General features: G+C 27.9%; 2 protein-coding genes and 1 long non-coding RNA gene across 3 annotated transcripts; all 3 read right to left on the bottom strand.

Moving 5' to 3' along the window:
• Positions 1-6475: 6475 nt before the first annotated feature.
• LOC136079015 (uncharacterized) lies at positions 6476-10397 on the bottom strand. The gene is made up of 3 exons (XR_010637863.1): positions 10276-10397; positions 10068-10175; positions 6476-6891 (listed from the first exon to the last, which is right to left on the bottom strand). It is a non-coding gene; the product is annotated as an uncharacterized LOC136079015 (long non-coding RNA).
• Positions 10398-13431: 3034 nt separating this feature from the next.
• LOC100203525 (solute carrier family 2, facilitated glucose transporter member 8) lies at positions 13432-30687 on the bottom strand. Its single transcript, XM_065795679.1, has 5 exons — positions 30552-30687; positions 29604-29812; positions 20857-21063; positions 14512-14815; positions 13432-14412 (listed from the first exon to the last, which is right to left on the bottom strand). The coding sequence occupies exons 2-5, from the start codon at positions 29802-29804 to the stop codon at positions 13703-13705; spliced, it is 1422 nt and encodes a 473-aa protein (XP_065651751.1). The 5' UTR covers positions 29805-29812; positions 30552-30687; the 3' UTR covers positions 13432-13702.
• Positions 30688-34976: 4289 nt separating this feature from the next.
• LOC136079243 (52 kDa repressor of the inhibitor of the protein kinase-like) lies at positions 34977-35438 on the bottom strand. The gene has a single exon (XM_065794969.1). It carries the CDS (start codon positions 35436-35438, stop codon positions 34977-34979), a length of 462 nt encoding a protein of 153 aa, XP_065651041.1.
• Between the last annotated feature and the right edge of the window lie 36651 nt (positions 35439-72089).

Genomic DNA, 72089 nt, shown 5'->3' on the forward strand with positions numbered 1-72089 from the left:
AAAACAAAATTGGGCAGCTGATAGACCAGTGAATCTTTTTTTCCTATCAAGTATAAAGGCCTATAAAGATTGCAACATTTTGATTTGACAGTGACATTACTTACTGAAGTAAACTATGATAAAGAAGAAGCCCTAAAATGTGAAAAAAAAAATTTTTTTTGGCGCAGACAAAAGCACTGAAGGTGCATTTGTGAAACTTTACCAAGTTGTTGCATGAGAAATTTGATAAAAATGTAAGAATATACAAAACATACATCTAACATTAACTAACACATTTTGAGTAATTTCATTTTGATGAAATTACTCAAAATGTGTTAGTTAATGTTAGATGTATTTTTTTTTTAGTTGAAGACAACCCACTGTTTAGCTATTCTTAAATAATAGGGTGTACAAAATAAACAACTCTTGAACGTAGAGATGTTTTGAAATTCAATGTAGACTCTAGTGAATGGCGACAATTCCTATTATGTTAGTACCATAAATAGTGGTACCCATATCAATCTTTTTTAATATTACTTAGAAATATATTCTGTATTCGAAATTTATTTTAACTTCGTTCCAAATAATAATTAAAAGTACAGTACTTAGTTTTGTACTTTTACAATTTAAAAGGACAATTTTTATCGTTAGATTTTGTTTATTAGGTACGACTGTGCCTCATTTATTAAACCTAGTCATCCTGAAAGTCTGTAATTTTGATGGTCAGATTTTTTTTTGTAAAAAATAATTATCATTAATTAATTCTTTATAGTCAACAAAGGATTTGTTTAGTTATGTGTCAAGGTTAGTGTTGAATATTACCTGTATAATTAAGTATACACACATTTTTTAAAAACTTCAATAGTGTCTTTGTTATACCCCTATCAGAGGTGGAAAAAGACAAAGATCTAAAACAGTTATGTCTCTATTTCATACCGCATGCGGTGTCAATAAGGACAGACAAAAAATAAACAAAAAATAAGGTTACTTATTAATTTTATTTATCAAAAAAAGCATAGCTTTAAAGGAGCAGGATATTTCAACCCTTAAATAATTCAAATATAAATAAAGACAAAACAATATTCTCAGTCAGTGATACTAGAAAACCCTTACAAATTTCCCTAAGTGTTTAAATTTAAATTAACATTTATAAATTTGCGTCATTTCTATTTTTCTTACTAAAATGATTTTTTTTTATTGACAGCTGTCAAATATATACATTGTAGCTAGTAACTATGGAGAAATATTCGATTGCAATATTTCGCATTACAGTTAACATAACAATTATTGCCAACTGATCATGTATTAAGTCGTACATTTGTGAATTGGGCTCTTGCAGCAAAAGAAGAAAATAATGATTTTTTTAACAAAGTAGTTTTTAGTGATGAAGCTCATTTTAAAATTGATGGGTATGTAAACAAACAGAATTTTCGAAAGTAAGAAAATCCACGAGGCCACCAAGATTATGTGATCTAACACCATTAGATTTCTTTTGGTGGTCACTTATCTTACATTTTTTTCTTTTATTAACTGCCATGTGTCTACAAACTGTGTCACTACTTTAGGTCTAGTTGTTTTCCAGCCTTTATTATTAATTATTCTGGAAACATATAACAATGTCTTTTAATTTTTTTAATTTTTTTATTTTAGGTCCTAACGGTCTTGTCACAGAGCACCGCGGATGTGCATTTAACCAGGAAGTTCACGCCTCCTTCCTTACCGTGACGCGAAAATTTGTCCAGAGCTCGTTTCGAACCTGGATCTCCTGCTTAAAAAGCAAGCGCTCTAACCATTACGCCACGGCCGCACAAATATTTATAAACATTTTGCTTAATGTTGTTACTTATGTTCTGTTAAATATGAATGTTATTTCACTTAAGTTATGTTATATACATGTTATATTATCTTATAGTATGTGCTATAGCACATACCATGTCTTTTAACTTATATATACACTTATCTATATAAACTTATACAAAGATATGAATTTCAATAAATCAGTTAAAATAAAATCTTTAATTAGAAAAAGTCACCATTCCTAAGACTTCTTTACTTTTATCTATTCAGTTATAACAGTAGCAATATTAATCGTAGTAGTAATATTAATCAAAATTAATTGTCATTGAAAAGAAAGATATGCTGCTCCACGAACGGAAAGCATATTTGCTAGAATTCAGTGTCAAGAAGTCTTAAAGTCTGTTAAATTGATTTTACTTAAGACATTAAAGTAAAATCAAATTAACTTAAGAACTAAATCAAGTATGAATTTTACCATTTATAATAACAATTAATAAGTCATAAGTTTGAATGATTTTAATCTTTTTTCTAAATTCAAACATATAATTATAACTTTTTTTTAGTTACATTTGTCATCACTTGATTAGCTTGCTTACTGTTGAAACATGGTTTTAATTTAATAAACTTATATGATGTAAAGTTTATTCTATAATTCATTAGTCAACAGTTAAGGAGAAGCTGGAATTTTACATAATAAGGTAAAAATAATTTTGTTTACTGCTAACATAATAAAATCAGTTTTTATGGTTATTTTGTGCTACGAGGTTGTTATTGTTATTAACAGTTACTGAAACTTTTCTTATGCTCATAAATTTTTATTGTGTGTCTTTTTCACTTTTTTTAATATGCTACCTTGGAAACACTGAATTTAGGTAATGGCAGGCTTTTCTTGATTTTTCTCTTCTGGTACCTGCTGCGTTGTAACATATTTTTAAAAAAACTTAACTGATGTTGAATTCTTTTTTGTCTTTATGTCGTTAGCTATAAGCAATGACATTGCTGATAGGGAGCTCAATTAAAAATATTATTTATAGAAAAATATGTACTTAACTATATTTTTTAAGATGATATACCAAGCCATATTGTTATTAATGATTGAATTACTAATAACCCCTATTATGGGTTGCTTTCTGCTAGTATATTATAATGTAGGTATGCTTTTTATTTTATTGGAAACGTAGTTAAGAAATAGAATAAAAAGTTTAATAATTTCATTTTAACTTTAAAACCGAAAGATTATTTACCCATATTGCTATTCCCTTTAGTATCTATATCACCTATAATGTCAATGCATTTGCCAGTCAGCTTGCAGTATGCAATTATTTGTTTTAAATTTGCCTTTTCTAATAAAACTGGAATAATTTCAAGACCAGGACCTACTTCTACATTGAGTATAATAGCAAAATTTGACAATTCAAGATGTACTTGTATTTGCTGATACCATGCAATACTTTTGCAAACATTTATAAAGTTGTGCAAAATGTAACATTGTTCCTTTGCAGGAGCATGTTTACCTTTAAACTGCATACACCCAATAACTTGGTAAAGGTCCCAGTTGTAAAATTTTGGTCCCAAAATATTACAACTGGGACCTTTACCAAGGTCCATTTTACAACATTTCAAACATTTAAGTCATATTTTAGATACTATTTCTGATATTGTATTTAATTCCAAACTGTATGAATATATATATTTTTATCTTTAGAAACAAGTTTATCACGTGTTATTGGCAATGGCCTTTTTTTTTATCAATGCCATAAATAAAATTTAGCAGACGGCCATTGAATTCCTTAATCAACAGGCAATCAATTAGGAATAAGTGATAAAGAACTATTTTTAATTCATACTGTAAACAACCCTCAAGTATGTCATGCATTGAATCTGGGCAAATGTTATAAGGAACAGAAAAATACTTAAGCTCTCACAAGAAATCTTGTTTACATACACCAGACAATTTAAAATATTCAGTATCACCAAAAAGTACTTGATAATCAGCAATGTTCTTTCTTTCTTTATTCTTAATCTTTAGTTCTTAAGTCTAAATCTTCTTCATAAAAAGTGTGTTGCATTTTTTCTTTTGTTGTATAGCAGTAATGGCAGCTTTTATTAGCATTAAAATTTGAACTATTACCAAAAATATGGTGCAATGCAAGATTATCCCCAGACCACATAACTACTGCACAAAATATGAAAATATAGCTTCCTTTTATATACAATTTAACTCCTTTTTCTAGAGCTACCAAGTCATTTACTAATGGTATTAAAAGCTTTTCATATCCATATTTTGCAACATCAGCTGAAAAACAATAAATTACGGGCAGGGCCGGCGCGAACACGTATTTTTATGGGAGGGTGGGTGGGGAAGAGAGGTGGGGGGGGGGGGGTTGTGAGTAAAAAAAATTGCCGACTAACTTTCTTCGTTATTATTATATGTAATCATTTTAGTATAGTATAGTTGATTACTAAAGTAACCAAAAATAAGCATTATTTTAAAAATATAAAAATCCTTATCTAAAAAAAATGACATCTTTTGAAGACTTTTTTTTCAACGGGTTTAGAAATATCCTAATAAACATTTATTCTCCGTTGTTTTACCACCTTTCAACAACACTTTATAAATCAATTTTTTCCAACATATCTTTATTAGTATTAAGAAGCAATACATTTTGAAGTCAATCAGCCTGCATTGGGGATCTTAAATAGTTTTTTAGCAATTTTAGTTTGTTAAATTTTCGTTCATTTAATGATGTACTTATGGGTGCTGTTAACATTAATCTTAATATTTTATTTATAGTTGGCAAGATTTTCTTGTGCATTTCTGATACATTAAAAATATATGATAAAATTTAAATGCCTTTACAATGATGAACCAACACTAAAAATTCAAAATAAATTTCTTCATAATCAGTTATCTTAGATGCATCACAACCTAGAGGAGATAGTTCTAAAAAATTTTTAAAGTCTACTACGTATTTGGTACATGTTCAATAGTTGAAATACATTTTTTAAATGCTCAGAAAACAATAAAACTAGAGAATCTAAAACTTTTTTGAACTCTGATCTATAAAATGTATGAAAATCAAATTTCGTCTGAGAATTCGGATTAGAATCTATGATTCAGGATCAATATCTAATTGAAGTGCATAACTTATTGAACATTCGACCAAATTATCCATGGTCACTTTTTCATTATTAATACTGTTGAAAACCTCAGTTGAACTGTTTAGCAATATAAAAACATCAACTATGTTAAAATCTTTAGCTTCAAAACTTTCAATTAGAATTTTTATTTTGTACATGATATTTTTCATAAAATACAAGGATACTATGAAGTCAAATGTCAGCATTTTTTTTAGATAATCCTAAAGCTTGAGTTCTAGTACTTTTATCTAAATTTAGACCAGTTAACATATCTACTAGAGTATTTATAATTGATTCTAATGAAACCCATATTATGATTTAATTGATTCTAATGAAACCCATTTTATCGATTCAGCTCAAGCTGTCCGTCTTGTTTTAGATAAATTACGGAGCTGTAAAGAATTTTCAATTAATGATAAACGTTTTTGTAAATATCCATATCTCTTTGTACTGGAAGAAAATGAAACAAACAATTGTTATAACACAGAAAATAAATCTCCAACTATAACACTGACATCACAGCTATGCTCAAAAAAATGTAATAGTTCTATGGGCCTGGCAAGGTATAAATGGAATTGAGCGACCAAGAAGATAAGATAATTTTTGTTGTGTTTCATTTATTTTGCCAGACATACTAGTAAAATTATATGTCTGAAAAACAAGATTTTGTGTAGATAATCCATTTTTAGTCACAAAAGTTTAAATTAATTCTGCAACGCCTTGTCGAGTTGTGTCTACAGCTTTAACTATTTCTAATAGTCTTTCTGATACCTCTTCATAATTATCAACATACCGAATAGAAACTGATAGCTGGTCTCGATGTGAAATATCTAGAGTAGTATTTGCTGTAACTGAATACATATCTGCCTCTTTTATTTCGGCAATAAGTTTTTCTTTTACTTCAGCACTTAACAAGTCTATAAACTCATTTTGTGATTCATGAGAAAGATAAGTGATATTTTTCGGAATGCTTTCTCGTCAAACCGTTTTTTAAATACAAAATTATGTCTTGATAATAATAATAGAATTTGTTTAAAATTGCTATTTTCTTCATTTTCTTCCCCCCTATAAGCTAAGCCCTGTTATGCAAGAGTACGAGTTACATTAAACAATATAGTTATTACTTCTTTGTGAAATTGTTGGTGGTGCATATCTTGAATTTCTTTTTTCTGTTATGCCTATTTATAATGCAGTCAATATGGTTAGAACTATTTAAAAAATTGCTGAAATCAAGTAATGCTAATTTATGCGTATTTGACGAAAAGTGTTGAAGAAGCTTACCAGGTTTCTTGGGACCTCTATCTTTCATTTTATGCCAAGTACGAACGCTTGTTTCTGTCCAAGCAGGATCAAGATAAGTTTTGTTTGGACCATTTGGAAACAAAGAGCAAATAAAACAAAAAGCAGCATCTTTGATTAAACATTGAGACATATTCTAAGTGTGGATATTCTTTATACCACAAAAAAAAATGTGATTAAACTATATTCTAAGTGTGGATATTCTTTATACCACAAAAAAAAATGTGATTAAACTATATTCTAAGTGTGGATATTCTTTATACCACAAAGAACTAAACTGACGTTGCTTTCCAGGTGGAATATCTGTGTTATTCCAAAATTTAATTAATTTAGGTTAGTTTGGACCTAAACCTAATAGATACTTCCTTTGAGATGAAGATTTTACAATAGTTCTATTACCAGGATCATGCTCAATAAAAAAATATGCATTCCCTTTAATTTCCTCATGAGAAGGTGTTACTAAAGCGCTCAAAACTTGTTTGCTTATAGGTATATATTTTTCAGATTCTTCTTTTATTGAGAAGACTATATGAGAAGTAGAAACTTAAAATAAACTTGGATTTATATAACTTTCTGTTTTAAGCTTTGTCAAAAGTAAGCTACATTCCTGGAAATTATTTATAAGTGACTCAAGCATTCCAGCGCAAGCAACCCAATCATAAGCACAATTGTCACCTGCAACCATAAAAAAAAAATAACTATTTAAATAAAATAAAAATACCAACTATATTTCATTAAATATTAAATAAGTTACCCAATTACAATACAACAATATATATGAGAAATACTAGAATAAAATGTATTATTTTATTATGTTTTTTTTTCACATTTTACATTAAGGTGGGCTGAAAAAACTGTCTTGAAAACAAGGAAACGGTAGGGTGTGCAATAGTTGCTCCATGACCTTGTTAGTTATTGTGCAAAATATTTGAATTTTGGAAGTCATTTTGTGGTGCTCCAAGGCGTCCCAATTTTATGACTGCCAAATGGCCCACTTTGGTTTTAAAATGGTATAGCTTCCAATGAAGTACTACCAAAATCAACCATAATTATAATTAAGGGCAGTGAAACAGAGTCAGATAAATAGGTAATGCAACAGACTGTTGTAAAAATTCTATGCTTTCTCTATTATCGCTCATTCATAACGAAAATAAAGTAAATACTATAAAATTAACTTAATGTACTTTTCAGCAAAACAAAGAATGTCGGAAGTTATTATGACACCCAGTAGCAAACCGAAGAATCTGATTAATGCTCAGGCAAGCATTACGACTATATTTATTACATTATTACATTATTACATAGCCGTAACCCTATTATTATTACGTGACAGAACTTTGCAAATTATGCTAACTTGAGAAGACTTAGGGTTAAAGTTAAAGTTGGGGTTAGGGTTTAGGTTTACATGCATCGGCCGCTTCTTAGCAATAACTGAGTTCGTGTTGTTTATGTTTTCAGGAAACAGAAAAGTGCAAGACTATACCCCGCAGCGTATCAAAGAAGCCGACAAGAAAGTCCCAATGCTGTCCAGTTTTCGGTTATCCGTCCAGAGCCAAAGAGACCCAGCTGCCAAAAAAGTCGGGTACAATGCGAAACTTTTTGCAGATACGACGAGAGATGTGACAGACAGTGCTCAGGATCCTGCAGCTTCCACAGTCGCAGAAAGAACAGCGCAACATAGCGAGCATATATGGGTCAAAGCGTCAATCTTGGTAATATCACATAAGAGAATTGGAGAGAAAATCAGAATGCTCCACAGCAATTGCAGAAACTTGTTAAACCATATAAATCCAGACAATGTTATCTGGCATACACCGAGCGACTTAAAAGGTTTGCTACCGAAACAGATCTGCAACTATTTGATATCGCAATCTGCTAATGTATCAATTTTCCAAGTTGCAGATACAAACTTGAGCATAAGGTGCCGCCTGCGGAGAAAAGCTTCTTGACGGACCATCGAAATCAACAAAAAATGATGATCGGCGGCGTTGATGTAAGAACTACAAAGAAACTAATGTTACGACAAAAACGCCAAAGACGAATTGATGATTTCAAGGAAAAACATCGCAAATGTATCAAAATTGATGAACAAGTTGACGATGTAAATGTTTCGGCAACGTCTGATGAGGACGACGCAAGAATGGATGTAATGGATCCGGATTTCAGTGTTACCACTGACACTACTGACAGAAAGTATCGGATATTGATAACAAGCAGCGCAAGAAACAAATGCGACTAGAACTACCAAATGTAGCTAAGATGTGCGACAGATATAAAGTTCCAGGTCGTTGAGCAGCAGCTATTGTCAGTACAGCATTGCAAGATGTGGGTCTTATACACAAAGGGGGCGCATCAATGGTAATAGATAAGAATAAACTTGACAGAGAACGGCGAAAAGTCAGAAAGCGATTACAAACCAGGCATTCCAACAAAAACTGAATGGACTCTATTTCGATGGCCGCAAAGATAAGACCAGAGTGCAAACTAGAAAAGGTATCAAAAACCATAGACCGATTATTGTTGAAGAACATGTGTGTCTAGTTCACGAGCCAAATTCAGAGTACCTAGACCATATTACACCTTCAAGTGGAGGAGCCGAGAGCATAACTATAAGTATCTGGGACTTTCTAAAGGAGAATAAAGTCAAAACAGATGATCTAATGACTATTGGGTGCGATGGCACTAATGTCAATACCGGCACACACTGAGGTGTGATCCGTTTGCTCGAAAAGCGCCTTGGTAGACCGCTTCAGAGGTTCGTCTGCTTATTGCATGCAAGTGAATTACCGTTGAGGCATCTGATTACTCATCTTAATCTTAATGGAGTTACGAGTGGTTTAAAATTGTTTTCTGGACTCATTGGAAGTTTACTGCCGACACGTGAAGATTTGCCCGTTGTACCATTTGTGGATATAAAGTTTGACAACTGTCTTCCTGTGGATTGTGCTGACTTGAGCACGGATCAAAAATATTTGTTCAACATGTGTAAAGCAGTAGAGACTGGGCAATGTCTTGAATATCTTGCGTTGCAAAAGCCCGGGCCCGTGGTACATTCATGATGGTTGATTATTTTGTCATTCTGAGAACATCTTGTTCTCAGAATGACAAAAGCTAATGCTAGCTGATGAAAGAGACCACATCAGAGAGCTGGGCTGCAGCTGGATACTTGCTGCACGGAAGGAGAACACATCAGAAGCACTGCGACAATTTTGAGTTCCAAGTTTAAACTTCAATGCCACAGATTACATTGACCTGGTAAACTGGAACAACTAAGACCGCTGCGAACCTTTGATGACGTTAGGAGCCTACCACAATTTTCCTGCCACACCCAAGCCACCGAGCGACATATTCGTTTAGTGACTGAGGCATCGGTGCCAGTTTGCACTGAACAACGAGACGGATTTATCCGTTCTGGTATTGAATCCAGAAAGAAAATAAAAACGTTTGACAACAAAGAACAATACAGACTTTAACATTTTATTTGCACGTGTATTGTGTACTTGTGTACTGTGTAGTACAAGTATTTTAAGGAACTAAATTAAACATTGCTTAGTTGTATGTAAAATGTCAGAAAATTACAAAATGGCATAAAATTAATGATATTTCAAGAGTGTTGGGGCACCCCAAGATCAACAAATTTATGAGCTCTACATTTTTGTTTTTACTAATGCTACTATGGAGCAACTATTCCACCCCCTGCCAATTATAGATTTGCAATTTTTTTATTTAGAATACTTTCAGCCCATCTTATTTTACATGCTGCATTTTGCAATTTGTTGTCATTTTTCATTATTTTATGGAATACTATATTAAAGACAAATACTTAAGCTCTTTATTAATAAAAAGCTTACCTGAGTTATCAGTAATAATCTCAAAATATGTAGCTTCTTTTATAACATTAACAACAGTTTGAATACTTTCGTAGTGCTTTGGCCTGTCATGATTGGCTCAACAGAGTTCTAAATATGTTTCAAAATATTTTTTTAGCAATATATTGAAATAAAATTTTATTAATATATTATAAAATGTTTATATATTGTACACATAACTCTATCTTACATTTAAATTCACCAAATGGTCCACCTTTCACCAAATAGTCAACCTCACCAAATTCACCAAATGGTAAACCTTTTCAGCTACAGCTGAAAAGGTTGATTTTAGTGCTGCTGATAGTAAATTTATATCAGTATCTAAAGCAACAGTGTTTTTTCCTTATTTTCTAAATATCAGAAACACAAAAATAACAACTTATAATTTTTTTAATTATAATTTATAATATATTTAAACAAACTCACATAGTTTATGTCATACTCTGATTATGATGATTTCGGTGCATTTTGTAAATGAGTTGAAGATAAGTTTTCCAGGTTTGATGAACTCTCAAACGAAGATAAACTAGCTAACTAACAAAATAAGTATACACTTTATAAAAGAGTAAACGATCATAAACATATTTTAAAAACCGGTAGCCGACAATAAATCATATATAGCTGACCTACTTTTTGCAATCGAAACGGGATTATGATTAACTCTTAAGACTTTTAAAAGTACGATTAACTTATTATACGATTAACTTTTAAAACTTAAAATTGTAAATCTTAAAAGTTAATCGTAATAGATTTTAAAAAATGTTGTAAAAAATTTAAAGTAAATACTTTAAAATGTAATCGTAAAAATTTAATCAGTCTGCATTGCCGACTAAGGTCACTGAATCCGTTTTGTGCCGACTAAGATTCAGTAATCACAGTATATTTGAGGCTGAAGAGCGTTTAAATGTTTTTAATAAAAAGAGTGATTTTTATATTGTTCTGCATCACTATAACAAGTTAATTTATTTAATTTTGTACTAATGTTACTATCTATTTTATTGACTGTGTACTACGAAAGTACCATAGAAATGGTTTCTAGTATTGGACTATATTACATAGTTTCGTTTACATAACTTATCATATTATTTTATAAACATTATATCTCAGATCTGAACCCAACAGTTATTTCAATAAGTGCAACCATCTCTTTTTGTTGTAAGTATTTTTTTAGCAAGTAGTTAGATGCAATTAAACTACATTTTACACACTCATATTCAATATCATTTAGAACATCATTTACTCTGCCAGCGTCAGTTTCATTTTTGAGCATTTTTTTGGACACTTTCAATTACTGCGGATAAAATATTTTAAATATTTTTTCCTATATACTGAATTACAACTTCACTTGTGTTACAACATCTAATCTTAGATGTCGTAACAAGTGATCCTTATAATAAGGATGACTTGGATGCTTCCTATATAAATAAAATTTAAGGGCATAGACCTGTCATATGTTCTAAAACAACCACTTTGTCTGCAAGAAATCTTACAGTTTTGTGTTGAAGAAATACCATGGCGATGATGAAAATGTTTTAAAAGCTCACTTACAATCTTTAATGATTCTAAGATTGACTCACAAAATACACAAAAGTAACCCATTGTTTATACTAATATTGATGAAAATGTTACAAGTAAAAAATACAAACGAAAACCTTAAAAATATACTCAAATTTCAAGTTATTAAATAATTTTATTTAGATAACTACTTCTCAAAACTCCAATTTTTTTTAGTTTTAAAGCATGCGTTTTTTGAAAAACTTTTAACACGTATCTAGTGTCAGCAAGAAAGTAGAATTTGCATTTAACACATGCGCTTTAGAACGGTGTTAATAGAATTTAACATTACCTTGTATTAAATGAAAGCAACGCAAGATCAAGTGTTTGTTTTCGACACAAGGTATTTTACAGTGTGCAAATGTTATTAAACAAATATTTTTGAAGAATTGTGAAAGAATTCATAAAATTTATTAGTTTTAAAAAACGTTTAAAAAGAGTTTCTACTATTAATTTTTTTTAAATTGCATTTTTCTCGAAATACATATAAAGCATCTTAAGGCGTTTTGAAAAACGGCACAGTTTAATTATAAGGATGACATTATCAGTTTTCTTATTTCTTATAAAAGCTTAAGCAATATTTTATCTAATAACTAAATTTAAAATAATAAAAATACAGTTAAGTCTGTAAAAAAAGGTGGATTCTAAGTCATGGTATGAGGCTGCTTCTCATACAATGGCAATAGATCTATTTTTAAAAATAATGGTATGATGGACCAACATTTAAATGCTGATATACTCAATAACGTTATGCTACTATGCTAATAGTTACGCCACTAAAATGGATCTTACAACAAGACAACGATCCAAAACACAGTTTCAAGGCAAAGGAGCGATTTCAAGTTAAAGATATGATGTGGAAGTGAAGTCACTTGGCCTCAACCCAATTTAAAACTTTTGGAGAAATGTTAGAAGGATTAGCAACGAAATATTTAGGGTAAATATTAAACTATTATACTTATATTTCATCTTTTTAATACTAACTTAAAAATATTTTTTTATTTTCTGAAACCACTACTTTTTCATTGTCCGCGACCTTTTTGAATATTATCATTTCCAAAAATATAAAACAATACCATTGATGTGATTTTTTGCACTAAATTCGATTAAAATATCAAAATAAAAGTAATATAACCTTTTCGGTAATAAGTACAAAAAGTTGTTCCAGTTACCGCTATTTTCATGCTCATAACTGTAAGAACAGCAAGTTCAAAGATTTCATAAAACGTCGCTACCAAGGAAAATTAAACAAGAAAGATTTATTTTAGGTACCCTTTCGTTTGTTTATTCCGGACTTAGTAAGTCCGTAATAAACAAACGAAATTGCAATAAAAAGAAACTACAATAAAAGTAATAAAGTATACGAAACGAATATTGTTAAAAACCATACCCTAACCAAAAGCTGACCTTAAGAGTTAGGCTCAGGGTTTTGGTTAGGGCATGGCTTTCAATAAAATAAACTTTATTGCTTGTTCAGAGTTATAGTATGGTTTTTAAAGAATGCTTTGAGTAAAACGTTTTTTACCGAGTTGCTGAAGGAGCGTGCCAGAATTACACGTCCACAAAACAACCTTCACAATCATCAGAAATTCATCAAAATTGTAAATCCTTTAAAAATATTTTTTTTTAATCACATTTCACAAAATTTTTTTTTAATTTAAAACCACTCTTTCAAAATTGAAAATCAAACTTTGCAAATCGCAATATTCGAAGTTGTTTTCGATGAAAAAAGTTCTCGTATTTTAAATATTTAAAAAAATCTTTATAAATATATAAAAAAATTAGACAAAAATTTTTTTTTATAATTTATTAATCAAATATTCTTTCATAAGAAAATGTCTAGTAAAAAAATTTATAACTTAAAAAAATTTATAACTAAAAATATTTTTTAACTATAATAAACTTATAATTAATAAAGTTTATATAATGTATAAAATAATAAATCTTTGTATATCTAAAGATAGAATTGAAGTAGCTGCAATTACGTCGTTGTAATAAAGTATGATTTTGATTAAGAATGACTTGATTCAAAAAAGTAAGAAAACAACAATTCGTAAAATCCTCTACAGCGCAAACAACTGCTCTATATCTTCTAAGGATTTTCCTTTGGTTTCTGGTACACAAAAAAAAACGAAAAAAAAACTGGCTAATGAAAATGCAGAAAAAAACCAAAATGTTCCTTGCTCATGAAACGATACAATCATATTATGAAAAAATTTTGTAACCACAAAAACAAGTAGCCAGTTAACAAATGTGACAATACCACTTGCAAAGCCTCGCGCTCGAGGTGGGAATATCTCAGACATTAGCAACCATGGCAAAGGTCCCCATCCAATTGAAAACACGATGATATAAACGATAACACAAAGAGCAGCCAACCACGAAATTTGATGCAGAGGAACTGTATGCGAGATTTTTCCAAAGATTGAAATTGTGTTTTCATCGTTATCTATCTTAGCAATATCATAATAAATTCCAAGTAGAAGGGTGCATAGAAACATTGATATACTACCAACCATTAATAGCAACCTCCGTCCCAATTTATCAACAATCAAACAAGAGACTACAGTAGATAATACCTGTGCACCACCAACTAATAGGGAAACTTTATCCGCACCATCGATTCCAGCAGACTTAAATATTTTGGCATCAAAAAATAAAACGGCATTTATACCACAGAACTGTTGAAACATCATCAACATAGAACCTATTATTAAAGGTCGATACAAACCAGGTGTCATGAAGTCTCTGAAGGATGCTTTTTCCTGCTTATCTAAATAAAGAACCAAATAAGTCATTTTTATGATTTTTATATATATTTTTATGCTATTTTGTATTTAGTAATAAACTATTTTTATCACTACATAATTACCAAGATTATTCTCAATATCGCAGATTTCTGCTTCAGCGTCATACAAAGGACCACGCAACCATTGAAGCCCTTGAAGCCCTAACTGACGCTGACCATGAGCAAGTAGCCATCTAGGTGTTTCAGGCATTAAGAGCATCAATAGAACCATAGCTACTACTATAAAATTAGCAAACATTGCAGTCCATTGCCATGTCAAAAAAGCACCAACTAAATAAGCAATAAAGATACCAACTACAACACCAAGTTGATTGATAGCACCTAAACCTCCTCGCAGTCTAGGTGATGCAATTTCTGCAATATAAACCTAAAAAATACTTATATAAATCAAAAAATACTAGACAAAACAGCTGCTATTATCTCAGCATTACAAAAACAACAAAAATAATAAAACTATATAATTTTTTTATCAAAAATTTTTATCTTATAAAATATCAAAAAAGGAAAAAAAGAACTATAAAAAACTTGGAAAAAAAGGACCTCAAAATGACAAACAACGGTTTATTTTAAGCGTCTTGAGGGCAAGATTAACATGAATTTTTTTAATAATTTTTTTTTCAGGGCATAAATTAATATCTGAATTTTTGATTAAAATGATATGATTTTCTTTTTCTCCCCTAAAAATATTATAATTTAAATTTTCAATCAGCTGAAATTTAGATATCACGTTGCTTTTTAACTGTTACAAAAATTAAATTGTGGTAACAATAGTATGAATTTTAAACATACATATAATGAGTAATTTGAATCTAATTGTGAGTATATACATTTGTAAACATTACAATGAACATAAATTGGACGCCTTAAAACGGAAACCTAGTGCCATGAGTATGGTTTTGAAAAAATAATTTTCTTTCTGTTTATCACAGTATACTGGACACATCATTTTACTTTTTTTTTTGATCTCTTTCTGCTTATTGACAAATAGACAAAAAGAGATCAAAAAAAAAAAAGTAGGTTTTTATTACTATGTAAATTTGAGAATTCTCTACAAGATAACGTCAATAACTCAATTTAGTTAAAAATAGCGCTTCGTTCCTTTCTGTTTAAAGACGTCTAATTAAATATGTGCCGCACAGCGTAGTAACTAAATTTCAGCTGATTTAAAATTTAAATTATACTATTTTCAGGGGAGAAAAAAAAACTAAGATATTTATTTATGCCTTATAAAAAAAAATTATTCAAAAGTTTATGTTAATCTTGCCCTCAAGACGCTTATAATAAGCCGTTAATAGTAATTTTAAGTCTTTTTTTTTCCCAATTAGTCCTTTGAGGGCAATAAAAGAATGACTTAATGATGCTTAAACTTTTTGGGAGTTAATTTAAATATATTTGCTTTAAATCAGATTGGTTTGGTTTTTAAATTTCAAAATTTTTTTTCTGAACACCCCTAATATCTTTATATATGCTGTCCTCCGAAACTTAGCAACCAAAAAAAAAAAAAAAAAGTTTTTCTACTTCGCTTACTAATTACAGCTATTTTTTGTATTATTATTATGTTTTGAATGAGAAAAATGGTGTTTGGGGTTGTTGTCTTGTTGAAATGTCCATAAAAGTGGAATATTATTATCAGCACGAGGAACCACTTTTTCTTTGAGAATACCATGATAAACATATTGATCCATAATGCTATTTACTCTGTAAATAGGTCCGACTCCACTAAAACCAGAAAAACAACCCCAAACCATTGCACCTTTTCCACCATTATGCTTGATTGTTCCTCTTGTGTATTTAGGACCTAAGTGTTTACCTTTAGGCTTACATACCTTTAAATTGCCATAAGGATCTTTAAAATTGTACTTTTTTAATTCATCACTCCACAATACTCTATTTCAATTATTTATAGTCCAATCTCTATGAGCATTTGAAAATTCAATTCTAGCTTTTCGATTCTTCTGAGAAATGAAAGGTTTTTTTTGCTGCTCTAAAGCTCAATGGTCCTGAAAGTTGTAACAGTCTACAAACTATATTTTGAGACACAGAAAGGTTCAGTTTTTTAATGATATCACTAGCACTGTTGAAAGAATTCTTTTAACATGACGAATAAGTTTTCTGTCGACGAAACAACATGTTTTGCGTGGTCTTCCGCCTTTATGTTCTGTTTTTAACGAACTGTCTTTAATAAACGATTTGATTATTCAACATACACTTGACTTGTTAATGGAGTATTTTGTTGCAATTTCTTTTTGTTTGACTCCATTTTTATAATCTTTTACAACACCTTCTCAAAAAGCTAAATTATACTTGTTTCCTGCAAATATAAAATCTAACAGCTATTTTAAATTAGTATTGTAATGATTGCAACACTACATTTTCATCTCTGGACAAAAATTAATAATTAGTCGATTCTCATTGGATAAGCATTAATGATTACAACACTACAATTCCCTCAGACATTATTTCCACACGAAGGAAATTTTGTGCGGATGATTTTTTGTGAGTTTTTTAGAGTAGTTAAAAAAGTTGCTAATGTTTTGATAGCCACATTTTTTGCATTAAAATACCTATATAAGCAAAAAAAAACACCTTCATTCAATTTCAAATAGTCTTATTATGTACTAATCTTTTTTCTTATATGTAATATTAACCATTTCATTTGAAACATAATTTAAAAAAAAAATTGTTGTAATTAGTATTCTAAGCATGCTAATAGTATCCTAATGTTTTGAAGGACAATATATATATATATATATATATATATATATATATATATATATATATATATATATTATATATATATATATATATATATATATATATATATATATATATATATATATATATATATATATATATATCTATGTATGTATGTATGTATATGTATATATATATATTTTAAAATAAAACTTCTTTTTATGGATTAAATTCTATTTTATAAAAATATATTTATTTTTACAATATTTCGAGGAAATATTGATACCCTTGTTATCAAATATATTAACAATTGTTATAAAAAATTTAAGTTACATTAGAATATGAACGTGGGTTTTCAAAATGACGTTGTCACATAATCGCCATCATCCCGATTAAGATCATTGTTGCGAAAGGTACTTTCGTTGTGTTGTATTTCCAACGCTTCCCTAACTTTTTTATTAAAACTATTTGTTTCTATTTTTAAGCTATTGTGACCATTCCAGTGGAAGATTCCTTGATAAATTTTGGAATTCAGCTACAGCTGAATTTTCTCCTTTATTTTGTTGTGCACTTGCTTGATGCTGGCATATTCGAGACATATCTTTAATCCAATTTCACCAACATAACATTTACCACAAGAGCACTTTAATTTGTAAACACCGGGATAGGAATTAACTGGTAATGAAGGTTTATTTTTGGAACTTAGTAGACTTTAGAGATTTTTTGGAGACTTAAACACTGGTGTTTTTCCTGCTTTTTTAAAAACTCTTCTCAACTTAGGACTGATTCCAGGGATCTAGGGTAAAGACAAATCTTTTTGGAGATATTAGAAAATGTTAATTTTCGAGAGATCTTTTTTTTTTCAATACTTTCTTTCATAGACTTAACAAGTTTTTCCAGACTTTTCCTCTCAGAGCCGTTTTCTACAAATACATCGATAAGAAATGACAACTCATCATCAATGTTATTTATTGTGCATAAACGTAGTGCTCTATGGACAAAACCAATAAAGACACTATTGATAATTTTAGGGTCATGGCATGAGTTCGGTTTAATTTGAACATTTGTGACTGCATTTTTGCGATGTATTTCAAAACTATATGTACCGGCCTTATTGTCGGTAACTGAAACATCAAGATTAATGTATTAAGTCGGCAGATTCCATTGTGTATTAAATACTTTAGTGTTGTTTGTTAAGTAGATCTAAAAACTTTTGCGCATCTTCTTCTACCTGGAACCTTGAATGTATATCATCGACATATCTTTTAAATGATTTCACACGGATGTTATTGTTAAGCGCCAATGAATGAGCAATACTTTCATGATATTGTAAAAAACACTCAGCAACTACCACCATAAGAACTAACCTAGTTGGTCTGGAGTTTTTAAGCTCATGAATATCATTTTCATATAAAAAATAGCAATGAGAAACACAAACTTCTAAAAGTAACCTGATTTTTTTAAAAGTTAATTTAGGTATAAAGCGCTGGTTGTTTCTTAATCTTTTAACTAGTATAATGATTGCCTCTTTAATCGGAACCGATGGGTACAAATTAACAAAGGAGACCTGAACCTCATTCTAATCAATTTTCCTTAATCTTGCTGTATCCACAAATTGTTGAGAATTTTTTAAACACGTTTCATTTAAGTTTAGAGTGGGCTGTACCATATTGACTAAATATTTAGAGATGCTATATGTAGGTGTACCAATAGTGCTTACAATTAACCTTGTTGGTAACCTTTTTCAGGCTTATGGGCTTTAATTACTCCATATAAATGTGGTGGTACGGTGTCACTCGGGTAGATTATATTCTTTTATATTCTTTTTTGGTAAAACATCCTAGTTTATTTAACTTTCTGAGAGTGATTTGAACTTTGTGAAGAATTTGAATAGTTGGGTCGTAATTTAACTTTTTTGTATCTCCTAAGTGCTATTTAATTTTTTCTAGAGTACTATTTCGATCGATTTGAACTAATCCAGATCCTTTGTCGAAGGGATATATCTGAATATTCATATCTTTCCTAATTTCATAAAGAGCTCTTCTTTGTTTATTGTTAACGTTACTTTTAACTTTTTTTTAGCCATTTTTAAAATTGATAAAACTTCTTGTCTTAATACAACTCCCTCAGTTGGTTGCTTACTACATTGCAATTTGAAGGCACATTTCCTATTTACCCTGGATCCCTGGAATCAGCCCTAGATTAAAAAGAGTTTTTTAAAAAGCAGGAAAAATATCAGTGTTTAAGTCTTTAAAGAATCTCCAAAGTCTACTAAGTTCCAAAAATAAACCTTCAGTACCAGTTAACTCCTATCCTGGTGTTGACAAATTAAAGTGCTCTTGTGGCAAATGTTATGTTGGTGAAACTGGACTAAAGATATTGTCTCAGATATACCAGCATCAAGCAAGTGCAAAACAAAATAAAGGAGAAAATTCAGCTGTAGCTGAACATTCCAAAATTTGCCAAGGAATTTCCACCGGAATGGTGGTGATACCTTAAAAATAGAAACAAATAGTTTTAATAAGAAAGTTAGGGAAGCGTTGGAAATACAACACAATGAAAGTACCTTTCGCAACAATGATCTTAACTGGGATGATGGCGATTATGTAACATCGTCATTTTGGAAACTTTTGTTCAAATTCTTACGTCACAAAAAAGACACTTAAAAAACTTTTAAAAAGAAGCTCTTACAAAGAACATTGTTTTGTAAATTTAAACAGTTTTGTATAATATAGCGGTTTTATTTTTTTTAAACAATTTTTAATATACTTGATAACAAGGGTATCAATATTCCCTGGAAATATCATAAAAATGAATATACTTTTAACAAATAGAAATTAATCCATAAAAAGAAGTTATAAAATTTATTGATGTCAACATTTTAAATATATATATATATATATATATATATATATATATATATATATATATATATATATATATATATATATATATATATATACAGGGCGTTAGCAAGAAATAAATTTTATACCGCGTTTTTGCCGTATTGGGAATTTTTATTGTTGTTGTTCTAGAAAATGTTGGGAGTTTTCTAGAAAAGGTCCTAAAAAACTCAAAAAACACTCAAAAAAAAAAGGTCATTGACTTTTGGGAATTTTAAGCCCGTTGGGAATTCCGCGTTATACGCGGCACCATTGAGCTAGCTAACACCTTGATATATATATATATTTTTTAAATATACTCTTCCTGATGATCCAGCAATGGTGAAACTTCAAGTAGAAGAAAAAGTTAAATAAGTGTTCTATACTAATTTATTATTGCTCTGTTCTTTAAGAACGTTGAGCACTCTATTTGTAAAATATACTAACATAATTTACATATATATATATATATATATATATATATATATATATATATATATATATATATATATATATATAACTCTTATATGTTGTCAGAAAGTTTTTTCCGTATTTTGTTGAAAAAAAGTAAAAATTAAAATGCAAGACCGGAATTTTTTTTTTATTAATTAATAGACTGCCTGCCCCAACCAAAGTGTGTGTGTATATATATATATATATATACACACACAGACACACACACACACACACACACACACACACACACACACACACACACACACAGATATATAAATATATATATATATATTTTTTCACCACCTTGAATGATAATAAACAAAAAAAAAAATTATTGTATATAAACATTAAAATGCAAAGTTAATGCAAAACTTACTGGTACAGATAAAGAGCTCATGCCAACTGCAATACCAGTTAAGATTCTTCCTGAATACAACATAAGAACATTGGAAGCATAGCTTATTAAACACCATCCTGGCATATATAAAAGTGAAGTCATTATAATTGTTGATTTTCTGCCAAATTTGTCAATAAAATATCCTGCTAACATGCTTCCAAACAATGCTCCAATAGCAATTAATGACTATAAACATAAATATATAGGTATAAATTGCTATTATTAATCTATTAAAATTATATTATGTCAACTTTTTTTCATTAACTTTTATGGTGTAAAACTTTGATTAACAAATAGAAAAGTTAAAAAAAAAACTTAAACAAAATTAATTTTTGTTATTTTTTGAATTTTAACAATAAATTTGCTTTTTTTTAATATAATGACTAATGTCAAAGAGAGTCATATTAAGGATAATAGGATTATCGTTAATATTAAACCAACATTATTAAGAGCAAATGGTGACAAACACATTTTGAAATTACAAACATGAAATTAGATCAAAGTCTACACTTACCCATGGTTATTTCATTTCTTTATTATATATTAGCTAGTTAAAAACTAGAAAAAGATAAAGTATATAGAATAGACTTTAAAAGAACGTAAAAATTGATTTTTTGTTATTTTTAATCTTTGTTTTCATCCAAAGGCATTGGTAGCCTATTATTTTTTTAATTAAAACTTTTCATTTAGTAAAGCACCTTGAAATATAAAAACATCCATGAGGAAGTAAAGGGTTAGGACTGTTTATGAATAATGATAAAGGGAAAGAGAAAGTTAATTAGGATTTTTATCAAGAGGAAAGAAGGGAATCAAAAAGCTTCACAATGTGCTTGGTTTGCAAAATCCAAATAATAATTAAAGGAATTCTGCAAATATTATCTTTAATCTGATAGTTAAAATGACTATGTTTTTAACAGGTTTCTCTTTTATAATAATTTTCGAAAACCCAGAGCGGGTGCCAGGATTAGTGTTGAATATATTAAAAAGAACTCATGTCGCCAAAATAAGAAATAGTGTTGCAAATAGTAAAAAAAAAGATAGTGTCATAAATTGTAAAAAAAGAAAAACGTAGCAAATAGTTAAAAGAAATGTTTCTAATTTATCATTGTTGCTTTATCAGAAATAAAATATTGTTAAAAAAAAACAGAATGTCACAATTATGTTTCTTTTCAAAGAACAATTAATAATAATAGAAAATAAAATAAACTATAGCTGTTACATGTAAATATAAAAATGTTTATAAAAACATTTTTATATTTACATGTATAACTTTTATAAAAATATTTATAAATTGATAGACTACCTGCCCATACCAAAACCTTCAGTCGTTAGAGTGGCATTTTTAACATGCTCAACCTATTTAAGTCAGTCAATGCATGTTACACTGTTTCAGAGTTGGTCTTTAAAAAATAAAAAATCAGTTATATCATGCTTTTTTAAAGCTTTTTTAACCCTTCCCACTCTTGTTGTTAAGTATCACAAGTCCATACACCTCCCTACCCCTCCTTCATACAGTGTGAGACAATCTATAAACAGCTCTTAAGCCTTTTTTCTAATGGCATTTTTATATTTTGAAGTGTTTTACTAAATAAAGAGACTACCAATGGGTTTAGATGAAAATGAAGCTTGAAAATAACAAATAATCAATTTTTGCTTACTTTTGAAGTGTGATATTTATAACAATAAATATCACACTTCAAAATAATTAAAGCTCGCTATTAAGCTCTGCCTGATTATTAAAAAAAAAGTAAAAAAAAAAAAGTAGTTATCTATGTTAAATGTATGTCATTTTTTTCTTCCTAATACAATCTTCTGTAAGTATTTTTTAAAAATGTGGTAAACAAAAGTATGACCATCATTTTTGAAAATAAACTTTTAATGTAAACACAGGGCCTTAGCCATTATGAGGTCACAAAAATTTTGCTTATAAAATTGAAATCCGTTATTGACTTAAACTTTGACACTAACCCTTTAATTTCTCATAAGTTTTTCCTTTTCAGGTACTATACCAGGTCTTGTTTTAAATAAAAAATGTTTTATGCATTTGTCTAATGTGAATTTGATGTCATAAAACTCTCTTTATTTCTTTATTTTTTAAAGACATTAACTTTCTTTAAATTACTGTAATAATATTAATTACCGCAAGACAGGTTAAAGATTATTTAACTTGTTTTTTATTATTACTGTTTGAGTATATTTATATTCTTTTAATTTTTTTTTTGTATTAAATAATAAAATTTAATATTACATTTTTAAAAATATTTGATACAAACACATTTTTTTTCTTCTCGACATTTGTTTAGATAAATTAAAATATGTTAAATTTTTTTAAATGATCATTTCTTAAATTTCTAATTGTGGTTTTGCATCTAAAAATGATTTTTTATTTTAAAAAAAATCAGAGAGAAAATAAAGAATTATAAAAATCACGTTACTTTTTTTACTTTATTAAAAGTTTATTATATTTATTATTTTGTTGCGAATACAGAGATTATTTTTCCCAAACACCATTTATTAAAATAATATCGCTGTACATATCATTTATTAAAAAATAATCGCTGTGCTTTAACTTGTGTTATAAAAAAAAAAGTTGAACTTAAGTTTTGTGCAAATTGTTGATGTAGCCATTTATTTTAACACGTTTATTTGAAATTTAATTTTGAGTAAAAAAAAATGTTTAGTAGGAAAAACCAAAATAACAATTGCGATAAAAATGAGCTAATTTTTTTTTAAGAATAAATAAAATTTAATTATTAAACAATATTTAGTAATACTTAGATCCATATAAATCCAAGCATTAACTTTAATTTTAACAAAATTAAATATATATTTCTAATCAGAATTAAATTATAGATTTTTTAAATAAAAATTAGATTATACATTTTTTTTATCGAAATAAAATAATATATATCTTTATTAAATTAGTTTTAAATTAATCATATATTTTTTTTATCAGAATTAAATTATATTATGATCTTCGCTTCAAGCTTAAATTATTAGCAAAAAAATCAATCATTACAATAAAATAAAAACAAAATAAAAATAAATTATAATAATATAAAAAAAAAGACGAAATAAACTTTAACTTTTTATTTATTTTTTATTATTAAATAAAAATTTAAGTAATTTTTTTTTATTGATATCAAAAATTGTATAAATATTCTTGTGCTTGCATGATGATAAATAAAAGTTATTATAATATAAATTTCTTGTATGTTTTTTTTTTTACATTTTGTTAACTATACACGTGTCGTTAATTATACACAACATGTCGTTAACTATAAACAACTTTTCTGTTACTAAATATTTCAATAAAATAATTAGCTTAATAGAGATTAAGTTTTTGTAGTTTTTAATTTTTAGCTTTTTTTTATTCGTAAATAGAGATTATATCTAACATAATTGTTATTCAAACTTTTGTAACAAACTTTTTTACATAATCATCATTCAAAAGTTAATGTAGTTTTTTAAAAAATTAATTACTTCTTTTATCTTACCGCTTATAGAATAACTTAAATATTAAAAAATGATAAAAAGTCGCTTAATGAAAATTGCTCTAGATGTACTTAAAATTGGTTAACACATACATAAACTGTGGGCAGCTTAACACTTTAAAACAAGACCTGCTATACTTGTAAAAGATTTATAATAATAAATAAATTATGGAATACTTGCCAAGGACGAACCCAGACTTATTTTGGTGCTGCTTGAGTGGTATGGGTGCCCAAAAATGTGTTAATTGTGTAGTGGTAGAGCACTCATATCATGTGAGAAGTTATAAGTTTGATCCCTACCACACTCTTGGTTGTACCTCGCTCAACTTGTTTTTCTGCGCAGCAGCTCGTTCATCAAGGTTTGTGTTTCCGATTTATAGAGTTGAGAGAGGGTTGAAATCACAACTAAAGTAGCCTCCGCAACTGTAGTAGCTTTTATGGACTTGGGAAGGTGAATTGAAATTTAAAAAAAAAATTCTTTGCTTTTTTAATAAAAATCAGAAAAAAAATATTTGGTTTCAAATGCAGTAGTAAAACAAAAAAAGGAAACAAAAACTTTTCCAGAAAAACTTTTTCTTCATATTCTTTTTGACTTTATTATAAAAATAACCTTTACAATAACTTTTAATATTATTAAATTTTTTTATTTAATATTATACTAGTTATTTTTGAACTTATCTTGAACAATATCTTAAATTTGAAAAAAAATGCATAGTACATGTAACTTATTTAATATACCCAAATTATTTTATTATATTTTTTTAATCATTCAGTTTACAGTGATTTCTTTTATTTAAAAGGTGCCTTGAAGCACTGTGAAAATTATTAATCTTAAGTAAAAGTTAAATGAACAAAATTGGTATACTTAATTCAAAATGAAAATTAAAAAGAATAGTCTATTCGCTTACTAAACATTTTAATTTACTTGTGAAAAAATATGAAAAAATGTTTTTATAAATAAGTCAATAAATTCGAAAGATCTTGGGCAAGTTTATAGTTAATTGTCCCAAATGATAAAATAATTGGTATATATATGAAGACCACACGGGTAAAACGACAGATGTTTACCTTTTGAAATTTTCAAGTTTGAGATATTTTTATGATACTTTGACTTGAAAATTCATTACAAATAAACTGTCAAAATCGTATACATCTTTATATATAATATAACATGGCTTATATTAATACATATTTTTTAACAACATCAACTTTATTGTGAGTAATTTAAATCATTTTGATTTAGTCATTAGGTTTACCTTGTAAAGACACGAGAGGATGTCATAAAAATAGAAGACATTTTTTGTTGAAAATATTAACATGATAGTGCATATTAACATGAGAGAGCATAAACTTAAATTTTATAAGCAATGACTTTAAACAACAATGATCTTTTAAATAAACTTTATGTAAGAGTCATTAAAAGTAATTCACTTAAAAAGAAAAAAGATTTTTGAAAGCCGTTTGAATTAAATAACTTTGAACTTTACTTATGTTTTTATATTATTGAAACACATTTAAATAAAGTAACAATTTTTTTTAAGTATGTATTTTTTATTAAAACTATCTTTAAATAAAAAAAAGAAGCAATTTGATTATTTTTTCTTTTGTTTACGTCACTGCGAAGATTGTTAGGAATCTTTTTTTAATCTTTAAATGTGCATATTTATTTAAGTTGAAAAAAATAATTAAGCTGTTACTTTATTCAAAAGGGTTTCGCATAATATTTTATTATAAAAACATTAGTAAAGATAAATGATTCAAAGGTATTTTTTCCAAATGTAATTTAAATAATCTTATCGTTATAGTTTATTATTTATTTTAGTTAAGTTTAATTTTAATTTTTTTTGTTTTAGTTTTAGTTAAGTTATTTTTATTTCATTTTTGTTTTTTTTTTACTAAAATTTTTATTTTTTTTAGAATTTATTTCAGATTTCTTTTTTAGGATTTGCTGATAGATTTCTTTTTTAGGATTTGGTTCTTTTTGAGGATAATTTTTTTCAAAGTTTCTTCATAGTTAGGATAATTTTTTCAGTGCATTTTTAAAATGTTTACAATATTTTGAAACATATTAATGGCCATGATCAAGTTGTCAAAATCAAACAGTATTTGCGTGGTCATATTCGTAAAATCGCACACCTTACCGGTTAAGCCTGAACATACCTAAATATTTTACTGTTATTGTTTTCCTTTTTTTAGAGCGTTTGTTAATTTCCACTACCAAAATTGATACAAGTTGAGGAAAAAAGTAGATAAGAATATAACGAAAATAAAAACATTTTTGATATATTTGCAACTTTTTTCAGGCAATATATTAAGGAAACACTATTATTTCAGCTAGAAATACAGACAATTTTATAATTAGTTTTTCAAATGTTTTTGCTAAACTTTACTGTTATAATCAATGCACAGCAAGAAAACTAATCGCTATTTGTTTTTTTATTTACTTTTTAACAAGTTTTTCATGTAAAAAAGTAAAGTCGTTAACGCTACTGTTCAAATATAAAATATTTGGTAGTTTTCACTACCCCCCATTGAAATTGTCTGCACTTTCATTAGATTCTCCAAGTTGTGCATTTAAACATGATAGTTTATTTCTTGATGAACTTTTGTTATTGACAATGTTCCAAAAGCTTGTGGGCTAAGTGCATTGTTAATTTACTGACTTTTTTTTAAAAATTTTTAGGAGCCTGTTTACTTAATTTTTTTTTGTCCTTACAAAATTTGTTAATCAAATAATACATTTTACAAATATATAATAGCAAACAAATTTTAATAAACTTATTTTCTTATTTTTCTATTATATTTCCTATTATGTATTTAGAAAAAATGTCAAATATAGCAAAAATATTTTTAAAAGCAAAAAGACATAAAAACAAATAAACAAGAAAAAAATTAATAAAATTTCTCATAGTTCTAGTGTACATAGCAAATTAATTTCTTAATTATAAGGAATGATAAAAATCGTGAATAAATTGCATATAAAATTTACAATTGTTATTAAATTGTTATAAAATATGCTCTTTACCTCAACTTTTTATTTATTAAATTTTTTTCAAGATTGTTTTTATTCTTCTTCTAATTAGATAAAATTAGCTTTTCGTCGTGAATTATTGAAATGCTTTAAAAGTTAAAAAATGCAAACTGCTGCGGTCAGTGTGTCTAAAAAAATTCCTCTAAACATAGAAGAACAAGGCATGCGAAGGCATGCGTTTTTTATTTCTTTATTGATAGCTGCAATTAATTTGTACAATGCTAAAGATCAATAATAAACTTTTAAAGGGCATATAACTCTCTGATGTGATGTGCAGGACAGTTATCTATGATAAATGCAACTTTCTTCTTCTTTTAGTAAACTTTGCATCTACTATATCTATTATATTTATTTGCATTTATTATATCTTCAAACAAACTTTTATTTGATTTCTGCCTCTGAATGGTTAGTGTCTACTCCTTTGAAGTAATGAGAATATAATGGGCGCCTTATAATGTATAATTTTGAAAAAAAAAAATGAAAACTTAAATACGTTTTTAAAATGATTTCCAAGTTAACAAATGGGTCTAAGACCCTTTTAGACTTACCTATTTACTTCATTTTTATTCTTTAACATTTTTTTTTATAGTTTTTACCTCCCAAGGCAGAAAAGGACCACTAAAGATTTGGAGATAAATCTTTTTTTTTTTTTTAATTATTTTTAATTATATTTCTTTCAACTTAAAAAACTCTAAAACGTAAGCTATAAAGAGATCCAAAACTCCCAACACATGTTGCGTTTATATTAAAGATAATGTCGAAAAAAAAGGTTTGAACCAAGTTTTTTTGATTAAAAATAAATAATGAATGCATACCAAAAAAAACTAATTTTGTTGTTTTAGTTAAAGCTACCTTTAACTTCTCTATTTTATGCAAAAAATCGGAGTCTTTATATTATACATCGCAATCTACAGATTTCGGTAATTCTTTTAAAGCGCATTTAGTACATAAATGTTTTAGCATTTGACGTCACAGTAGAATTTTTACAAATGAAACTCTGGAAAATTTTTATTTATTTTTATTCATAATTTTTTTCATTATTTGTTTAGTTATTTATTTTCTATATTAAACTTTTAAAAAGATATTAAAAAACTAGAATATTTTATGCTCGTTTGTTGCTATAATTTGTTATTGCGCTATATTTAATGTTAATAAACGATGAAGTATTTATTATCTCAATCAAGATTCTGATAAAAAAAATGTTTTATATTAATTACCCGTATAAAATTGGTAACATCATTTTTATTTGGTTAGACAATATTTCGTCTGAATTTGTTTTACATGAAGTTCGGGAAATCAAACAAAAAAACTTACTTTAAACAATCACATTGAAATATATTTAAAACAAATGATTTTAATGACGGGGGTACTAAAGTCTTTTAATAACATAAGTAGGTAAAAAAAAAATAACTAAATAAAAGTTCAACATTAAACATCTTTTTGTTATTAAATTGCAACTGTAAATATTAGAATAATAACTTGAACTAAATTTACTTATTTAGAACGACTAAGCAATAAATAAAAAGCCCCTAAAACTATGAGATATAGTGTTGTTTAATGCAATACCACATAATTAAAAAAAAAAACTCATTCATTAAAAATAACTAACAAAGAAAATTTTAAAAAACTGGTAGCACTCTACTCAGAAAAGTTTTTTACAAAATTTTTGCAAATCCTAAAAAACTAAAATGTAAAAAAAAAATGTCACTTAACCGTGAAACTTGTTCTCTTTAAGAAAATTACTTCAAAACACCTAAGCATGATTATTTTGATCTACCATCACTATTTTTTTTAAAAATGTTCAAAGAATATGATAATATCTATGAGAACACAAAATATATTTTACCTATAACAGAAATTAAATTAAACTAGAAATTAAACAAATTTTGCCTATAACATAAACTAAATATTTTAATTTCTTTACCACAATGAGAGGAAAATATAGCGCAAATTATGCACATATATTTGTTATTATGAAGTTTCATATGTTTTGTTTGCTTAAAACAATAATTCTTCACTTATTTATTTTTTGATTCTTAAACTTGAATAAAACTATGGCTGTATTTATTTCAAAATTACCATTATGTAGATAAGTTTAAATTGACTTAAAACATAGGATAGTAAAATATCTGGCATATTCAGCTCGATTCAAGCTAGATTTTATATCTAGTACACCTCTAATTAAAAGAAATAAAACTTACTGCAAACCATGAAAACTGATTTTTACTAATTACTAAATGTCCATCTTTTCCATCAGTAGTCATTTTTAATTCAGTTGGAGATGTATAACCAAGAGTAAAACCAAAACAAAGTGATGCTAATGATGCAGTAACCGCAGCTGCAAAAACAGAACTAAATCTATCTTTGCTTTCAATCAATGGAATTCTATCAGATGCAGACATTTTTTTAACTACAAAAAATAATAAAATAAAGAATCAGGGAAATAAAACATAAAAACAAACCATTATAACATTTGTTATATATTTTTTACATTATAGTTGTTTGTCTATGGAACCTCCTTTACAGGTCTAAAATTTAAATTTGTTCAACGATTAGATAGCTCACAAAGAAATGTCTAAACTAAAAAATATTTTTTCCTTAGACTGGTGATTTTTTTATATTTTAATTTTAAATACTCATGTTTAGCTTTTCTTATTTAAAAACATAATAATGATATATATTCTTGTTTTTATTATATTGAATTTTTTATTTTAATCAAATCTCGCACCCAATTATATCAATAACCTTAAATTTAATTTGCTTATTGATGTGAACTTAATTTTTTATAACATATTGTTTTGAATGCAAAAAAATTGTCCAACTATTTTAATGGCGTTATTTTTGTCAAGTTGAAGTAAAGTAGCTATTTTAATTATAAATTAAAATTAATCAATCTGAAAAAGTTATTTTATGGATATTAATAAATATTATTAACTTATAATCTTACAATTACACATTTACAATTAATCTTAAGTAATAATAATATTAATAATAATAATAATAATAATAATAACAATAATAATAATAATAATAATAATAATAATAATAATAATAATACTAGTAATAATAATAATATTAATAATAGTAATAATAATAGTAATAATAAAAACAATAACAATTTAAATCATTAAAGAATAGAGCATCATTACCTTAAGTAAGCTTAATACTTAGGTTACAATACTTTGCTTCTTTAATAGTCTGAGTTTTTCAGAGATATTTTTATTATTATTTTGTTTTGCAGTCTTGTTCTCCTTACAAATGAAAGAAATAAGTATTTGAATAACTAAACGAGTTAATTAAATAAATTTCTTAATATTATGCTTGTATCAGCACAAAAAACAACTGAGTTTACAATAAAAAATAAAAACAAACAAATAAACATTAAGGTAATATTGAAAAATTGTAATGATTACAAATTGGCATATTATGCGGCCAATAATTGAGCGATGTGAGTGGTGCTATACAAAGCCTTTCAAAATTCTAAAACATATTATTTTCAGTGTTTAAAAGATAAATATATGACTTATATTTTAAAACAAACGTTCTTAAATAACTGAACCTAAGAAAATACATCATAAAAACTATTTTAAATGTTTAAAAAATCCAAAACCGACTTTTTTACTCTCCAAATAAGACGAAGGTAAAAAAAAAGTATAGACCGTATATGTATATAGTATATAAAAAAAGTATAGACCGTAGTTTATTGAAAACGAATTTTTTCCGTAATATAACAACGGAAAAAGTCTGATAAATACTACGGAGTTTTTTTAGAGTGTACATGTTAAATTGTTTTTAGAGCCAACAAGAAATTCGCCTTTTTTGAGGCTTTTTTTTAATTTTATTTTGTTTTTCAGACTTTACTTTGATTTTACTTTATCTTGACAGCATTTGTATAGTCTCGATAAACATGCATATTAATTTTGTTTCCTTGGCAAGGGGGCCGTACCCTTTTTATTTTATTATCTAATACTTTGTTTTTATTTAAAGTTCGGTTTTATATTTTTTGAAAAAAAGGTTTGAAAAGGCACTTTTTTGATTTATTTGTTTTAGTATTAATTTTTTGTTGTTGGGAGGAAATAGGTTAGTGGCCCTCAAAAAAGTTTACCGAAAAGGAGCGGGCATTTTTGTAGCTATGCTGCTGCTTTTCGCTTCTCTTATTCAGCGTGGTCATTGTCAGGGCCGTCCCAAAAAGGTCTCTCATGGGGAGGGGGTGTTGTATGTGTTTTTTGCCAACTAGAGACACACACACACACACACATATACACACACAAATGCTCCTCGATATTTGACATTTGCCAACTATACTTCAAAACTTGCCAACTGAAATGCTAAATGTACAAATGTGCTAACTCAAATGCATATATAACAACTTGGAGGGGAGTACGTCCTACACCCCCATTCGGGAAGGCCCTGGTCGGCCCTGGTCGTAACAATCACTCTAACATAAATAAAATTTTTTTTTTTGTTTATTTTTGGTTAGATTTGTTTTTAACAACAAACACACTTAAAGAAGCCAAAATATAAAACTTAGAATAAAATTGCAAAATGCAGAGCCATTTCCAAAGCAAGAACAATTAACCTGACAGTCTTTTAAAAAAAACTTTTAAATAACTCATGTAAATAACATCAAGATTAATCAGCCGCTTATTTTAATTTACTTAATAAGTTAATTTGTCAACTTAAAAGTTAACAAAGTGCAAATCACAGTATTTAAACAACCAGATTTTTTTTTTTTTTTATATATATATATATATTCGTCATTATTAATATAAGTTTGTACAACATTTTACCGTGAAATATATGACTGGGGCAGGTAGAAGACAATAGTCTTATCATCTTGCCCCATTTTTGTCGTTGACAAAATATAACAAAATATAAACCAAATACAAATATAATAAAATATTTATAATACATATAATTTTTTTTTTTTTTTTTTTTTACTTCTTTTACAATGAACATCATTAAATAACCTAGCAAGTAATATAATAGAATTTCAAGAAAAAGTGAAGATTTAAATTGAAAAAGGAAAAATTTTAAAAATAAGAAAAAATTTTAAAAATAAGAGATTGTTTCATTAATGTTGAGGTCTAGTAGCTGTTGCTTTACAACGCATTTAAAATGTTAGAATGAGTTTATCGTTTTTATTTTGTTTATTAGAAATGAGTTCCACAATTGGGGTCCTCTGCTGGATACTGAGAATTCAGATTGTCTTAAAGAGGTTTTTGGAATATAGTAGTTCTTGAAAGAGTATTTTGTTTGATATTTGTGCTTAATAAGGCTAAAAAAGTTATAGAAGACTTCAGGGACCACATCATTTTTGAGTTTAAACATGAACTGAAGAATGCAATAGATATTTTGTTCGTAGATGTTAAGAACTCTCAGTTCCTTCATTAAATGTTTAGAATTGGCATTTCTATTTGCGTTTGTTAATATACGGCATGCTTGTTTCTGTTTTTTATATATTAAATCTAGTTTTGATTGGTAGGTACTAGCCCAGGCAATATTGCAGTAGTTAATATAGCTATGTATATATGCAAAATAAAAACTTTTAAGGCATGCATTATTTAAAATATATCTGGTTTTATGCATAATTCCAATGTTTTTAGATATTTTATTTTTTAAAATATTAATGTGGTCTTTCCAGCTAATATGTTCATCTAAGAATACCCCGAGAAATTTAACAGAGAACGCTCGATTTAGTCTAACTTCGTCTAATAGAATATCTGGAAGTTTTAATGGTAGTTTGTCTGAATTGTATGGTTTTGTGAAAAACATATAAATAATTTTCTCAATGTTGACAGAAAGTTTGTTTGCTTTAAACCAATCGCTCAACTCTTCAAGTTCCTGATTTACTGTATTAAAAAGTGTAGTAATGTTAGAGTGGGTATAGAAAGCTTGAGCGTCATCTGCGAAAAGAATGAAGTTCAATATACTGGAAGATAAAAAATATGTCATTTATAAAGATTAGGAAAAGCAGAGGTCCTAGAATAGACCCCTGGGGAACACCACATGTGACGATTTCAAGGGGAGTGTATGTTTTATTGTAAAATAAGACTTGTTTACGGTTTTTTAGATAGCAACTGAACCATTTTAAATTTTTATTTTTTATACCTTAATTATAAAGTTTGTATAGAAGGATCTCGTGGTCCACTGTATCGAAAGCCTTTGAAAGATCGATAAATACTCCAAGGGTGTGTTTGTTTTTTGTCGAAGCCACTTAAAATTTCGTTAACTAATTTTATTACAGCATGTTCAGTTGAGTGGCCTTTTTAAATCCGTTTTGGTTATTGTAGAGGATGTTATGATTTTGAAAGTATGTAAAGAGTCTATTATACATTATGCGCTCCAATATTTTTGAGAAGCATGGGAGTATGGAGATGGGTCTGTAGTTAGATAAAGTCGAGTTATCTCTGCTTTTAAATACTGGAACTACGCGTGCTAATTTTAGGCGGTCAGGAAAAACTCCATTTTTTAATGAGAGATTAAAGATATACAATAGGGGATACTCAATAACGTCATAAACGTTTTTAACAACTTTAGAGTCTATGTCATCAAGACCAGAACTTTTTCTGGACTGTATGGTTTCAAAAGCATTCCAAAGCTCATCAGGAGATAAGTCATACTCATCCATTGTAAAGTCTACTTTTTTCAAGTGTGATTTAAATAGTTTTTTACTTTGAGTTATTTTATTTGCTAACGTCTTTCCAATGTTTATAAAATAATTGTTAAAGCTTTCAGCAATTTCTTTTTTATCACTGATAAATATGTTTTTATCATTAGTATTTAAACTTTAGGCAGTGTATTACCAGAGTCAATCTTTTTTTTTCCTATTATTTCTTTTATAACATCCCATGGTTTTTTGTTATTTCCGATATTGTTTTGCAATAAATTAGAATAATAATTTTTTTTTGCTTGTTTTTTTATTTTTTCAAAGAGGTTTGTATAATTTTCGTGTTTGTTTTCATTTTTGTAAGTTTTTTTTTTAAGTATTTTCATAGAGTCTTTGTTTTTTTTTGGAAGATTTAATAGGACCTTTGGAAATCCATGGACTTTGTAAGCTTTTAAGTTTAATTATTTTTTCTTGCTTTGGAAACGCTTTTTCATACGCATCACTGAACTCTAAGTTAAAATATTCATAAGCATTATTTGCGTCTTTGTAGTTGATGAGTTGATCCCAATCTACCATTGATAGATAGTTACGAAAGGTTTCAATGGTATTTTTATCTATCTTTCTTTTTGTAACGCTTACTAATTTGTTTAATACCTTGATTGATTTTTCTTTGTATATTGAATTTGATGTGAAAAATATTGGGAAATGATCACTTATCAGGGGCGGATGCAGGATTTTTTGTGGGTGTTGCCTGTTTTTTTTCGAGTTGCCAAAATATAGTCGGCGATATTTTTTTGTAAACCCCTCCCCCGGGCTAGCGAGGGGGGGGGGAGGTTGCAAAAAAATATCGCCGAGTATATTTTGGTAATTCGTCATCAAAGCGGCATCAGTATTTTATTATTACTTACTTGGTATTGTTCTCAATTACCCATATAAAACAAAACTAATAAAAATATTGCCTTGGCTATTCTATTTTTCTAATTTTAACTAAATATAAGATAAACTTAAATATAAAATAAAATACACGAATATAGTCAATAAACAAAAAAGAAATTAATAAATTAATATTAGGTAAAACCAACTCTAAGCATCGTTCCCCTAAAACAGAAAAAATATTTAAAACTCTTTCTACATCAGGAATTATTTCTTGATGAATAGACATCAGAGCTAAAGAATTAAATCTTGACTCTGTCATACGGCTTCGCATATAAGTTTTCAGTCTGCGTATAACAGAAATGCTCCTCCCGCATTCACATGTAGTAATTGGAATTGTTCCCATTGTTAAAAAACCTTTCCTAATGTTTGGGAAACCCCTCATATCAATAGACTTTAAAGTCTCTGTAATAGTGGATGCGATCACAGATTGATTGTTCCAAAATGTTTCCCACAAATCTAATTCAGCATAAATTGATGTAGGATGAGGCATATCCGATATATAAAAATGTAAAAATTCCATAAAATCTGACTTCCAAAAACATTTTTCTTAATTTTTTTTACAACAGTTGCAAGAATACCAGATAAACCTTTGTAAACAATCATCTCACCTTCATCAAATCTATCGAAGAGGAGAAGTGATGGAATATTCGAAATAATCTAAAACTGTGTCAAAAGGATAATTATCTCTATAAACTTGTCTGCCACAGAGCCTTGGTTTAACTTTCGAAACATCAAGAGTCTTAGCTAGGAGAAGAGCAATTAAGTACCATTCGTTATAATAGACATCAATATATTTTTTAAAATCTAAAATTTGAGTTTTCAAACAATTTATTTCATTACACTGTTGTGATATATCAAATGCTTTAGTTTGGAGAACAACAGTGATGGCGTAGAAATAGTCCATTATTTGTTTTGTTAAAACTAAGCTCACAATAAAAGATAAATTTTTCATAAGATTTAAAAAACATGAAGCTTTTGAAGAAGTATCAATATTATAACTTTTACCTTCATTGTATGCCATTTCTTCCATTGAATGAAAAACGGATATGTAGTTATCAAAAAACAACCAGACCTTTGAGTTTCTGAACCCATCTAGTTCAACATGTATCAATTAATTTTGCTTGACCAGGAAAAATGAATTTGTTGAGACAGCTAGCACGTTTAGGTGATAAGTTAAAAAAATATGATATATCTTTGATTTGATCAAGAGCATTTCTAACACTCTGAACATTGCATGATTTACTAATAACTAAATTAAGTTTATGGCATGCACAGTGAACAAAAATAGTATATATAAACACCATAAAAAGGAAGGCTTGAAGACTGATCTGATGTACAAGGAATACAATTAACTAAGATTGGATTAGGAGTAATATCAATATTTACATCTACAACTTTAGTTTCATTATCTATGCAAAACTTTATGTGAGATTGAACTAATGATTTTTTATTTGAAAATAGATTTTTAGGAGGTTGACAAGATAAATTAAGAACCTTAGTGGTAACATAAGAATGCGATAGAATACTTGGCAAAACTGAACACGATCCTCTTTTTAAATCACTTTTGACAAATTCCTTTAAGCATAAAACTTCTCTTTTCACAATAGGGACAAAATGATTTGGTGACCACATATCTTTATCCTTAGAAATAGAGCGACAATCAGTGTTACACCATAAAATACACAGAATTTAGATAATGCAATGAAACAAAGAAAAGAAGCAAATTTATTGTTTCTGCAATTGTTATAGGCTTCTTTTTCTATAAGTTCAGAAATATTTATATCATTTAATTCTGTAAAAAAATCAGAAGACTCAAATGAAACACATGCCGTGAAAACACTAGAGAGTGAAGAAAAACTTTTAGATTCTACTTGGTTTAAGATTATTAGGTATCTTGAATAAAAGGTTGCTTTCTCAAACAACTCAACAGAAGTTAATAGTCGAAGAATTTCATGTGTTTTATCTGATGAATTTATTAATAAAGCAGCAGAGTTGTAAAGACAGTTACCATTTTCCATTGACCTGTAAAGTCATATCATATATAAACTAAATATAACTAAAAAAAAACATATCTAACTAAAGGTTATTTGTTAAGAATTGTTTTATAAACAAAATAAAACACAAAAAAACGCGTTTAAACTCATACTTTAAAACAATATAGTCTTCATTTTCGTTTTGCATGGGAATAAAAGCTTCCATTTCAGAATTTCTTAAAGAAAGAAGATCTTTGTTTACAACAGGAAACTTTGAATTTAAATCTTTGAGATTATTACGAAGCTTTACTTTGTAAGTCGTAATATTAGGCAAATGCTTGGCTTTAATGGCATTGGATAGCAACAAATCCATAATTGCAAACAAAAATAAAATTTGTAATTTTTGATAAAACTTCAATTTATTGAAATACTAATAGCTTTATTTTAAAGCTTTAATTATTCGTTTAAAGTTTATACGAATAATTAAGGCGTTATTGGAATAATTAAGGATTCATTTTTATATATAAACGGAACCGAGAGAACCCTTTTGATCAAACGTTCCTGCAACTTTTTTTTGTTGTCTACCGGAAATTCGGGTCAAATGAATCCCTGAAACAATAGGGATTTTTTTGACCTTAATTACGGCAACCAAAATAAATACATTGCAATAACGGTTGATTAAAAGGGTTCTTTCGGTTCCGTTTACTTTAAAAAAAGAATCCTGATTAATAGCGGCGTTTTAAAACATCACGGAGGAGAGCGAAGTCTGAAATGAAACATTGTTAAAGCCGTTGTAGTATGAGATTTTTACTCCCACTTTTATTTTACTCCCCAGCAAAGCCTATCCAGTCAGGCATAATTTCATATATCTCGATGTAATTTTATCGCAAAGCACTCCGGGATGTCCTGCCGGACCTCAGAATTTTATAATATAAAGTAGCGAAACTTATTTTTTTATGTACCTAAAAGAATTTCGATCTAAGTTATAACGATGCCATCATTTTGTGATGCTATAAACTGTGGAAATAAAAGTGAAAAAACTGTAAAGATATTTCATTTTTTCGTTTTCCTAAAGACGAAAAAAGGCAAGCTAATTCATATATTACTTATAATAACTTTTTTTTTCATCAAAAGTTTATAAAATTATTATTGTAGTATTTTAAAATATATTCTTTTATTGTTTAATTTTTACATGTAAACAGTGGGTCATCAATTGTCGTAGGAAAGATTTAGACGAAAAAGATTTTGTATTTTAAACAAAAATTTTTATTTGTGCAGTAATCATTTTGAACATACAATGTATTATTCTACAAATAATAATGGAAAACGTTTGTTACAATCAGCAATTCCTACTATTTTTAACATCCCAAATTCTCCTCCACTTGTTGGTTGCAAAAGGAAATCACCAGTTGAACGTCATTCATTTCCAGCAAAAAAGCAAGTTGTTTGTTTACCTGTTAACTCAGATAGTAATTTAGAGAACAAAATGTCTACTAATGAAATAAATTTCAACAAACCTCAAAGGTTACTATTAACATTGCGAGTCAAAAATTCTAGACTACGTAAACAAGTTCGACATTTAAAGTCCAACAAAAAATCCAAAAAACTGTGATGGGTCTATAAAACATATTTTAAATTTATCCAGGAAATACTTATCTCCTATACAAGTTAGTTTTTTTAGAAGTCAATTAGAAATGAGTAAACGAGTCAATAAAAGAAAACGCTGGGCAGTTTGTGACAAAGTCTTGGCTTTGCGAATTCTGTTTCATAGTCCTCAAACTTTTAACGTCTTGCGAACAATATTCTGTTTACCAAGTCAAACCTGTTTATTATTATTTTTGTCCCGCGTATTTTCAGATCTTCAAGAAGGGTTTTCTACTCGATTGTTTTCTTTATTAAAGTTACGTGCTGATGCAATGAATCCACATGATCGTAATGTCAGTCTTGTTATGGATGAAATGTCATTAAAGCAGCATTTAGAGTATGATAGAAATTCTGACAGGGTTTATGGTATGAAAAATGGAAAACTTTTAAATCAGGCTCTTGTAATTATTGTTAGAGGCTTGGCAAATAAATGGAAACAACCAATAGCTTATTTTTATAATAATTCAACAGTATCAACAGCTGACTTGGCTTTTTTACTATGTGAAACCATTTCTAAGGTTTAAGAAACTGGTTTACACATTAGATGTGTAGTTTGTGATCAAGGATCTACTAATATAGCTGCCTTATGTTTGCTTGGGTTTTCCAAAAATTTACCATACTTTCCTAATCCTTCCAATGATAAAAATATTCATGTTATTTTTGATCCTCCACATTTAGTAAAAAGTATCAGAAACATTTTACAAAGACATAACATTGACATTAATGGTGAAATTGTTTCTTGGCAACACATCCAGTCTCTGTATAATTTAGACAAAATAAACTCTGTACGTCAAGTGCCAAAACTAACAGATAGACACTTAGATCCTGGTCCTCTTTTATCTATGAAGGTCAAACTTGCCACTCAAGTTTTTAGTTATCAAGTTGCTTCTGCATTATATTCCTGCTCTAATACAAGCTTACTTCCTTTAAGTGTATTACCAACAGCAAGATTTGTTGAACGCATGGATACTTTATTCGATATATTGAATTCATATAAACTATATGCAGATAAACCAGGTCGTTGTGCTCTAACTTTAAAAGGAGCAAGTATTTCTCAGTTGGAATAGTTAAAGCATTGGATTGAGAAATGGAAATTTTGTAATGTTAGAAGTCAAGCAAGTATATCATGTCATTGGGGTTTAAGTGTCACAATAAATAGTGTTCTAACCTTAAGTAGAGAGCTATTTTTTGAAGGTTTTCAGTTTGTTTGTACTTCTCGTTTTAAATAGGACTGCATTGAGAGTTTTTTTTCCATTATTTAAAGCAAAGGTGGTTGGAATGACCGTCCAAATGTTAGACAATTTCGAGCTGCCTATAGAAACACTTTATTACTTTTATCTGTAGAAAAAAGCAAATCCAATAACAACTGTATAAAGGATTCAAATTTTGAGACAGCTTTCAATCTAAATGATTTTATGAAGTGTTGTACTCAAACAACCACTAATTGTGGAATTTATGAAACGGAAAATAACATACCTAAAGGAATATCTTATTTTCATCCAGGATCATTTTATATGTTTACTGGAAAAATTATAATGCAACCAAAGGATCAAGCCCTTTTACACATGGCTGGATGGCTTATTCAAAAGGTTAAGTTATGTCATAGGTGTGCAGATGTACTCTTTCTTAGTTCAGCTAACAATCCATCAGCTTTTATGTCACTAGTTTGTGAAATGGAAATAACTTTTATGAAATTTATCGATAAATATCTTGAAAGAGATGGACTGGCCATGATTCTCATCAATAAAATTAAAAAAAAAGTCCCTTTGATATATTATGATATTATTTTTTCAATATAATTCTTTGTAATGAGACATTTATGTTATAATGTATAATATTATTAACTTTTGTTAATGTATGATGTTAATAACTTTTATTTAAAAAAAAATAATTTTATGTTCTAAAAAAATTACACTAACTTTATGTTATTATGATATTATTTTTTCAATATAATTCTTTGTAATGAGACTTATTTATGTTATAATGTATAATATTAATAACTTTTGTTAATGTATGATGTTAATAACTTTTATTTTTAATAAAATAGTTTTATGTTTTAAAAAAATTACATTAACTTTATGTTCTACAAAATGTTTTTTCCCCATTATTTTATTCTTATTGAAACATTCTAATGGTAATCTTAACAAAATTGATGTATCTTAATGTTACGAAGTTGATATATCTTTAATACAAAATTGAGATTAGCAACAAAGTTGATTAACTAAAAAAAAAACTATTTGTGTTAGTTGCGGAAGAGGTCCAGCAGGACATCCCAGAATGCAATTTCGATCAATTAACAGGAGTTTCGCAAAGTGGATAGGCTTTGCTCCCCAGTAAAAATCTAATACGAAATTTTTACCGCGGAGTAAAAAACGTGTATGAGATTTTTATTCTCTTTATGAGATTTTTACTCTCTTTATGAGATTTTTACTCTCAAATTAATTTTAGCAAAATTACAAATAAACAAGAAATGTACGCCAGATTTGCTGATATATTTAGTTATTTAAAATATAAAACCTATCCAAAAGAAGTTTTAAATAAAGGTGATAAAGCCAATTTTAGAAGACAAACAAAGCCATTTATAGTTCATAATAATGAGCTATATCATTTAAATAAAGCTGCAAAGGTATTCTATTATTTCAAAATGTTTTAAACAATTTTGTCATTTTTATCCTGTTATAACTAGAACCTAGTTACCAGATAAACACGAAAATTTATAATTAGATAAACACTAAAAAACTTTTTAGTTTTTAATCTCATTATATTTATGGTTTTTAGCTTTTTTTTAGAGAAAATTTATTTGGAGCAGAGATAACAACAAAACATAATAAAGCTTGTTCATGAAGGAAACGATGTCTCTGTTGAGTCCAAAGCTTTATCTGGTCATACAGGTATTAATAACACTACACATTCAAAGTATATTTTTTTGGTATGCAATGATAAAAGATATTATAACCTGTTTCCGAATGTGAACAATGTCAAAAGTCGAAAAACAGGAAACCAGTAAAAACCATTGCTACAAAATGCTTTAATTCCATAAGGTAATATGAAGTAGGAATTGATTTAACACAATTACCAGAAGTTAATGGCTATAAATATCTGGTCGTATTAGTTGACTACTTCAGTAAATGGGTTGAAGCAGAAGCACTTACTGATAAAACTGCTAGAACTGTGGCTTTTTTTTTTTGTATAAACAGATATGTCGACATGGTTGTTTTGAAATTCAAATAAATGACCAGGGTCGTGAGTTTGTAATGAAATTTCTAAAGAACTTGGTCGTGAGTTTGTAAATGAAATTTCTAAGAACTCTAAAAAACAGGAACAATTCAAAGAATTACGATTGCATATCATCTTCAAGCAAATGGATTAGTAGAGCAACAGAATCAAACAATTAAACATACATTAGTAAAGGTGCTGGATGAGGCTGCTCTGGAATGGCCATACATTATTGATAGTGTTTTGTTTTCATTGAGAGTTAGAAAACATAAGTCTACTGGGTTTTCACCATTTTCATTGCTTTACCAAAGGGAAGCAGTTCTTCCTATTGATTTAGATTGCAATTTAATTGATTTATTGATGATAACGCTCTTAGCAATGATGATTCCTCCAACAAAAAAATAATTTCAGAAACCTTTCATGCAATGAATAAAATGAAGAATGAACTTTTTAATAAAGCCTATCAAAATATAAAAAAATCTCAAAAAAGGCAAAAACTTGATTATGACAGGAGAATTGCTCCAAATTTTAAAATCAGCATAAATAAAAAAGTTTTGCTAAAAAATTGTAGACGTGATGATAGAAAAGGCGAGAAACTTGTAAAGCCATGGACTGGACCATACATTGTAACATCCATTTCAAGCACAAATAACTGTACCTTGAAAAATCTAAAGGGTCAAGTTTTAAAAACAAAGTACAACTTGACAAAGTTATGTTTATATAATGAAAAAACAACTGATGGTAAACAAGAAATCACATTCAATCAAATGAATATGCAAATTTCTATTGAGAAGATTGGAAAATATGCAACTATTGAAATGAGAACTTCTATTTCTGAAAAATTTGGAATTGGTATTACCGAAAATATATTTACTGCAGATAATAATCTACTTTCATGTTCAAAACAACTACACAGTACCAAAGGCGATGGTAATTGCTTTTTTAAGGCAATATCTTATATCATTACAGGCAGTGAAAACAGTTATGAAATTATAAGAGAAATATTTTATTTAAAATTCAAAAGTAATGAACAAATAGTAAATGTGAATGTGTTTATTTGATACAAATTATTTCAATTCAACAATATTATTTAATATAATTAATATTTTGTAGCACCTCCCTTTGCCTTGATCACCGCACGTAGTCTTTTGGGCATGCTGTCCACAAGATCCTTACATACATTCGCTGGTATTTTTTCCCATTCATCCAGAATTTTCGCTTTAAATTCTTCTTTGGATTTACATCTGTAAATTGACAACTTCCTCTTCAAAATAGACCACAAATTTTCTATGGGTGACAAATCTGGAGACTGGGGGGGCCACGTAATGAGGGGAACTTCATTTGTTGAAAACCAGTCCAAACTTTTTTTTGCCTTGTGGCAAGGAGCGTTATCTTGTTGAAAATAATATTGAGGGACATCTTCGTCAAATAATTTCAATATTGATGGCTCCAAAACTTCATTTAGCATGGTAATGTAGCGCTCTGCATTCATCCTACCCTCACATAAAAATATTTCACCTACGCCACTGGAGGCCATGCAACCCCAGATCATTGTGCCACCACCGCCAAATTTGACTGTAGGGATGATACATTCCGGCTCAAATGCTTCGCCTGGTCGTCGTCTTACAAAGGTGCCTCCAGGTTGCCCGAAAATCTAGGTCAAAAAAGTAAAGGAATACAAATTTGATATTATAAATTTCAACATGTAAAATTTCAGGTACTTAAAGGAATAATTTCGAAATGATATTTTTTTTTTATTTTTTGGTTACACCGTAAGTCATAATGATGCCTTACCTCTATATTTGATTCGTCTGACCAAATAATTTCGGCCCAATCTTCTGATGACCAATTTTGGTGCTGTTTAGCCCATTCTAAACGAAGTTTTTTATGGTGCTCAGTCAGCAATGGTTTTCGGCGAGCCCTTCTTCCAAGTAAATTACCTTCTTTTAAGTATCTTCTAACACTTGGAGCAGAAATTTAAATTTTTCTGTGCTCCCACAGATCGCTAACCAAGTCTTTAGAAGATTTGGTCCGATTTCGAAGTGAAATCCTGTTGAGGAAACGATGGTTTCTAGGAGAAAGTATACGTTTTCTTCCCGTTTTTGGTCTATTTTCGTATGAACCAGTTTCACTAAATCTATTTATAGCATTTTGCACTGCTTTCCTTGAGCATTTCATAATTTTTGAAATTTCCACTTGGGAATGTCCTTGTTTATGGAGTATCACAATTTGGCTTCTTTCACTCACAGAAAGTTCGCGTGTTTTACTCATAATGAAAATAAATAAAGAACGATTAAAAAAATCACTACTTTTAAACAATAGATAATGAGCGGCTGACAATAGTTACGTTTAAGATAAGAATGAAATGAATATCTTAATTCGACAGAATTTATACTAAGTGAGTATGTAGACAAGTTAAGACAAGTCTAATCATGCCCAGACAAGCAAATTCAACATGCATTAAATGATTTACTAATGCTTAAACGTAAAAAACAAATAAAATACCATTTAAAAAAAAATTCATCATGTATATCTCATTTTTTAAACACAAATATATTTAAACAAATAGGTGCTCCATACATTTGAGCATAGATGTATATATATATATATATATATATATATATATATATATATATATATATATATATATATACTATATATATATATATATATATATATATATATATATATATATATATATATATAAAGATATATATATATTTTGACAGTGCCAAAGTTCCTTGAATAATTTAAATTTGTTTGCTTTAATTTCTAGGACCTAACAAAGAAATTATAATAATTTCTTTGTTAATATTTTTTTCCCGAGATATGAAATATAATAGGCGGTGTGAATAAAAATAAGCAATTGCTTTTGCTATGTGTTTTAGGAGCAATTACTTTTACGTAAAGTGGAGCAATTGCTCAGAAAACACATAGTAAAAGCAATTGCTCATTTTTATTCACAACGCCTAGTGTAATAATCAATACTCCTAGCATTTGTGCCCATATTTATGGTAAGGTATGAGTAATTCCATGTCAAAACAACCAGGCCATGTAACCCTATGTCTTTGGATTTTTTTTATATTTTTACCATAGTTAGTACATTATAAAATAAGATAAATCCCAAAATTTCAAGGTCTAACTCCCAACGGTTCGTGAGTAATGGTTGTTTTAATTTTGGCTACTATTATTGTTTTGGTCATTTTCCGCCATTTTTAATTTTACATTTCTCTTTATAAAACCATGCCTTTAAACGTGTGAATTCTAAAAATAAGTGAATTAGTTAATCTCAAGATGAGGAATTTAAATATATAAATAAAAAACTCATTTTATAATTAAAAAGTACCTAAATATCAATTATAAATGTTAAACTAATGGACACCTGCCACTGTAAAATTTTTAGGTGTGCGGTAAATTTTTTAAGCCTAAAATTTCAAGTTAGGTCATTGTATGTTTGAAGAACATTGTGTGAAAAAATCATTTATGCCAAATACATAGTTCTGTAAATATTTTACTTTTGTACTAAAAATGTATATATAATTGCAGGGGCGGACCACGATTTTTTGGTGTTTGAGTTAAATAACTTCCAGCTAAGTTCTATACTCCAAACCTTTGAATGTTCATACTTATGTCATTTAAGGATGTTTGCAAAAAATTGCGCTACGAAGAGCCTGGGAACAAAAATACCCTAAAAAGTAGAAATCATCCGCCCAAACGTGAAGGGAATTAATTTTTCCAAACAGAAAAATTACTTACTTAAATAAGACTAAAAATTGTACATATTTTTAAAATTTTGTCAAAAAATCATTTGGTATTAAGAAGGTATAACCATGTAAAGTTTACAACCCCCTCAAAACGAGAGGGGTTATTTAATTAGGTATGATTTCTAAACAAATCATTATTTTTCAATGAAATTTTTTTACCTTAAAGAAATTTCTACCTAGTTTAGGATATTAGAATTCATATTTCAAAAAATTTATTTCCCCCACGTTTTAGTTTTCTAATTTTTAGGGTATTTTTGTTCCCAAGTTCTTTGCGGCGCAAATTTTTGCAAAACATCTTTAAATGACATAAGTATGAACATTCAAAGGTTTGGAATATAGAACTTACCTGGAAGTTATTTAACTCAAACACTAAAAAATCGTGGATCCGCTCCTGAATTAAACGTGCAATTTTTATTTCTTTTCCTAAGAGTAATTCCATTTCAAAACAACCAGGCCATACAACCCTAAATTCTCTGATTTGTTTTTCAATTTTCGCCAAAGTACTTTAGGAAAAAATGTTAATTCCTACCTAAATCTAAATCTAAGTGGTTCTCAAGTTATGAAAGTTTTTTTAATATATTTTTTATTTCCTTTTTGTTCTTTGGTTCCTTTTCTTTTCCAATTATCAGTTTAATTACTGAAAAAATAAGTTTAATTGCTGAATTTAGACATATTCATCTAATTTAAATGTTGCAATTAGTTCTACATAAATAATGTAATTAATACTTGTGCATTTTTAAATTTGCAATTATAACATTTTTTAATTCATTATCAAAATGATTTCATGTGATATTGGTAAAGTTTTGAAGTCAGAATGCCATAAAACCTCATATTCTAGAAATAAAGAGATTTTTTTACTACATGACCTAGACACTGATACTCGTCAAAACATTTTATGTAGATCTGAGTTGCGTGCTTGTGAAGAACTATTCAGCATTTGTAATCACCATTTTCACTACTTTGGAAAAAGATTTGAAAAGAAAAATGGCAATTTTTGTAATGTTTATAAAGTGCATAAAAAAAAAAAGAAAGGTAATTTGATTTAAAATATTTTTTATGTAATTATATCAAAGAAACCCTTCTTTAATTCTCAAATTGTATTACTTTTCTGAAGGATGTGGAGGACAGTATAAAAATTTTCAAAATCTATGCCATCACTCAGAAGATTTTTTAGCTGAATGGATATTTTTTGCAACCAGTCATGGCAAATATTCTTGTGATGCAATAGGTGATACAGTAAAACGAACAACACCAAAAAAACGTCCAAAGAAAAATCAAATACTAACAATCGATGCAACGTTTGAATTTTGCATTCAAAAAACGCTCACAATAAAGTTCTTTAAAATTGATAAAGGAACTATGGTTAATGTTAGAGCTACATAAAACAAACGATTTGAGAAAGGAAAAACAATACCAGGAAGTCGAGGATTTCACCATTGCATACCAGTTTCGAAAGCATCTATATTATTTAAAAAAACTAGTAACAATATAAATCCAAAATCTATTAATATAACTAAAAAATCAAACTACCAAAATTTAGGTTTAATAAATTTTAAGCTAATGCAGAAATACAAATATTACGCATGTACATATAACTCGTTTTGGTGAATTGCAGTAGTTGAAGAAAAAGATGAAGAATATAATGATATAAAAATAAAGTTTATGCATCCACACGGTCCATCTGAACAGTTTTTCTGGCCGAAAAGGAATAATTTTTGTTGGTTTCCAATCACCAATGTAATAACATTAATAAGTGCACCAACAATAATATCAGACAAATATGAACTTTCAAAAAAAGATTTTAACAAAATTAATAAGTATATATTTGTAAATCAATAATTTTTAATGGATATATTATAAAAGATTGTATATCAATTCAAGTATGCATCATTTTTATTTATTTTAAATACTACGATAAGCGAAATATGCTATATTTGCTTTTTTTGTAACATTTTTCATGTAATTTTTAAACTATGTATTTGGCAGAAATGATTTTTTCACACAATGTTCTTCAAACATACAATGATCTAATTTGAAATTTTAGGCTTAAAAAATTTACTGCACACCTAAAAATTTTACTGGGGCAGGTGTCCACTATTTTAACATTTATAATTGATATTTAGGTACTTTTTAATTATAAAATGAGTTTTTTATTTATATATTCGAATTCCTCACCTAGAAATTAACTAAGTCACTTATTTTTAGAACTCAAATGTTTATAGACTTGGTTTTATAAGGAGAAATGTAAATTTAAAAATGGCGGAAAATGACCAAAACAATAATAGTAGCCAAAATTAAAACAACGATTACTCACAAACCGTTGGGAGTTAGACCTTGAAATTTTGGGATTTATCTTATTTTATAATGTACTAACTATGGTAAAAATATAAAAAAAATCTAAGGACATAGGGTTGCATTTAAAAAAAAAATTGGTTGTTTTGACGTGGAATTACTCGTATGGGTTTTATCGCACTATTTTCGCACCATAACAATTTAAATATCGTTTTTTCAAGGCTGTCAAGGGGAAAAAAACTCATTTAATATTAAGTTTAAATTTAAAATTTAAAACAAATTTATTTATGTTATGTAAGTTTAAAACATATCGGGAATAGAATTATGTAAGTTTAACACTATCGGGAATAAAATATAAATTTTACAGGTACGTGCGTACTTAATCCGTTTTAATTAAAATAATAAAACAATTTTTACATCCATTATGATTTTAATTTCTTATATTGAAATGTAGGAAATAAATTATTTTTAAAAAGTTGTTTGCTACTATATGTAACTTAAAATTTTAGTTAACAATAAAATTATTATTAAAAGTTTAACTCTTAATAGCGCTATATAAACATAACGGTAAAAACATCTAAAGGGAGTAAAAATCTCATAAAGAAAGTAAAAATCTCATATGCGTTTTTTACTCCGCGGTAAAAATTTCATATCAGATTTTAAAAGGGGAGTAAGAAAAAAGTGGGAGTAAAAATCTCATACTACACCGTGTATGTTTTTCTATAAAGGCAATATTTATTTTTTTAAAGAACTCATATATACATATTAGTATACTATAAATTTAAGTTTAGTATTTTTTATATTATGAAACGGAATTTTTTATAACTTCTTAGAATATTATGGGTGAATCCTGGGCAACACAGGATACCCCCTAGATCCGCCCCTGCTTATATCAGTTCTTATGATTCCGCTTTGAGTGTGATATTTCGAGAAGTTATTAGTAAAAATATTGTCTATGAGAGTTTCAGTTTGACGAGTTATGCGAGTTGGTTTATTAATTAATGGTAAAATATTGTGCTGATAGAGGAGATTTAGAAAGCGTTCGACTTTATTATCATTTTTTAGGTTTAAAAGGTTTATATTAAAATCCCCCATTAAGTATATTTGTTTATTTCTAACGCTTACTAAATACTGTTCTAAATAGTTTTCAAACGTTGTTATATTTCCGCTAGGTGGTCGATACATTGCGGTTAAATAAACACTTTTTTTGTTATGAATCAGTAGTTCTATAGTTAACGACTCACATTCAGCATTACAATTACTAAGATTTTCTGATTTTTGAAAATAAATTGAATTATGAATTAAAAAACATATCCCGCCTCCTCTGCCACCAACTCGGGTTTGATGAATTGATTTGTATCCTGGTAATTGAAGATTCGAGTTAACGGAATCTTCAATTTGACACCAAGTTTCTAAAAGACATATTACCTTGAACTCATGGTTTATGTTTCGTAACATAGCTTTAAGATTTTCAAAATTTTTTTAAGACTTCTAATGTTTAAGGTTAATGTCAAAAATAATGGTTGCGTTGAGTTAAAATAACAAGATACTTCCTCAACATTAAAGTAACAAGAGTAAATTTCAATTTCATTGAAAAGATTTATATCAGGATCTTTATTTTTTTTCAAAAGCAGTGAATTATTTTTTATCAAAAAACTTAAAAGTTTTTGTTTTATTTGTTTTGTCAGCCATTTGTACTATAAAAAATAAAAATATATTTTTGAAAACGAAAATTAATATTTTTACTTACTTAGATCTTTCTTGGTAAAATCACTTTTGAATTTAATAATTTTGTCGTACCTTCCAATCCAGATTCCAATCACATATTTAAAATCAGACCTGTAGCAAGCTTTTTGTTTTTATTTGAGAAAATTAACTTTATGTAAAGACATGGAGCAAACTCAAAACATTTATATATTCATATTTATGTAAAGCTTTTCACAAGTATTGCGATAATCGGAGTCTGTTAGTAATAAACCCCTAAAATATTTACTTTCCTTTCGTGCCATTGGCGTGAGAGCGACGAGTTTATAACATTTATATATACATTTTTTTTAACATTTTAATCTAAATTTAAGTTCATTAACAAGTCTTTAATGTCATGCAATAATCTCTTAGTGTTCAAAAAATATGACCATATAAATTTTGAGCAATCTCCCCAATTATTTAGGGAACTTAAAATAATATCTTTAATTAAGTTATATGTTCGTCGGACAATCAAATTCTGTACCTTATTTAAAAGTACGAAGCGTTATGTAATTTTACTCTCTTTTCGTGAATCAAATGACGCGGACTTCATAGTTAAAATTTGTCGAAGAATAACGAAATAAATTACGTTTTTATGAGTGACTTTAATCTACAAGATCATTCATATTTTTCAAACAATATAATCAAATTAATTTTTTTTTTCAAATTTAATTTGGTCATTTTTTTAAAATTTAACTTGGTCATTGATTATTATTTTTTTTATTACATAAAGACATTCTTTATGCAGTGGATTTTTAATTTTTATAATTTTTAATTTTTCTAAATAAGCCGTCGCAAATAATTACTTTTCTTTTGTAAAATATACAAATGGTGGGTCAAGAAGAAGACAAAAATAGTCTTATTGTCAAGCCCCTAAATATCCGAACAAAATAAAGTCGTTAAAAACTTGTCATTAAAAATTAATGATCATGTGTTTTTCTGAAGTTTGAGTTTAATAAGTTTATTTTAATACAGATTTGAATATTTTACCTAAAAAATTAATATATAAGCAATATACTTAATAAATTAATACAGTGTCTCAAAAAATTATCCGACCAAACATTTTTTTTAAATATTTTTCCAAAAAAAAGTGCTGTATTTTCATAAACTTAGGTTTTTTTTGGTAAACTAAATATTAATAAAAATAAAACAACATGTTTTTAAATAGACTTTATTTATTTTAATGTAAAATATAAATCACAAAATTTTTAGTCTTAAAATAAAGGAACTTAAATTGTTTTTTTATTGTCAAAAAAATATTCGACCAAACACATTATTTGATTCAAAATTAATTATTCTATAACAAAACAACTATTTTAATACTTTGTTGGGCCTCCCTTTGCTTGGATTACAGCTTCTAGACGTCTAGACATTGATTAGACTAAAAATTTTGTTTGTACCAGTTGAATCTTTTTGCAGGCTTCTACAATTGCAACTTTGAGGTTATCTTTTTTGGAAAATAACCGATCTCTAATATTTCGATCTAAAATTTCCCACAAATGTTCAATGGGAATAAGGTCCAGTATTGTGCGGACCATTCCAAGACCTCAACATTATTTTCAGCAAGCCACTCCTTGGTTTTAGTGGCAGTATGCATGGGATCATTATCTTGCTGAAATATAAATCCCAGATCCTAGTCGAAGTTTTCGAGCAGATGACTTCAAATTTTACTTTAATATGTTTCTGTATTGCACCTTATCCAATATAGTATCAATAAATTGGAGTGTTCCGATACCCTTCCAAACCAATGAACCCCATACCATCACGTTACCGCCACCATTATTGAGAGTTCCTCTCGCACAGCCTATTTTGTAGTCCTCTCCGGCTTTTCTCCAAACTTTTTGGGCTCCATCAGATGACTTTAACTTAAATTTCGATTCGTCGCCTCACAGGATTTTTTTCCTGAAGATTAACGGCATGTTTTTGAACTTGTTAGCAAACTCCAATTTTCTTTTCATGTGTTTCTTACTCAAATATGGTTTGTTACACACAAGTCGAAATAGTTTTTTGAAAATTTTTATTACAGTAAAGCCGGAGAAGCCTACAAATTAGGCTGTGTGAGAGATACACAGCCTATTTTGTAGTCCTCTCCGGCTTTTATAAGCAGCTGAAATACCAAATTCTTTTGTTTTTTGTATGTTTTTTTAGAAAAAGAATATCTAAAATAACAAACAGAAAAAAAATTGCAAAAATAACAGAAATTTTGAATAATTTTTTTTTTTTTAACATATAAATAAATTGATTTTGAAAAATATTCTCCATAAAAATATACACTAAACAAAATGCAATATTTAATTTAAAATTGATCTAGATACAAGTATTACGTGGTATTACACAACGTCAAAAGCAATGTAGAAAGGTTTCATAATTTGACAATGCGGCGATTTTTCTTTTTACTTTTATTTTTTTGCTGTTTAACAATAAATAATTAACATATATATACAAGAAAAAAATGAAAATATCTCCGTAGAAACAAAGAAGACAGTAAAATCTTGTCAACAAGCACCGTTTTTGTATATACAAGAAAAAATAAAAACTGTTCTTTTTTAAATGATCTTTATAAAATAAAGAGTTAAACAGACAGGGGCTCAAAGAAGATGAAAATGACAATACTTCATCGCAATCTTTTCATAGAGCCCCTTTATACATTTTTAATAGAATATAGATATTAAATTAAAAAACCCTAATGAGCATAAAACTGCTGCGCTAATCAGTAAATCAAAAAAGATCAAATAAAATAAATACTAAAATAATTAAAATTACTTGTTGATCCCTTTAAGCACAATTGATTCTCAAATTTTAAAAATTTCTTTTTTTATAAGAAACTTAAATGAACTTAACGACTTTGCCATACATTTGAATCTTTTTTGATAACTATTTCATATATTTGGTCCTCGATATGCAATGCTATATTCAGCATATTTATTGAAGTTTTGAGGCAGTTTATATGAGTTACTAATACTTGCTCTTAGATAATAGTTTTCATTTATGTTTATTTCAAACTTGTTATTAAAGTTTGCAGGAGAGAGATTATTATTGAATCGATACATAAAAATTAAATGCTGATAGATATTTATTTCATAAACATCCATCATTTTCATATCTTTCATTACAGGTTTGTCGCGCTCAAGCTTATTTTTAGAGTAAATGATTCTGCAAGCATGTTTTTGTAGACTATAAATTTTTTTAAGTTTTGATGGTTGCGTACTCGCCCATGTTATGTTTGCATAGCTGATGAAGCAATGCATTAGTCCAAAATATTAGTGATTTTAGATTGAATATATCTTATTTGAGGAAGGCAGGATAAATTCTCATCAACAAAAGAATCTAATACTGGCTCGTTTTTTAATTAAGTTATCATTTAAGATAAATTAATTCCTTAAGAGGAAGATTTTCTTCTTGTGTTTTTTTATGGAATAATATATAGTTTGTTTTCTCTGAGTTAAGTGAGAGTTTGTTAGCCCTAAACCAATTATTTACTTTATTTAGTTCAATATTCATATCTAAGTATAATTTCTTGATATCATTGTTAGTAAGAAATATATTTGTATCATCAGCAAACATAACTGAAATAAGTTTTGAAGATGCATTGTAAAAATCATTTATATAAATTAAAAATAGGAGTGGACCAAGGATAGATCCTTGGGGGGCTCCACATAAAACATTTATAACTCCAGATTGTATATTACACACGTATTGTTTTCTATTGGTAAGATAACTTTTAATCCAGTTGTAAGTTTTATTAATTATACCATAGTGCTTTAGTTTATCTAATAGGGTGCAATGGTCAACTGTGTCAAAAGCTTTTGATAAGTCAATAAATACTCTTAGGATAAATTTGTTTTGTTTTAAACCATCAGTTATTTGATTAACTTATTCAATGATTGCATGCTCTGTTGAGGGGTTTTTTTGAAATCCAAACTGGTTTGGGTAAAATAATTTGTTTTTAGTGAAGTGATTATAGATTCTATTATAAATTACACGTTCAAAAAGTTTTGAAAATACAGAAAGTATTGATATAGGTCTATATTTGGTTATGACGGAATGTTCATTGCATTTAAAAATAGGAATTACTTTTGCTAATTTAAGTACATTAGGGAAAATCCCCGATGTTATAGAGAGCTTAAATATATGGATCAGAGGTCAGCTTAGACTGATTTTATTAAAGATAACTAAATTGCTAGTTATTTTATCAAACCCTGGTGCTTTCTTTTTTTTAAAGAGGAAAAGGTTTCTTCGAAAAAGGAAAAGGCTTCTTCTATTCAGATTTGCATTTAATGATATGATTACTATAGTATTTATTTTTAGTCTTTTTAATAAGATTTTGGTAAAAATATTTGTAATTTTTGTAGTTTATTTCATTTTAAGTGTTTTTATTATTTTTTAATTTATTATAGAGTTTTTGCTTCTTTTTTGAGCATTTTATTAGTGATTTATCCATCCACGGATTGGCAACTGCTTTTGTCTTAATTTGTATGTTCTCTTGAGGACAGGTTTCATTGAAGCAATGCTATCTAGGAATATATCTTAAAAATTATTAAAAGCTTCGTTAGTGTCATGACATCTATACTCGTTGGACCACGTATCTTGTTTTAGTCTAATCGATAATTAATTAGTATTACTTGTTTTAAGATTGCGTTTTTTCAAATTTATAACTTTTGGTTCACAATCAGACATGGCTTTTAAATTTCTTACTTTTATAAATATCGGAAAGTGATCGCTAATATCAGTCATAATTATCCCGGTTTCAAATTCCATTTCCAGGTAATTATTAATTAAAATATTGTCTATTGCCGTTGCCGAGGTTTTTGACACTCGTGTTGGCTTAATAATTGCTGACAAGACATTAAATTGAAGAAGGATTAAGGATTTTGTTTTCAGAGACTTTGAGTAAGTTCATCATGGTTCATGTCTCCAATAACGTATAAAGTTTTATTTTATTTATTTATTTTTTCAATCGTATTTTTATTAAAAAGTTTGAAATGATTTGATTTTGCAAATTAGTGGACGATAAACGCATCCAATTAAAATATTTTGAAATTTTTTATTTAAAATTTCAATGAAGAGGCTTTCATAATTATCGTTTGAGAAGCATAGTATGTTTTTTACCTTAAAATCATGCTTTTTTGAGACATAAAGCCATTTCTTTTATCTATTATATGCTATTTTGAGACATAAAGCCATTCCTTTTACAAAAGCGATTACTTTTATCATTAACCGAGTAGAATTAATTAACAGCATTTTTAACTTTTTTTTTTTTAATCCATTTATTTAACCATAAAATATGAAAATTTACAATAATATTTTATAAACTCTCATAAATAAGGTTAGTTGCCACTCATATAGTTAAAAACTAGTCAATGGAGTGACACAGTGTGTTTTTAAAAACCATATTAAACTTGTTTAAAGACTTTATGTAACCAATGATATAATGACGTCTACTTGCGTATTTTATAAGATGTAATATTAATATAATTATAAAAAACCAATGGCTTTGGTTAATATACATACTTTTCGTAAATAAAACATACAAAAGTGCCAAACCTAAGTATGTTCTTGTTTTCATTACATTAGAACGTTTAGGAAAATGTAGAAACAACCACCTTATTTGGTTTGTGTGTAAATTTTATATAATCATAACGATTAAATTTTGAACTTTAAAACATGTCGGCTTATATTTAGTGTAAGAAAATAAAAAATAAAAGTCACTAATTTGTTGCCCTCACATTTAAGATAGTGCTGGTAAATGTTTTAGGGTATTTTTTTTTCCAGGCTCCCAACTACAAGTTTTATTTCTTAATCTGCGTACAATTCATTGCTTGGCTACAGCTCGGATTAAACGTATATTAACCAGTGGCATAGCAAAATATTTTGGGCCAGTATGCATACTGGTCTAGGTGCCCAATTTCTGTTTCTCTGGAACACTAACTTTTACTAACAAAAACAAAACAAAAAAACTCTTTAAATACATCTTGAGGCTCCTAAACTTCGCGGCCGTGGGTCTAGTTGCTTGAGGGACAGTAAATAGTGCTTACACTGACCTTGCTGTTTTTAGACCACTGATACTACATGCAGATAAAGATATTTACATAAACAGTTCTAAATTTTTCACCCCCATAAAATACCGTTGTTCTTAAAACCAGTGCTGGAATAAAACTTGGGTCTAAGGATAATTTTGAGCAGGTACCCTTTTTTCTTATTAAAGTGGCAAATAAACCTTACAAAAATAAAGCACTCTCTTAAAAATTTCGGTGCTCCTAATTCTGCAGGACATGGGATTGTAGCCTCCATAATCCAGGACTCGTTTAAACTTTCCCTCCTTAGTTTTTCAATAATAAAAACTTTTACGCAAAAAAAATGTAAAATGAACTAACAATTATGCCAATTAATCCTTTCAAATAGTCTACCCTTTCTGAGTCTTCCACGGTGTATGCGCCTTCTCACTGCCATGTTTCAGCTTTGTCTGAATTCTAGATTTTAATTTTTTGCATTACTGTTGTACAAGATATGGTAGCATATTTTTTTTCGATACAACTTTTTTTATTAGTTACTTTTATAGGTAAATGTAAATTACAGTTTGAGGAGCTTTTATAATATGTAATATAATTTTCAAAAGTAATTAACTTTTAAATGTAAAAGTAAAAAGCTTTTTCATGTGACTTACTTTTATATGTAAAGTAAAACTTTGGCCAGCATTAAATATTTTAGTTAAACAAATTTAATTTGTACACGGATAGGCAAAATTGCGATACTTTTGTTTTATTTTTAAATGTTATTCTTTTTGCATAAGTTGTGAGATAAAAACTTGTTTAGTATAAAAGCAAAAGAATAAAAACTACATTTAGGTAAAACACAGCCTAAAAATACGAAATGTTGTTTTGGCGAAGATCAAAATTTGGAGCAAACAACAGTGTTTGTCCAGTTTACAAGAAAAATGCTTAAATAAGATAAATAGTTTTTTTTTGAGCTTAAATAACAACATTCTGTCTTTTTAAAGTGTGGTCAAAGTTATTCTGAAAGTTTATAACATTTTGGGGTGATTTTGACCACTCATAAAAGAATGTCTATTCGTAAAACTTCAAAAAAGTTTTATGTACCAAGAAGTTGTATCCATAACAAAATGAGTTTAAAGCATAAATAATGCATGATATCATGAGTGTATATCGTTGGAGCTCCACCACCCATATTCACTTATGATGACGAGCATTTATTTTCTAATAGAATTAAGGTTTTGTGTAATTGGGGATTTCTATTAGATAAACTTGGTACAAAAATGTTTTTTGCTGCTTGTTTAAAACTTTTTTTACTTCATTTAATTTCATTTTTTACTTCGTTTCTATTTATTTTACCGATTAAATAACACCAGTTATGCACACATTTTAACATCAAAATAGTATCGGTAAAATTTCTCTTTTAATCAAAATATTAGATTCTTTTTAAAAATTGGTACAAATTAACAAAGTTTTACGATATGTATTTTAGTTCTCATACAACTTTGTTTATTCAAGAATTGAACTTTTGACCAATACAAATTAAGAGGAAGAGTTATTTCTATAGAGATATCGTCGGCATAATTTCAAATAAATGAAAAAGTAACTTTATCTAATATAGTATTTTTTTTGATGAAATTAAACTATATTTAAGATTTTATGTTTATTTAGAAAATCATTCATCGCAAGTGAAAAATTGATACTTATTTATTTCGCAATTTATTTCAAACTTGTTAGTAGTTATTAGCAGCCATGTAAGTTTTAAGAGTTACATAAATCAAAACGCTAAATATTTGTCGTACAACTTTATTTCAAATAGTTAAAGTGTTCTTACAAAATGGCTGACAACTACTTCCTGACTCCAAAAATGTAAAATTATTAAAAATGTTAAACTATTTCGTCCGAGAAAATAAATTTGATTTTAAGTTTTAACTATTTCGCACAATATAGCGAAATGACAGCTTTTCAAATTCTACATTTTTACAGCCTTCAAAAACATTCTAAAACTAATATTTATTACTCCAAACATACAAATATACATAACAAAGACAAAGATGGGTATTTTACAGAAATTTGAAACAACCATTCTTTAAAAAAATGTGAAACTGCAAGACGAACTTTCTGTGAAAACTTTTTTTTGATACTCTGCTTTAAAACACTGTACCTACTTTAGATTCTCATAAATAAATAAAAAAATTAGTAAATTTCTCAGCTTAAACTCTTCTAAAGACTAGATTCTTTACAATTGTTTTCTATTATAAGCCACAACAACGACACAAAATCATCCAGAATATGCAAAGAGGCATATTCTGGATGATTGCTATCTCGCAGTGAAGTTGAGTCAGAGTTTAGATAAATAATGAACAGAAGTGCAAACTTCAAACATAATTGGCTTAAGCTAGTTAAGGCACATTATAATATATTAACCCATACATAACAATTCATCATAAGAAAGGTTGAAATTTTATGTACATTTTTGCTGGTGGGTTTATAAAAACTCGTGAAGTATTACGCTTGTATTATTGACCAAAAAAAACGTAACGTAAGGTAACGAAATCTAGATATGAGACGTAGTTGAAATATGTCTCAAATATTGATTTTTTTTAACGTTAAGTTACGTTTCAGACTACACCAGTGGTTACCAACCTTTTCTAACCCGTTCCCCAAATTATATATCATAGAACCTCCATGGACCCCTCGCCTTTTAAAAATTATTACAAGGCGAACATGTTAGTAATATAATTTTTATTCATCAGGACAATATTTTATTCAAGGTATTTTTTAATAGAATAGACTATAGACTATCTATGACCCAAAAATATTTTATCTTAGTCAATATATGATACAAAAACAGGTCAATGTGAATTCTGGCACTGCTTACCAGCAAATAATATCTGAAAATTCGGTTTAGTTTTTGATGGAGCACTTCTAATATCTGAATCGATTTCTAGTCTACTTCTTTTTTTAGTTTTTATAGATAACATGGCTGAAAACCCTGCTTCGCACAAATATGATGTTGTAAAAGGAATAAGGGCTTCTTAGCAGTGGTATCATTCTTTAACTCTATAAATTATTTTTGTGCTTTCTCATTCACATTTTTCGCATCACAAGAAATTGGTGATATAATTACTTCACTGCTCAAAAGGTTCACATCTGGAAAATAGTTACCAAATTCATTAATCAAATTATCTAGGTGACAAAGTATTTCTGTCTTTATAATTTTGGGAAGCAGGTTATTTTCAATTACGCTATTTAAATTTTGAAACATGATCAAATTTCTATTATTAATTCTAGTCTTATACAGTTTGAGCTTTTCAATAAATGCCTTCAGTTTATCCGAGTGTGTAATCACATTAGCATTTGTGCCTTGAATTTGCAAATTTAACTTGTTAAAATCTTTTTGCGTGGCGAACATCGTGGTGAACAGACGCGTTTTCTTACAGTTAAATATTTTTTGGAATTTTTTTTAATTCGTTAAATAAAAGTTGATATGTCTAAATCAGAAGAGTTAGTTTCGATTGCTATGATGAGAGAGCTACTAAATATTCAAAAAGAAACAATTTTGTCTTTTTTTCATGAAGCATTATCGAACATAAATGAGAGGTTTGATAACTTTCAATCTAGTTTTAAAGAAGTTCGGCGAGAACTCGACGAAATGAATTCTGGATTAAATTTTGTTGGCGATGTATTTAACGATAAAGCTAGAGCAGTTGAGGAAAAAATTAATAAAGTTCACGACGATTTATCAAATGTACGAAAAATGCAGGGTAAAATATCTTCTGACAATATTGAGTTAAAATTAAAAAGCGTTGATATTGAAGACCGTAACAGAAGAAACAATTTAAGAATTGACGGGGTCGTTGAAAATAATGAAGAAAAGAATTGGGAAATCACAAAAAAAAAGGTAAAGCAACTATTTAAAGATAATCTTGGCATTGAAAAAGATATTATAATTGATCGGGCTCATCGAGTGGGAGTAGCTAATGATAAACGAGAGCGAACAATTGTCTTCGGGTTTACGAGGACAAAAAAAAAGCTCCGGGATTACGAGGACAAAAAAACAATTTTGGAAAGAGAAACAAAATTAAAAGGAACTAATATCTTTCTAAACGAAGATTTTAGTTTTACCACGCGAAAAATTCGAAAGGAACTTTTTGATCAGGCGAAGATACATCGTCAAAATGGCTATTTTGCAAAAGTTGTTTACAACAAACTGATTGTTCACGAATTTCGAGAAAACACCCGCAGCACAGATGTTATTCCGACATGCGTAAACGAGTAAGCGTTTTGAGTATTTTCGTTTTTAATTATATTAAATATTTTTAAATTATACATTTTTAAAAAATGGCAGCGCTTTTTCCACAGAAATTAGATTTTCACAATTTAAATTTAGACTTTTTTGAGGACAACTTTATAAATAATCAGAAGAAAATATAAATATTTTTCAAGAAACTCAAAGGAACTTAATTAACACACCGTATATTGATCCTTTTGAATTTAAAGTAATAGCAGATGATGGCTCATTTTCTGTATTACTCATAAACATTAGAAGCATGCAGCAAAATTTTGATAAACTTAAAGAATTTTTAAATATTTTAAACTACACGTTCGACATCATATCTATTTCAGAGACTTGGCATGATACAGAAAGTTCTCTTGAATTAAATTCTAATTATATATTACCATTTTATAAACTAATAAGTCAATCAAGAGGAAATGGGAAAAAAGGAGGAGGATTAGGAATTTATGTCTTAGAAAAATATGCTTTCAAGATAAAAAATATACTATGCTTTTCAAATGATAATTATGAAAGCCTTTTCATTGAAATTATTAATAAAAAATACCGAAACATTTTAGTTGGATGTGTTTATCGTCCACCGAGTGGAATAATAAAAAATTTCGAAACTTTTATCAAAAATACGATTATGAAAATAAATAAAGAAAATAAGACATTATATATAACTGGTGACATAAATCTTGATGCTCTTTCTAACACAAAATTTCCAAAAATAAAATCTTTTTTTGATATGCTTTTTAAATTTAATGTCTTGTCAACTATTAATAAACCAACGCGAGTAACAAAAACCTCTGCAACAGCAATAGACAATATTTTTATCAATAATTATTTAGAAACGACATTTGAAACCGGTATATTTTTGACAGATATTAGCGATCATTTCCCGATATTCATAAAAATAAAAAACTTTAAATCTATGTCTGATTGTCATTCAAAAATTATACATTTAAAAAAACGAAATTTAAAATTGAGTAACACTAATAAATTAACAAGTAGACTAAAACAAGAAACATGGAACAACGTATATAAATGTAAAGATACTAATGAAGCTTACAATGCCTTTTTAAGTACATTTTTGGAGTACTTTAATGAAACCTGTCCAAAAGAGATAATAACAATTAAGTCAAAAGCAATTGCTAATCCGTGGATGGATAAATCGTTATTAAAGTGCTCAAAAAAAAAGCAAAAACTTTACAATAAATTTTTGAAAAATAGAAACAATGATAATGAAAAAAATTACAAAAATTATAAATTTTTTTACCAAGATCTCATTAAAAATGCAAAAAAAAATAATTACAGTAATCAAATTAACAAATGCAAATTTGATAGCAAAAAAACATGGTCCATCATTAATCTCTTAATGGGAAGAGAAAAACTAAATTCACCTTCTCTTCCTAAACGAATTGTTATTGAAAATAACGATATATTTTGTCAAAAACTAATTTCAGAAGAATTCAATAAATATTTTACAAATATTGGTCCAAATCTTGTAAATAAAATTGTACCAACATCTGTATCATTTAAAACCTATCTTAAAAACACGAATAACGTTACCATGCTTGATTATGAATTAGGCTATGAAGAATTAGAGGCAGCCTTTGCCTCCTTAAAAAAAAAAAAGGCTCCAGGATTTGATGAGATATCTAGTGATATAGTTATTGCAAACAAACACAGTCTTAATAGACCCCTGTTTCATATACTTAAGCTCTCATTAAATTCTGGGATATTTCCGGATGTACTTAAATTGGCAAAAGTAATTCCATTATACAAATGTAATGATCATTCTGACATTACAAACTACAGGCCTATATCAATACTTTCTGTATTTTCAAAACTCTTCGAACGTGTAGTTTATAATAGAATCTATGATTACTTCATTAAAAACAATTTTTTTTACCCAAATCAGTTTGGCTTTCAAAAAAATCTCTCTACAGAGCATGCAATCATTGAAATAGTAAATCAAATAACTAATGGTTTTGAAAATAATAAATTTACTTTAGGAGTGTTTCTTGATTTATCAAAAGCATTCGATACAGTGGACCATTGCATTCTATTAGATAAATTAAGGCATTACGGAATAATAAATAAAAGTTATTATTGGATTAAAAGCTATCTTACAAACAGAAAACAATATGTAAATAATGTCCAATCTGGAGTATTAAATGTCTTATGTGGAGTCCCGCAAGGATCGATTCTTGGTCCACTTCTTTTTCTAATATATATAAATGACTTTTGTAATGCATCTTTAAAAATGAACTCGGTCATGTTTGCAGATGACACAAACTTATTTCTCACCAACAATGATATCAAGAAATTATATGCAGACATGAATATTGAACTGTGTAAAGTAAACAACTGGTTTAAGGCAAACAAACTCTCACTTAACGCTGAGAAAACAAAGTATATACTATTTCACAAAAAAACACGAGAAGAAAATCTTCCTCTCAAGTTGCCTAACCTATCTCTAAATGATAAACTAGTAAATAAGCAATCCAATATAAAATTCTTAGGAATCATTGTTGATGAAAAATTATCCTGGCTTCCACATATAATATATATCCAGTCAAAAATCACCAAAATAATAGGTTTGATGTATCGAGTTCGCTCCTACGTCAATAAAAATAGTCTTAAATTAATCTACTTTGGGCTAATTCATAGCTTCATCAGCTATGCAAACATTTCATGGGCAAGTACTCAAGCGGCAAAGATTAAAAAAATTTATAGTCTACAAAAACATGCCTGCAGAATCATTTACTCAAAAAATAGGCGTGAACACGCTAAGCCCTTAATGAAAGATATGAAAATGATGAATGTGTTTGAAATTAATATCTACCAGCATTTAATTTTCATGTATCGTTATAATCACAATATCTCTCCTATAAGCTTTAATAACAAGTTTAAAATAAATAAAAATGATAGCTATAATCTTAGAGCGAATATGTCCAACACATATAAACTGCCTCGGATAATAAACAAATATTCAGAGTACAGCATTCTATATCGAGGTCCAAAAGCATGGAATACTTTTCAAAAAGGATTCAAAGGCACGGTAAATTCGTTAAGTTCCTTCAAGTTTTTAACAAAAAAAGAAATTTTTAAAATATAAGAAATGTTTTTGGTTAATCATACTTTGAATAATTTCTCATAAATCTGTTTTTGTTTTATTTCTACTTTTGTTGGTTGCTTATCAATTTTATTAGCGAATTACGCGTTTTATTACGATATTTTATTGAAATTTTATTACGCATTAACATATTACGATATTTTTTTGAAATCTTGTTATAGGGGCTCTATGAAAAGATTGCGATAACGTACTGTCATCCTCATCTTCTTTGAGCCCCTATCTGTTTTACTTATTTTATTTATTGAAATTTTATATTACGAAGTTGTAAAATCTTATATTATATTAAAACAGAGAAAGAAAAAAAAAAAAAAAAAAAAAAAAAAAAAAAATGACCCACAGTGTCCACAAGATAAGCAGTTGATATTTCAAAATTGTCAAACTAAAAATATTCTACCAGCCCACTTTTCATTGGACATAAAAATTCTTTCACTTCGTTTCTAAGCTTGAAAAATCGTTCTAAAAAATTTCAAGTAGAAAGCCATCGCACTGAAGTATAAAACAATAACTTGTGTTCAGCAGGTCCGAACAAAATTTTGTAAAAAGTAGCAATCTCTTTTACCCTAGTCTGCAATCCAGACTTACAACCCATCATGGCAGGAGCTCCATCAGTAGTAATTCCTAACAAATATTTCCATTGTAATTGATTGTCATTCAAAACTGTTTCATAATTTCCATAATATCAGCTGCTTTTATTGTTGTTTCAAGGAAAAAAAGAGAACAAAAATTCTTCTATGAATTTATTATTGTGAATATACCTACAAAATACAATTAATTGTGCCATTGAACTTACATCTGTGGGCTCATACAACTGAATAGAAAAATATGGTGGTTCTTTAATTTCATTAATAACATTTTTTTTCTTCTGTGCTATTATATATGAAACCTCATAAGATGCTTCTACTATATTCTGTTGAGTTTAGTGATTAATCCCAGTTTTATCCAACTTATATCTCTTCAGTGATTCAAATTTTCTTTTGAAAAAAACGGAATCTTTTGTTCTTTTGTTCGCACTTATTCAAGTGAATAGCAAGCTTTGAGGGTTTCACAGAGTCATTTCCTAGTACTTTATAAAAATAACAAACTGTGGGTAGCAAATGGTTTTTTTAGCATGTAGGTAAAATAATATTTCATATATTCATCTGAATATGACCTTTTTTTACTTTTAGAAATCTAAAGAATTTAAAAAATGATATAAAATAATGTAATATATTAACTCGAGATTTGTATAATTCATTTGAGAGTAGTATACTCTCGACTATTCAAAGAAAATAATACAAATTACTTTCTTTCAAACAAATTAGTTTGGAAAAGCATTTTTACAATAAGATAAGATAATTTTATATAGCATTTAAAATTTACGGATGTAAGAGTAATATATAGTATTTATTATTTTGTAGTGGTCCGCAAGTCATTGACAATTAACGTCGAATTGGCTTACACAGATTTTGTGACACATTTGTTGTCTAGCATAAATTACATTTTGAATTTAAGATCTATTTGTTTCTTTAAAACAGAGAAAATATCAAAATTAAAGTTTAATAACTCAAATTTATTTTGAATTTACATTTACCTTGTGGTCCGTTTCAAAAGTTCACATGGACCCCCAGGGGTCCATGGACCACTGATTCGGAACCACTGGTCTACACTTTTTAAAAGTTGCACTTTTATAAGTTAAAATAAAATGATCGAAACGCAACTTTGCGAATTGAAAAAAAAAAGTAAACTAATTAAGACGAATCTATTTTTCAATTAAAATAAACAATAACAATTAACAGTTTTAAAAAAAATATTTTTTAGTTACAAATTCTCGACAAACGCATTGTTAAATACCGTAACTCACGACCGTGAGTTACAGTATTTAACAAAATTGTATTATTAACAATATTATTTAAATATTTGATTATTTATGTATTTGATTTTTGAAAACGCAATAACACACTTGTTAAAGCTATTGTAATTAACCCACGCTCGTGGGTTTTTTGAAAAAAATACTTTTTAAAGGTAAACAACTACGCTACGTTACTTTTAAAGCTTTTAAAGTACAACTTTTAAGTAAAGCTTTAAAAGTAAAGCAACGAAAAACAAAAGAAAAGTACCATTAAAAGTTAAAATAACTTACGGTACGGTTAAGCAATCTTAGGTACTTATTTCCTTTAAAAATATAACCAATCGGAAGTAACGTAACGTAAAATATTTAAGAATTAAAACGTTTTAATTCTTAGATGTATTTAATTGACGTATTTAAAATACGTTAACGCAATTAAAATACGTCACAAATATAACTTTTTTTACGTTACATTACGTCTTTTTTATTTTTTTTAAAAGTGTAACAAATTGAGACGTAACTTAACATCAGGGGTGTTAATTAATCGCAGGATTAATTTTCGGCACTGCCGGCAATTACATTTGCGTTTTTTAATTGTAAATGGCATCTTCAAAATCAAAACAACGAAAAATCGACAAGGAATGTCGTTTATTTAATGATAAATGGCAAACTAAATACTTTTTTGTTGAATGTAATTCAGTGCTAGTATGTTTAATATGTAATGAATCGGTTTCAGTGTGCAAACAATATAATTTAAGGAGGCACTATGATACAAAACATTCAAAAACTTAGAATCAGTTTGTCAACGAGGTGCGGAAAGAAAAATCAATTAAATTGAAAAATAAGTTATTTGAACAACAAGATTTGTTAAAAAGGGGCAACACTGAAACAGAAAATGCTGCTATTGCAAGTTATGAAGTGAGTCTTCTTTTAGCTAAAAATTGTAAACCATTCAGTGATGGGGAAATTATTAAGGAATCTCTTGAAATTGTGTTCAAAAACATTTGTCCTGAAAAATTGAAAATTTTAAATAACATCTCCCTCTCAAGACAAACAATTACACGAAGAACATGTGATATTGCTGATGATCTGAGTTTGTCATTGACTGAAAAAATAAAAGCATTTCAGTATTATTCAATAGCAATTGATGAATCAACTGATATATCACAAACTGCTTAATTAGCTATTTTTATTCGTGGTATTGATAATGATTTTCTTGTTACTGAAGAGCAACTTGACATCTATCCTATGCAAGGCAGAACAACAGGAGAAGACATTTTTCTTGCCATGAAGAAAACTTTTAAAAAGTTCAACTTGACTTACAACAGATTAATTTCTATTACATCAGATGGTGGCAGCTCAATGATTGGAAAAAAAAATGGGTGTTGTTTCCAGATTAGAAAATGAAATGGCAGAAAACAAGCTTCATTGTATTATTCATCAGCAAAATTTTACAAAGACTATGGATGTGGAAAATGTTATGTCTGTAGTAGTTAAAGCAATAAACAGCATTAAGCCCAGTGCATTACGAAGTAGGCAATTTGAGGCTTTTCTTGCTGAAAATGACTCTGAATATGGTGGTCTGCTTTATTATACTGAGGTGAGATGGCTTTTGTAGAGGTAATATGCTGAAAAGAACTTATGATTTGAGACAAAATATGTTGGATTTTTTCAAAATTATCAACAAAGATTATCCACCAGAGCTAGAAGAAAAAGAGTTTCTTAAAATATTTGCATTTCTAGTAGACTTGACCCAACTTTACAATATACTTAACAAAGAACTCCAACGAAAAGATCAATTAATTGGAAAAATGTACAACATTCTAGCTTTTCAGTTGAAATTAACTTTGTGGGAGCAGAAGTTAAGAACGGGAAATTTCAGAATTGAAAACAAGATTTTCAAAAAGGTTTGCAGATGTTAAGAATCATGCAGACAATTGTTCACAGTGCCATTCTCTGCTAATATTGAAACTGTACGAGATAAATTCCAAACGGAGTTAATTGATCTTCAATATAGCGATGTTTTGAGAGAAGCATATAATAAACAAAATTTATTGTTATTTTACAAAAATCTTGACCAAAATAAATACACCAACTTAGTCAACAATGCAAAAATGATGGGTGTCTTGTTTTGTAGCACATATTTGCGTGAAAGTGTTTTTTCTCGTATGAAATTTGCAAAATCCAAAACAAGATCTGTACTGACAGATACTAACCTGCAGAGTACATTAGGAGTCGCAACCAGTCAGTTGCCTATTGATATTAAAAATATTGTGAAAGAAAGGCAGGTTCGTGATAACCAATAAACTATAATTTGTATTATACCTAATAGCCTTGTGACCAGCATATGTTGTTAGCTAGTAAATATGTGTGTTTGAGTGTTATTCCTTTGAAAATCAATATTTTTAAATAAAATATTTTTAAAAAACTATATTATTTAAAATCTCCGGCCCCATTTAACAGTTGAAAAGCTAACTTTGGCCCTTATCAAAAAAGTTGTGGCCACCCCTGCTTAACATTAAAAAAATCTATATTTGAGACGTATTCTAGTTACGTCTCAAATTTAGATTGAGTTACGTTACGTCTCAATTGGTTACATTTTATAAAGTTAAAAAAAAACAATTGAGACGTAACGTTGCGTATTGAGACTTTATTGTTTTTTCGTGACAAAGTAACCAATTGAGACGAAGCTTTTTTACAATAAAAATAAAATAAAAGATAGTATTTAGCAATACAGCAATGATAAACCATAACTGCATTATCAAGTTTATTTACTTAATATTTAATTAAAAAATAGGGAATGTAACCTTGTTACCAATTGTAGGCGATTGAGACGTAACGTAACTTTAAAATGTTATAGGGGACAGATACCTCTTGCCTCTTTGGTATTGATAAAGTCAAGATTTGTATGGTAGTGTTTGAAGATTTTTTCAGCAAGGAATTGAGTCACCTGACGTGAGCACTTCTTCATGCACATACTACATTCATGCATTCATAAACAGATTTCCGACAATCTTCAAGGTTTTTTGCAAAATTAGGCATTTTGAAAGTTCTTGAAAACACATGACAAGTGAAAAACTGCTTTCAAACTGTACACTAGATACCAGTAATTTTTTGCATTAGCTTGCTTAAAGCTGGAGTAGATAGTTTATAAAAGCATAAGATTTAACTCAAAAATAAAAAATTCTAAAGTTCAAAAAAAAAGTAGAAGCTATCTTTATTTTTAAAATAAGTTTCTTCTTCCAGTTAAAGGAAAATCAATATAAATAAACCGCTTTAAAGTCGCCAATTTTTGTAGAATTGTAAAGAAATGCGTCTTTAAAAATTAGTAAATGTAAACAAGATTAAAACTTTTCACCTGAAGCGCATCTGTTTTTTAGCGCTAAATTAAAGTTTTTGAGCAAAAAAGCAAGTGTTTTTTTTTTAGCTTAAAAACAAGAAAATATGATTTTATTGTTGTTTTAAGTATCTTTCTAAAGCCAAACAAGTTGCTGCGTTTACACAAGTGTTTTTTTATAAATGTTTTATTTACATAAGTTCATTTAATTATACGGCTTTTATGTAAAATGACTTTTTTTTACAGGACCCAAACATGCCTAAAACAATATAAAAATTAAAAAATTAATTATTTACGTTTCATTAAGTATAAAAAAACGCTGAAAAATGTTTTACACTAACACTCGTTTTAAAAAATAATTAGGTTTGATGAGGGTAATATGAGCACCTTGGTAATATGAGCATATTTAAAGATTTCTTAGTTGTAAGCAGTGAAGTTAAAGTTACTTTGTATTTTTTGAATTAACTTTATGTGGCAGAAACAGAAATCTGTACAATAAGCGTAAATTTATATGCAGTAATCAGCGGCTATTTCTAATTAAAACACTGTTAAACTTTTTGCTTTGTTAAAATAATATCATCACGCAAGAATAAACCTGTTGCGAGAAATTTTTGGTGCTAAAATAATGAAATTAATTTATTCATGAAGAAAAATATGTTAGCTAATAATCCAATTCATTTTTATTTGAAAAACAATTTAAAGAAACATTTAGTTTTGACTTTATTTAAAGATGCCATTTTTGTGTAATATGAGCATCCTCATATTATAATTATCCAGTGTTCATATTATAATTAGTGATCATATTATAATCAGTGTTCATATTATATCATATTATATATATTCATATTATATCATATTATGTTCATGTTATAATCAGTGTTCATATTATAATCAGTGATCATATTATAATATGCTCATATTATAATTACCCAGTGTATTTCATTGAAATTACCTTGTTAAAAGTCCTAAAAAAGCAGTTGTTTTAATTGCTTTTTGAATAAAAACGAAAAATACTTAAAAAATTTAATATTTTATTAATACTAAATATTTTTCTGTTTATAAATTCAAAAATTTTGAATTTTTATTGTTCAAAGGTTTGAGTCAATAAAATTGAAAAAGTAACGAAGTAGTTTTTTTTTGTTGTTGCGGAAAACATTGTAGTATTGTTTCAACAAAAAATGGCTTAAAATTTGCTCTTTTAATGATAAGTTTTATTATTAACGAATCATTATATTCCAGCAATTAGTTTTATTTGTCAGGTTGATATTTTTTTAATTAATGTCATTTTTTTCGAAAAAATTTCTGGTGTCTAAATATCTAAATCGATCATGAAGAGGTATCCCTAAAAATTGTTTAATCGCAAAAATTTTGGATCCAGCATAATTATTTTTGAAAATATTCCAATTTTCGCTTAAGGTGGTAATCGCGCAATTACCAATACCCTTCATTTAACAAAAATTAAAAACAAATCAATAAAACTTTTATTACCATATTTGACATAAAATTTAATGAGGAATACTTTTTGTAAAGTTAATTTTTAAATATTTTTATCAGAAAAACTGGTTTAAGCACCTTTTTTAATAAGTCTTAAACTTTTCAGGCATAGCAACTCCCTAAGCAACCATCTTTTCATTAACTCTTACTTGGCCTTATGGCAAAATAAACTACCAGCTTTTGACAATGGTAAGCTCTTCAGCTGCATGTTAAATTAAGTTTGTCAGTCATAATTTCAAACCACAATTTAGTTCAGTATAAGTTTTGCAAAACATGCAAATACACTTTTGTAATAACAATATAGTTTTATTTTAGAAATTTGAAGAATATAATAAGAACTCGTTCTGGAATTGAAAATAGATTATTTGCCTTTAATCAATAAAGACACATAAAAAAATAAGATTTAACTCACCTTAGCATCTATTGCTTTACTGTCAACAAGGAACAATGACCAGGAAAAATAAAACTCGATCAAATAAATCTGGAAGACAAAGATAATTATAAGATTACGAACAGCTTTAGTTTATTAAGATTTTTTTTATTAAAGGAGGTAGCTAGTTGCTCAGACGTGGAATTAATGTTAATGTTATAAATAATGAAGTTAAGCAACAAGGATTTAGTTTAGAACTACACCTATCATGTATTTGAAGTTCTTGTCAATGACATCAAACATTGAAAACTCGCAAGAGTCTTAATGCTTATATATGAAACAAAAACAATATTGGAAAATATTTTTGCAAAAATTTCTTTGCTATTAATGAATAAATGGTGGTAGCATTTTGAGAAGATTATAGAGTTTATAGAGCTATAAAATCTTTTACTTCATTATTTACTTTTTTTTTTTTTCTACCTTCTATTTTTAAAAAGCTTACAACAATATTATTATTGCTTTGCATGGTATATATACTAGTGTTTGTAAAGCATTTATGACTAAAAGAGCCATAAAAACAGTAAAAATAAAGAGACAGAAAAATGAAGAAACAATGACCTGTACAGTTTCTGTTGATGATTTATGGCAGAAGAGAGGACACAGCTCACTAAACATCTGAAGGACATTTTTGTATTAACGAAAGCTATTGAAATAAGTATTTGTTTTGCATTATTAAGATTAATGATGAGAATTTTGGTTTAAGACTAATAATATAAAAACTTTGCCAGTTTTACAGATTCATAGAAACCAACCAAAGATCAATATCATCAACATAAGGCGTGTATGTTTGAAGAAAATAAAAAGCCACTAGAAATGGATTTCAACATAAAATGAAATATTATGGAGAGACTCATACTTATTTTGCAGGCTTATATTAATGAATTCATAGTGTTTTTTTCAGTTTAACTTTATTTTTGTGTAAATTTTATTTCGCTAACTTAAAAACATGACATCTTAAAATCAACATAAGATTTTAGGTTGAAATTTTTACAGTATTTTCTTTATTTATAATGGCAGGAGTTGAACTAAAACTTATGTTTTACACTAAAAAATTGTCGTTTTATGGCACTTTTTAAGGGCATTTCCAGAGGAAAATTTCCAGAGGAAAATACCATTAATGAGTAAAAACTATCAATATCTTCTGAATTATTTTTGGTTTATGACTTGGTCTTTAGTTCAACTCCTGCATTACTATACAACGAAGAACTAGTGAAAATTTTTGAAAAGTTTTGAACTATTTTAGTTTTTTAGATATTTTGCTTACAAAATACTATCAAAATACTATTTTTTCAGTAATGTCTTTATCATGTATAACATTTGTTTGTATATTTATAGCCTTAATATGCATGTAATATAATTTTAGGCGTTGGACTTTCTAAGACGTCTGACGAACGTCCAGACGTCCAATACCCACTTAGTATTATTGAATATTTAAATATTTGCGTCACAAATGCGTTATTCAAACATTAAGGTGTTAATGTAACATGAACACCTTTATTTGCATAAACCCCTTTTAACCGCAACACCTATTAGGTGTTAAAGTATCACGAACACCTTTTTTGCATAAACACTTTTTTACGGCAACACCTAATAGATGTTTGTATAATACCACGCGTCTACCCTTTTTTTAATTTACATAAGCACCTTTTTCTGTAACAGTATAAGCTTTGAGTTAGTTTTTTTTTTTTTTTTTTTTTTAAAATAGATGTATCTATTAAAAAAAAGTAAGAAAATAAATATATGGAAAGCTGGACACATGATTTTAATTTTAATTTTTGAAAAGGTCCAGATTTCTTCAGTTTCTTCTGTTGCAGTTTTTTAAACTGATGACTCAACTTTTTTGGCACACCCAGTCGGCACGGGTTGTAAAAAAAGACTTTAACGTTTTGAACATTTCTAAGCATCCTTTGAACGTCTTTTGAACGTTCAAAAGGATACTAAAATTTTGTTATCAATTTTTCTTTTGAAGGATTTTCACCAAGATGAATACTCCTTGGTAGCAGGAGTTG

This window comes from Hydra vulgaris, chromosome 04 (genome assembly GCF_038396675.1).
Source record: "Hydra vulgaris chromosome 04, alternate assembly HydraT2T_AEP".
NCBI lineage: Eukaryota > Metazoa > Cnidaria > Hydrozoa > Anthoathecata > Hydridae > Hydra > Hydra vulgaris.

Excerpts from the sequence above, each read along its gene's own strand:
- LOC100203525 (XM_065795679.1), bottom strand. The coding sequence starts at position 29,804 with ATGTCTGCATCTGATAGAATTCCATTGATTGAAAGCAAAGATAGATTT. Across the intron at positions 14,816-20,856 it reads TGAGCTCTTTATCTGTACCA|GTTTATATTGCAGAAATTGC; the intron begins GTAAGTTTTGCA and ends AGTATTTTTTAG. Across the intron at positions 14,413-14,511 it reads CGATATTGAGAATAATCTTG|ATAAGCAGGAAAAAGCATCC; the intron begins GTAATTATGTAG and ends TTCTTTATTTAG.
- LOC136079243 (XM_065794969.1), bottom strand. The coding sequence starts at position 35,438 with ATGCCTCATCCTACATCAATTTATGCTGAATTAGATTTGTGGGAAACA.